Source organism: Xyrauchen texanus, chromosome 8, assembly GCF_025860055.1.
Source record: "Xyrauchen texanus isolate HMW12.3.18 chromosome 8, RBS_HiC_50CHRs, whole genome shotgun sequence".
Taxonomy (NCBI): Eukaryota; Metazoa; Chordata; class Actinopteri; order Cypriniformes; family Catostomidae; genus Xyrauchen; species Xyrauchen texanus.
The window spans coordinates 33,799,690-33,871,778 of NC_068283.1; the positions used below are offsets into that span (position 1 = coordinate 33,799,690).

The 72,089-nt window shown below is 39.8% G+C and overlaps 1 protein-coding gene across 1 annotated transcript; it reads left to right on the forward strand.

Moving 5' to 3' along the window:
• The first annotated feature begins 13,255 nt into the window (after positions 1-13,255).
• LOC127647961 (neurexophilin-1-like) lies at positions 13,256-56,676 on the forward strand. Its single transcript, XM_052132499.1, has 2 exons — positions 13,256-13,309; positions 55,777-56,676. The coding sequence occupies exons 1-2, from the start codon at positions 13,256-13,258 to the stop codon at positions 56,572-56,574; spliced, it is 852 nt and encodes a 283-aa protein (XP_051988459.1). The 3' UTR covers positions 56,575-56,676.
• The last annotated feature ends 15,413 nt before the right edge of the window (positions 56,677-72,089 follow it).

Sequence of the window (72,089 nt, forward strand, 5' to 3'; positions counted from 1 at the left end):
AATCCCCCCTGAGCATGAAGACCCCTAAGGACCCCCTGCCATGGGTTTTAGGTCTCCCACTCAGTGCCTGGAGAAAAAGACCAAAGTGCAAAGCTGGTTTGGTTTTTATTTTTCCACTAACTTTCCTCTTGACGTCTGAATGTGGAAGGTTAACTATTTTGACATTTAGAGCAAAACCAGTCATCGGTCATTTCAGTTTTCATAAAAATTTGATAGATCAGTTGATCAGACAACACTTCAGAAGTTAAGAGAGATCCCTGAAAGGGTCTTTGTCTATGATTTCAGTCTTAACCTCCCAGAGTAATCTTACCTTTCCCATGTCCCTCTAAACTCAAGATCAACCCTGCTCTCTTACAGCATGTGGTGCAGGAGCACACTGAGTTGCTCTAGGTGTGCTTTGGATGTTATGGAAACAATGTGTATCTGCTGGGAGAACATTTGGGGCACCAATAGTGCTGTTAAAACATTGCAAAACATGTCTTGAAAAGGAGTGGTTTGTCCCTTATGTGTGATCCCTGACCTGGGTCACTGAGCGACCTGTTTTTATTTTACAGTAGGTAGAATGTCTGCAGCTTGCTTTTGCATGTATGCTGAGTGTGTTATGCTCATTTGGAATAAATGAAAAGTGCTTTGAATGTTTTCACAGCCTATGTGAGTTATAGTGTCTGTTAATCATAACCACTCAGCAATATACATCTGATACCTCTCGAATAAACATATATATACATTAATATACACATGCACAAACACACAGAGTGTGGAATATTAAATTATACATGATGGATGGATGCAGCCACTTATCAATAAGGAAAAGAAATTACAAAATTTAAATGGATGTGGCGCTCAATGTTCTATACAATTATATGCAATATTTGCATACTTGCAAACAGATTCATTGTGTTCGCGTTGTGAAGGCAACTTTGCAGGTTCAGTAATACAGGTGTCACTGAATTAAAGAAACAAAGACAAAAGTGATTAAATCATTAAGTATTACAAGATACAGTACATTCACCTTGAACCTAAAATTGAGTTCTGTATTATTTTCTTTAGGCAGCATTCACTGTATTACCAAAAAGCAATACAAACACATTCGAAAAGAAAATACATTTGGCAGCATTTTTTGGGAACACAAATTAATTTATTATGCAAATTTAAATGTGAAACCCAGTCAAGTTAATTATTACAATATAATACTGAATAAGTATTACTATTGTTTCAATGATTAGATTTTTTTATACAATAGTAATATCAATAAAATACAATAGTGTATCTGTCATATTTATTTCACCTGGAGCTTTTATTTTGGTGGAACACTGAAAGTGCACTGCAGTGTCAGTTTGTATTTGACAGTTTACAGTGTTTGTAATTAAAAATCTGGTGTAATGCTGTTGTTTCCTTATTTTCTGTAGTACTGTGTAGTGTTTTTAGATTTGTATAGTGATTACAGATGTGTAGAATTGTGAGATTGCATGAACCTGCAGCACTTTGCATTAACAATGCACGTGAACTATTCCGAGACCTCTGAAAACAGCATTCTGTCATGTGAGGTCCTTGGTATCGCTCTGAAGGTTGTACAGAACATATATTCATGTCATAAATTCACATCCTTTTGCATTATTGACATATGACTGCATCATAATTCTGGTGTTAATTTGATTAATTGTGCAGCCCTGAACTATACTGATAATCTGGCATACCGGGCATTTTGTGGGCAGACGCACTTTGGGGCCGATCAGGGGAGGACTGGCCATTGGGAGAACCAAGGGGTCCGGTTGGTCGGCCGCAAAACGGGCCGAATGGGCCGCGATAAGCTAAAATGATCCGCCGCATTATGCAGAACAGACCATAAAACGGCGCAGCAATGTAACTCTTGTCTCAACCCCCCGCCCTGGCCCTGAAGGATAGTGAAACGAGTCTAATGACTCACTCTGTAGAAAATGCAGTGACCAAATAAAAGGCCTATTATTCAATACATCGCCCAGCCCTAATAGATAGGTGCTTTATTGACCCTATGTTGGAATTAAGGTGCATAAGCAGCAATACAAATACATAGTAAAGTACCCACAGAGTTAAAAATATAACAAAAAATACAAAACATTAGACAATAGTACTATATAAGTGACACAAATTAAACAAGGCACGTAATATACATTTCTTTGAAGTCCCTAATTTGTCTTTTTCTATGATGGAAACAGACCAAATTTGCAATGAAAAGTAATTGCTTTGTTTTATTAAGGTTTTTGAGCACACAAGACTCAGCACTGAGTATTTTCCCAGGATACTAGCATACTACTCTTACTATCTCTATTGTACAGATATGACAAAAATTGTGAAAGAAAAGAATGGTAGGATGCCATTCTGATCTCAGACTTTGTTCTAATAAGCAAACTTCATGCATGGAGGCCAATAGGTGTCAGTATAAATTCCAAGGCCTCAGGGATGAAAAAGTGCCAGCAAAACGACAATGGCATTTTTTCTGATCCTCTTTTGTGTGTGTGCGTGTGTGTGTGTGTGTGTGTGTGTGTGTGTGTGTGTGTGTGTGTGTGTGTGTGTGTGTGTGTGTGTGTGTGTGTGTGAAATGGCTTTGCCCTGATCACTCAACCCTTGGTGGCACTCCCTACACTAAAAGCTTTTTTAATTATGAATTCCATTAATCTCTCTGCCTTTCTCCACCCTCTACACCCCAGTGGGAAAGATGCACACATACACCTAAATCCATATGTGTGCATACCAAAATAACCCAATCTGAAGCACACAGATAAATAATAACACAAACAAAAAATACATTCCATGAATTATGCCTTAATAATAATGTGCCCATGTGTCAGTGAAGATGCCCCACTCCAAAGCATCCTTCTTTATGGAAACAAACAAAATGCATCATTAAAGGTAACAACAGCAGAGGCTCTATAGCCCTTAACAGCATGAGTCACATCAGATGGAGATAAGTAGCCAGGGATTATTGATTTTTATATGAAGTGCCTCGTTCGCATTTAACCAAAGTCTCTTAAAACCATTTATCCCCATCCACAGACATTAATCATGCATCACTCTGGTATTAATAAGGACTTCTGTGTCTGGTTTCTCAGAAACAAATATATTATATTCTTATTTAAATTATCTGGCCAAACATTCTAAAAAAAAGTTACTATCTCTATTTACCATACTGTTCCATTGACGAGGAGCTAGACCAGGGGTCGGGAACCTACGGCTCGTGAGCCACAAGTGGCTCTTTGTTAAAAATCAAGTGGCTCACCGGGTGTCTCACCATTCACAAACACATGATCGTTTAAAACTTTCTGGAGAAAATTTTCCTACAGAAAGTGTGGTTGCGATTGCAAAGCTTGAAGTCAATGACACTGTTTTGATTTCCTTTCTCACGAATTTGTCGTAAAGCCTACTCCTGGTGAACAAGGTTTGAAATGAATGCAGAGTATTTTGCTGATGTACCAGCCACTGTGGAAGGTGACCTGTAAGACTTATTGGAGTGATATATGACAAGAAATTAAACACAAAGATTCGCATTTGACGAAACATGATTATATTTTGAAGAGCAGACGAAAGACAAGCTGCCGATGCACGTCTGATTATATGTGTGCACAGTGAGCTCTGCTGTTCACGAGTGCAATGAAAGTGTTTCTCCACGTCATGCACATTCATAGAGTTCTGGGCCTAGTTTTCCATTAACTATTGATCTTAGCTGTTAAGAGTATTTTCAACGAGCGTGTGGCAGGGCGTAGGGCGGGGCCGGGTCGTGATTCTACACATCCGGTCCCTTATCAGTCTCCAAGAGGGAAAAGGCCGACTGCGGAGGATGGTGCGGGAGAGAGAGAGATCATTAACGGACATGTCCGTCGTGTGTGTTGTTGTCTTTTGTTTAAGTTTATAATTAAAATATAATTTATATTGCCAAGCCGGTTCTCGCCTCCTCCTTTCCATTGAACTACGTTACACTGGTGCCGAAATGGAAAGGAGGAGGCGAGAACCGGCTTGGCAATATAAATTATACCATCCTCCGCAGTCAGCCTTTATCCCTCTTGGAGGCTTGATTAGCCTGATAAGGGACCGGGTGTGTAGAATCACGACTGTGAGTTTAGTTTGCTTTATTTCCATGGAGCAGTTCACTCTTACGCATTGTGAAGGCAACTCTGCGGGTTCAGTAATATATACAGGTATCTTTGTATTAAAGAAACAAAGACGAAAGTGATTAAATCATAAATTAATACAAGACACGTACACCTTGAACCTAAAATTGAGTTATTTTTTATTTTCTTTAGGCAGCAGTAACTACATTACCAAAACGCAATACAAACACATTCGATAAAAACACACATTTGGAAGCATTTTTTGGGAACACAAAGGAATTTATTATGCTTATTTATTATGATGATTATTATAAATACCTTTACATTTATCATTGTATTTAGTTCTTAATTTGTAGGCTATTAGTAATTTTTTACTTGGTGTCCTTGACGGATGCTTGCATGATAGCAAGTTGGAAAGGGTAAATGTTTGGATTTGGGAAGGTGGCTATATATAAACATTTTTGATAACTTTGTTATTTTATTGCTTTTGTCATGTAGTTTCAAGTGCAATTCAAATTTAGAGATGTCTTTGGTTTAAGTTTTTGGTGTTTCAATAAATACATTATTTTTTAAAGCAAAATCAAGCAAAATTATTCACTGACCCTTGGCAGGGGGGTTGACAATATAATCGGATATCGCAATATTTTAAAGGCGATTATTGTTAAAATATTTTTTACATATCGCCCAGCCCAAAAGGGATGTTAAATCTTTCATGAACAATTGTAAAATGAAGTAATATTATTGAGACACACACAAACACGTGTATTCAATTCCATATTGCAACATGCTACCTATTAATTTTTGCATATTTATTGGTTTTTGAGTAGTCTATGGGTTTGGCTCTTTCAAAAAAATGCATCAACCAAATATTAAATGGCTGCAAAGTGAAAAAAGGTTCCCGGCACCTAGGCTAGACATTTGGGTGATTTCGAATGTAGGCTATATATGCTCAATATCACAAAAAAAATTAAAAACTAAACATTGTTTCTGCTTGCCACTGCACATGTGAAAACACTATCTCCATTTTCAGCATTTTAGGTTGGGTCTAACCCTTTTTAGAAGGTCATGACTGCTTCCTGTTTCGACCTGATCATCTGAGGCAAAAGGATGATATGGGAGCAATATACACACACACACACACACACACACACACACACACACACACACAGACAGACAGAGCAACCTCTCAAATTACACTTCCCCAGTGGTCCACAGTGTGTGTGTGTGTGTGTGTGTGTGTGTGTGTGTGTGTGTGTGTGTGTGTGTGTGTGTGTGTCAGCACTGTTTCAATAGGCTTCACATTCACCTTTATCAAAGGATTCCCATCCTATTTCTTCAAAGGGACACATATCAAACTGTTACTCTGTGTTGGCCCATGTGTGTCTCTGATAACATAGCAAAACACACCTCTCCCTTATATTAGAGAACCTCTTACTTTTTATATTTAATATGAGTCTGAGTCAAATAAAATGTTAACAGGATCACTACATTCTTTTATACGTTAATTTAAACTTGTGTTAAGCAGATTGGAGTTTTAACTGAGAATCAGCGAGAGGCTTTATCCATCTCTTTCATGTGAAAAGAATGACAGAATGAGAACAGAACAAATTATAAAAGGCCCACTAGCTCTCTCCTCCAACATCAAGAAGTTCATTTGAAAAGGACAGATGACATCTTGTTAAGGAATTCAAATGCTTCTCTGACAAACCCAAAATGAGAGTAAAAGTGAGAAAATGAATATAAACAGACAGATAATGTTGTTAGGCTCCAAATAAGATGGAATAATATTTAATTATCCAACATGAATTATGAGCTACTGTATACTGATTGTGGTGAGCAGGGAGGGACCGAGTGGCATCTGGGCAGAACGAGGCTGGGAAGATAAGTGGTGAATGAGTTCCACCTGTGTGCCACACCGGTCTCGCATTCCAGTGAGGGGCGGCAGGAGTATTTAAGGAGAGGGGACAGCGGCAGACAAGAGAGAGTGAGACACATGGAGCTGTGTGTGTGTGTGTGTGTGTGTGTGTGTGTGTGTGTGTGTGTGTGTGTGTGTGTGTGTGTGTGTGTGTGTGTGTGTGTGTGTGTGTGTGAGCGTGTATTTATCACTTTGTGGGGACCAAATGTCCCCATAAGGATAGTAAAACCCGAAATTTTTGACCTTGTGGGGACATTTTGTCGGTCCCCATGAGGAAAACAGCTTATAAATCATACTAAATTATGTTTTTTGAAAATGTAAAAATGCAGAAAGTTTTCTGTGAGGTTTAGGTTTAGGGGTAGGGTTAGGTTTAGGGATAGAATATAAAGTTTGTACAGTATAAAAACCATTATGTCTATGGAAAGTCCTCATAAAACATGGAAACACAACATGTGTGTGTGTGTGTGTGTGTGTGTGTGTGTGTGTGTGTGTGTGTGTGTGTGTGTGTGTGTGTTCGGCATGTCTGTGGGGAAGCAGCACGTTAATTTGTTTTGTATCATGTTTAAGAAATAAATGTATATGTGTTTGTTAAGCCAGATCCAGCTTCCTCCTTGCCCATGCATTCCTTGAATCATCACAATGTTTAAGACAAATCATGTACTTATGGGCTGTGTAAAAACCAAAACAGCAAGAAGAAACAGACAGGCAGACACAAATTAAATCTCTTTGTGGCTTTATCTCTGTGTTTTATACTGTATGTCATTAGTTGCTTCTATAGGTACATGCAGGCTTATATTTAGCATGCTGAGGCAGTCTGATGAAGTCTGTTTTAGGCACGGATCAATAGAGGCCATGAAGGACAGACCTGCCCCTTCTGTCGCATCTCATCATCCAACCATTGACTGGATTTAGACTCAACTAAAAGACACTCATTGGAATAAATGCTGGAGGCAAATGGCTCATTTTCATATTGATTAAGTTGTTTGGTGCTCTTTAAATGACATTGACCAGGAACAAAAAAAAAAACAGTAAACTCCTTCAGTAAACTCGACCTCTGCAGTCCCTCTTCCCACCTTCTTCCCAGCTCTCCTGTTACTTTAACTGCAGCTCTTTCGTCCTTCATCTTCACATCTCTGTCTTCCATATGGGTATTCTTTGCTGAGGGTTTGAATTTGGTTTCTCTTTGTTTTCTTTTTCTGTTCCCTTTGTCCCATCTTTGATGTTTTCTGTTTTATCCCACATGTCTCTGAAGTCTTAAGTGTAATTATGACATTTAAACAGCACTCAAGCTGAGTAAATGCTGGTATTATGTAAAGTTGGGGGAAGGGGTTTGGATTGTATTTTTTATGGCACAAGTTTTAGCAGCAAATATAAACACCAACCATATGCACTGCTTTTTTCCCCTCTGTGATTAAGTTTACATTTTCAATATACATTTCCACCCTCCTCATCATTACAAACGCTAACATTCATGAGTGTGTATCACTGTAGATTTTGTTATGATGTTGGTTTGATTTAGACTGAGTAGAAATAGGCAGCTTTGATTACTGTATGTTTCTTTCACTGGTGATTGTTCGGCCACCTCGGTTCTACCAGACAGGTTGCCTTTCTCTTTTATATCCTGTTTCTCTGTGCTTTGGTCCCTCATTCTTCTCTCTGTCTCCCCGCACCTGGAAAAAGAAACATAATCATAGGGGTTAAATCAGTGGGAGTGAGATTATGTTATTCATAATTCTCTGGTGAGGGATCATTTGAGCTGAAATAGTGAGTGAGTGTAACTTGCAGATTGATGTCTCCTGACTGAATGCAAACAACCTTTAAAAAGCTCTTGTTGTGTATCTGCTGGGAACGGTATTAAAGTAAACTTTCAATTCAAAGTACACACAGTGATTGAAAATATGGAGAACATGTTTGTTTAATTTCCTTAAAGCAATGGTGCCCTCTTCAGTTGCTAGAGGTAAATCACACCTAATCACATCCAACAAGATTTAATTTTTCTTTGTTAAAGGAATAGTTCACATCTCTCATACTTTTCTCATCTTTATGCCATCCTAAATTAAATTACTTTATTTCTTCTGTGGCACACAAAAAATATAATTTTATGGAAATATGATGTGTTTTTGTTCATACAATGCAATGGAGTTTTAACAATTTAAAGCTCCAAAAAAATATATAAAGGCAGCAAAAAAGAAATCCATAAAACCCAAGTGGTTTAGTCCATGTCTTCTAAAATGATCTAATCGGTTTGGGGTAAGAAATGGACCAAATGTAATTCCTTTTTCACAGTTAATATTGCCATCTGCAATCTCCTAGGAGCAATCTTGATGTAAACTTGCTTACAACTCCTCACGCATAGCTGATTGCAGCAAACTAGAACAAGAGATACATACGTGAAATATATATATCACTTCACTTAAGACTGCCCAGATCATAAAGATGTGACTTCATGGTTCCTTGACCGCCAGTCTAAAATCAGTTTTCTTCAAAGGTGCATTCATATGAACATTTTCTTCAGAATGGCTGTAGTAAGCAAAACCAACACTAGATAGAGCTAAAGATCTTTCTGATGTTCTTAGCTCAGAAGCAGTTTCTCCTCATTGGATTATCCACTGTTTCCTACACAAAACACTCAAATGACATTAACATTGTGAAAAAAGATAATGCCAGTAACACCCTCAGTCTTGATCCCTGCACTAATGCAGGCCCACATACACAAACAGAGATACTATCTCTTTCACATAGACACACAAATACACACTCTACATGGGATGCAATATCTTTAGGCATAATGATACAGCAGAAGAGATTTGGTTACTCACCTCGAACATGTCCAGTTCACAAGGGGAAAAACAACAACAACAAGAAATAAGGTTTTGCATAAAGAAAATAAAGCCTAATTTATAGGACAATGAAGATTATTTTCATGACAGCTAAACACATTTCCCCCTAAAAATTCTCATTCGTATTGTGCTCGAACATTTTTCTTTTGAGTTTTTCAGTAATTTCTATTTATCTCAACAGTGATATTTTACAATGTTACAAATATCGTATTACTTTTTTGGCATTACATTAATGAGAATTGGGAGCGGGACATGATTGCCATGAAAATAATGCAATTTTCTTACAGCAATTATAGTTTATTATTTCTTTATTTACATTTTGGAGTGAAATATGACCTGGGCATGTTCTTGACACATTTTGTGAGATTCGGTATCTCACTTTAATAATAGTGATACGGATACATTCATTTTCATGGAAGAAACAATGTGTGGGTTTTATCCCTCTGCATGTATGTTTGTGGAAAAAGCTGACTTAGGGAAGAATTTACTTTCTAATCACTATTTTACTAGCCTTTAATGTCATCTGAGCATGTCCCATGGAAATTCACCAGTGACCTTTGACCCTGTGAGGTCACTGTAAACCCACTGTCAATTAATAATAGCAACATAGTAGTGTGTGTGTGTGAGTGTGTGTGTGTGTGTGTGAGAGAGAGTCTGATTGGGAGTGGGAGTGTGTTGGCTTGGAGGTGGGGTCAAAAGCTTTGAAACCCTGGAGAGCATGACACAAAATGTAAAAATCAAGGTGCAGAGTAACAGAGAAACACCACAAAGTGAGAAAGAGAGAAGAGAGGGAGCAGTAATGACATATCCACTTTATTTTACAATGTGGAAGTAGGCAAGCGATTGCATTTCTGGCAAGTGTGACAAAGTTCTATTGTAATTAGCGCAATGTAAATAACTAGAAGCAGTGCCAGTCCTCCCTTTAAACAATATATGTAAGTTGCGTAGGGCCCCCGATCTGCCAGGGAAAACAGGAGGGCTGCATCCGAAAATCGGAAAATGCTCACTTCAGAGGCTGTATACGGAGGTAGGATAAAAATAAGGTGCTTTTTTTAACTGTACTGAGACCAGTTTCTTTAAGAGTTCCATTCATTCAAAAACACTGTTGGTTAAGCCATTAACTGATTAGGCAGCAACTAAGTCATCTGTCAACGTTTTCGATTGCAGCTGAGAGCTTCTTGATGCAAACATAACTGTAACAGTAAAAAGAAAGAAAAAGAAAAAAAGATTGTTTCCATTTCGAACATGTGCTAGATAAAATGTGATGTGTAACGTAGTAGATAGGCATGGCTATGGTTATCCTACCTGTGCAATCATGCAAGTTCTGCTGAATAGACTGTCTTGTCAATACTTCAATAAACAAAAAAATTATAACTTTTAGTCAAAAGTGTGCACATTTAGAGAAATGTGCTCAAGCATTATGTTTAATTCAAATTTCATGAGAAAAAATATATTTAATATTTTCTGGTCTATTTTGTGAAAGCATTCAACGGTGACATTTTTCAGAAAGCTAGATGGCGCTGGCTAGCTCGTTAGTTTTGGTAAACATTTAGCTGTCAATTTTTTTTATTTGATTTAGTTTATTTAATTGCAAATTTTTCTTAACTCCCATTTGAGTATTTTTTCAAACTTTAGTCTTTTAAACTTTTACATTTAATCTTGTTTATTGTTTTATTGTTTGCAAAAACGTTGAAATTACTAGTCTGTAAAGTGAGCTGATACTATTACTTTGCACTGTTACTGTGTTTTAAATGAAGTATCAAATAATGATTCGATTTTTATTTTTTATCTGCCTTCAGAACAATTCTCAAGTTCATCAGTAAGACCAGAAGCACCAGCGAGACGCTGGTAAAGCACAACTAGCTAAAGCAGTGCAGACCAGTTATGTACAGCTAGCCGTGCAAGTCAAGTCATTTATCTGTATAGCATTTTCACAACACACATCGTTTCAAAGCAGCTTTACAGAAAATCATGCATTAATAGAAAATTTAACATCTAGAGTTATTGTGTATTTTTATGATTGTGAATTATGTATAAAAATAAATAATTAAATATTTAAATAATAATTGTATTTAGAACCCCTGTGAGCATGCTGAAGGCGACTGTGGCAAGGAACACAAATCTCCATAAGATGGTTAATGGAGAAAAATAACCTTGGGAGGAACCAGACTCACTGTGGGTGCCAGTTCCCCTCTGGCTAAACAGCATGAATATAATGCCAATATTAGTTATTTGTGTGCAGTGCAAGTCATGGTTTAAAATGAGTAAACTAAGCAAGTGTTCAGGGCCGGTGATTAAACAAAGATTTTGTATGATCTGTAAGATTAATGACTAATGTCAGACCCGTAATGTACAGCTAGCTAACGCAGACACAAGTGCAGAACCCAGTAATGTACAGGCAGCAAGTGCGCTACCAACTGACCCTGCAGACTGGCCTTACTTCTTTTACTTTAATTTATTGAAAATTAGCACCTGATATACAGTTAGAATTAACTCACTGTGGGTTGTTTGTTTACTACGAAACTGCTCTTTGAAGCCTTATTTTCAGGAGTGGGGGTATCGTTTTCGGGGATCCAATGCTAGGACTGGCACTGACTAGAGGGATACAAATTCCAGAATTTTGTAATATAAGCTTATTTACTATAACACAACCACAGGATGTACAGCAGAATAATATGCTAATGTAAGATCATTTTCTAATGTCTGCATTAACTGATAAGAGTGAGTAGATACTTCACTTTTTGCTGTGTGTTGTATTAAACAGTCAATAATATAACTGCTTCTTACTTTACAGAGAGTTTGACGATGCAGTGTTTCTTGTCTCCATTTAACCTCCATTCATATGTACCAGTATATGTACTGTATAACCTCCGATGATGCATTTATTTAGTCATTTATTTTATAAGCCATGCAAAATGCGAGAACTACGTGTCTATTAATTACACTGCTAAGAAAGAAAGAATGTTCTTACAAGAAAGGAGAGAACAATGTGTTTATTATTTTGCCAAGATGACACTAGATGCCATCTTTGTGCAGTGAAATTTGACAAAACAATAAAAGTGCAAGCTGAGCTCTCTCCTGGTTGTGTAAAGAAGTTTTTGGTAGATGTGATGACAGAGCTAATGACTGCATTCATTCCCTCTGAACTAATGTGTTTATAAAAATAAAAATCAACAATAATATGATGACATAGGCAGCATAATTTAGTATATTTATATCACTATTGCTTGAAGTGGCTCATACCGGAAGATGTCTACATTCAAGGTAGATAATGATCATGCCCTTGTGATGCTGAAAAATGAAAGAAAATTATTAACTTAAGCTCCAAAAAGACAGACAAGAAAATAAATTATGATAATAGTGTGCAAATGAACCAAGTGTTCTAAATTGGCTTTAAATGAACTGATTTCAAAATAGACTAACATAGCGAAGCAGAGGATGCCAGACGGTTTCAAATCAATAAAGCTAAAGAAATCGCATCTCAAAACACAGTAGGGCTCTCCCAGTGCCAATTAACAGATAGGTGGAGGGGAGAGTACCTCAAATGATGACAGACCCATGTGAATAGCCCCTGTGTTTTATGGTGGAAAAACTCTGTCATCCGGATTAATTAGCATGTGATGCTCTTGCTCTTAGCACATTGTGAATAGGACATGTTCCTGGAATAACATACCTATCAGCCCCTTATCAATCAATCAATCAATCAATCATAGCCCTTCGCTCTATCCATAACATCTAACATACCATTACCAAGTGTTGCATATACATGTTCATGTTTCATGTTTGAAAGACGTAAATTGATCGTTATTGTGTAATCCGGCTCATTTTCAGTAGATTTAAAGAAAAGAAAAGAAGGAGTGGGCAAAGTAAAGGAAGAAAGAAAGGAGAGTGATGGTAAGTAAAAAGTAAGAAGACGACTGAAGGCTCTGACAGGAGAGAGAGCGAGAGAGAGAGAGAGAGAGAGAGAGAGAGAGAGAGAGAGAGAGAGAGAGAGAGAGAGAGAGAGAGAGAGAAGTGTCAGTGCGTGTGAAAGCCCCGCTGCCAGTCTGAATGTACTGATATGTGCGACGCACGAGGAGTTTGCGCTCCGGTCAGGCTCGCGCACTGGGATCCAAACCGTCACCAACACACAAAAGCGCGGATAACGGAGATGATTTCCAAAACAAACTAACACAAACGGAGTAAAGTGTACGCTGTCGTCTCATCTTTCATCGCAGAGATGAAGTGTTATGACAGTTTCCACACAGCTTTGAATGTGACGCTGTCCAAGTAGCGGGAGTTTACCGTGACAGGTGGGATTCCACTGAGAGGAGAGTTGTTGTTGGACATGGGACCGGGTCTCGGCTATTTTGGATAAGGTAACGGAGGAACTGCGTTTTCTTGAACGGAGCTGTCCATAGAAGGAGACCGACGAGATGCGCTCCGACCACGGCATCATCCTGCTGCTCCTCAACGGGACAGCGTGTTTGGTAAGCGGGAAGGGGTGTGATTTAAGGTCTAAGGGGTCTATTAAGTTCAGTATTGTGTTTATTGAACCGAACGTGGTCTCTGTGATCGGCTGAGTGCCGCGCTTCAGGTAGTCATACCTGCCCGTCAAGGGCTGACCGTTAACTGTTTTCCCGCCGTGCGCTCGCGCCTTTAACCGTCCACTTCACACTTGAGGGTGGGAGTTTAAAGGCGAGAGCTCTGGATGGACCCGCACGAGCGCGTATTGACTGTTCCTTGAACGTCACGGTTCGCTTCACGCGCAAGGGGTCCGATGCCTGTTGTGTTGTGTGCGAAATACGGAAAGGGAGGAAACTGAGGGGGCAATTAAAAAAAATACAGTGAGAAAAAGAAGGGTGTTATGCATTTTTATTTATTTTTTAATTTTTTGGAGGTGGCACAAGTGACGGTACTGGCTCACTTGGTGCCCTTGGAAAGTAAAAAAATAAAATAAAATAAAATTACAACACAAAAAAAAACTTTTGGTATTACTATACATAAGTGTACTAGAATATAATGATTTTATATTGTAGTGATATCGTTTTATTTCTGAGTGCAAGGGGACCTGGTTTCAAATACCGACCTGTTACTTTTTCCTTTTCTTTCAATAAACCAAAAAATCGAGCTTGACAGCCAGTTTGTTGTATGGAAAAGAGCAGCTCGGACATTTAGCGAAATAACTCATTTGTCACGGGGGTTAGTAAATGATGAATGTTAGTTTTGGGTTAACAATCTAAAGTGAATGATCTGTGAAAGGTGAGATTCGATTGGACTGATCAAATTTAGGCACGTGAATGGGTGATTATGCGAAATGTTTTTAGACAAATATTTTTTTTTACCTTCAATACAACTTAATTATCAAAAATACAAATAATTATAGTTGCGCTCATGATCCACTTGGCTTAAACATTTTAATAAAGGGATTCCTGTAGGAGTGTGAATTTGCTCAGCTGTTAGACAATGGTCCCCTTAGTTCCCTTGGTGCATCTATGACTGATATCAATGAGTAAGATATGCCAGGGGTATCTACAGTATATAGCTTAACTTTCAATCGAGCAAAGCTTGTGCATGGCTGCCTGTTTTCCATGCACCTTCAGTGAGAGTGTTATATCTTAACACACTCAGTCTAAATTTAATCCCCCCTCTGACAGACTCTGTGTTACAATTATCTGCTGTGTAGCTGGAATAATGAATGACTTCTTCTTTGACACCTTTTAATCCTCTTGTATTTTTATTTAAATTATGCCACATACTGTTCAGTGACTGTTGGTAGGATGTAGCATTAGTGCAAATCCAGCTTCCCCACTGTAAAACCCCACATTTGGCTACTTACATTTGTCCATTTTAAGAGTAATTCAGAAGAGGGTGGACAACCTAGATTAATTACAGAACACCTACATGTAATTAACGGAGAGGGGCTGCCAATGAGAGGCAACTTAATAAGGTCATATTCTCTTATATCTGAAACCCAAGTCTAGATTTGATAGAGGTCAGTCCTATCTTGCAGGCAAATGAGAGACACACAGAACATCTAGCAAGGACATTACCAATACTGGTAATTTAATAAGGACCCCACAATCTCAACTGAAGACATTCATAAGGAAGGCAATCATGTTCTCTTAGTAGTATGAATAAAGTTATATTATTGCAAAGAAGAAAAAAATAACTCACATAGGCTGAAAATGGTAGACTCAAAAAATTACAGATGAGGGCCAGCAAGACATTTAATTAAAAGTATTGTACATGGTTTGCCCCCCTGTCACAGTGCTGTCAGTTCATACCTTTAGATAAATAACCATAATTTACATTAGCAAGACACTAATAATTTAATTATCATATTTACCTCGAGGCTTTAGGTCTTTAATCTGCATGCATTACTTAAAATCTGAGGGAGAGGCGGAAGGCGAGAAAACGGCTTACATGTCTGCATGCCTAAAAAGGGCATCATGGGTAATTCATTTGCCGTGTGACAGTGATATATTATGGAGCAATATGTGAATTATCCCTTATTAAACACTATTATGCAGTTATTATTAATAGACATGTAGAGCACATTAATAATCAGCTTTAATTTTAAGCTGCTTTATTGAAACTAAGGGCCTGCTTTAATAAAGCCTTCAAGGGTTGGTTCAGTTAAACTCTGGAGCTTTCCATAAAAGCTTTCCGTTTTCCCTGTACCATGAGCTGAATTTAGCAGCTGAGAAAATCCTCTGATCAGGAACTGATTCTTATCAATAAGCAGGTTATAAACAATGTAGATCTGGCCATGGACGCACTGCAACATTTCTGGAATGACAACTGCATTTCAGTGCGGATGTGAATCCTCTAAATTGTTATTTGGTGTGTGTACAGAATACAGGAGTCACTGCTGAAGTCACAATGGTTGTCATAATGATAAGACCATAGCTAGATTTTGGCATCCCACAGCTGTTAACAAGAAATGCAAATGCAAAAAGTTTAACCCATTTGATGTTCTCTATTTTTGTCCTAAGTACTATTGATGACCAGAGACATATTATAATAGCACTGATTAGTAACCAGTCGTTGAGACAGGCACTGGGTTTTATGTTCATTCTGCTAATTTTGACTGTATTTGTATGGAATCACACAGACAGCAGAGCTGGTGGGAGTAGCTTATGTGTAGAAAGACAGACTGTTGTAAAAAGTAGCCAATAATTGAAGATACATACCTCTGTTACTGTTATATTCAAGCACCACACCTTAGACGAGCCGCCAGTGTCTAAAAGAGAGTGGCATCTCTGCATTACAGCTAAATGTAGTTGCATTAACGACCAGATGTTCATTTCGGTTCTGTATGCACTATGCAGATTTAATGTAAATGCGGTTGTCAGTACATGGATTTTTCAGGAGTTAGCTTGGTTGTACAATGTGGTTGTCACCTACATAATCAAACTCTGCGTGTACAGAAATAGCACTCCAAAGAAGAGGAGTGACAACTGTATTTAGCAGTGTGTGTACGTGGCCTAAACAGATCTATATACTGAATAGATCTGTACAACTGCAAACATCTTCAGTAAAATAATAAAATGTCTTTTGTCAACAATGTCAAGCAGTTAAGAGCTTATTGCTGGCAATTACAGTACCTCGTTAAACATGCAGTCCACTTTCTACACATTCATTAGGGAAAATCAACTAAACACCAATATTAAAATCAGATAAGCTTCAGTTCATCTGTGTGTGCATGTTGTAAGGGTTGGTTTTGGCTTCCTCAGAAATTGTAAAAGACACCTGTTTCTTAAAGTGTATGAAAATGTTTGTGTGAAATAGGGCTGAAATGTTAGTTGACGTTATTGACGACGGCGAGAATAAAAAATTGTCGACAAAATTTTTTGTGTCGAATAGTCGTTTGATCTCATTTAATTTAACATGAGATCACATTAAACTCTAATAATGAATCAAAAGAGCAGCGCTGCAGCTCGCGCCTGACTGCGGAGAGGAACAATTACACAGCTCACAGTTCAGATGCACTCTAAACATTCACAGCTTCTGGTGATGTAGATCGCAAAGTTAAAATATATAAAAATCCTTAAAAAAAAGATGCAGTCACCCGAGAAGTAATATATGATATTTCGACTTGCTTTTATGGAATAGATCTTGAATAGAAGGATATTTTGTCTTTACTGCACTCGCAGAAGTATAACCAAGTGAAAAATAGATTAAGATTAAGATTCAACTTTACACTTACATACAAAATACACTTATATTTAAGATACATTCTCTAGCCAGTTTAAATATTTTATATATTGCTTCTCAAGTAAATGTATATTGTTTTATGGATTTTTAGATAATTGTAAATGAAAAACAAGACAAAAACAGTTGATAACAATACGATTATTTGCAGTAAATTTCTTTACTGAATTAAACTTACCGTAATAAAAAGTAATTTTGTCCCTTTAATTCAGTGAATGTCATTTAGAAGAATTTTTAAAATATGATTTTGTCCTCTTTATTGTTAGAAGTAAATTTAATACAACCTTTTAAGTCAGGTTAAGGGCTAGCGATTAATCAATACAATAATCGCTGAATTGTCAAATAATCGTTCTAATAATCAATCGATTACCAAAATAATCGTTAGTTGCAGCCCAGGTGCAAAATACAAACACATTCACACCCTCTCTGACAAATACATATGCTATGTTCAATGTATGATCAATGTTTTTTTTTTTTTTTTAGCCCATTCAGTTTGGAGGGACAAATGTGAATGGATTAAATCACTGAAAAAAGCAATTTTACAGAATGGACAGTATAGACTCAGTGATTCAGAAGATTTCAACAGAGTGTGAAGTTGTTGAAAAACAAGCTCTTTAAATTAAGCTCTTTTAAATCACTTTTTGCATGCTGCAATCTGATATGGTGCGACTCACCTGTTCAACAAGTCCTCTCATCCCCTCACGGTCTATTGCCTTGTCTGGCCAGATGCACCGTACAAGTAAATTCTGAGAAATGTCTCTTAGATCGACCTGCAGCTCATCTTGAGACAGCAAGAGGGCATGCTAGTCACTCATAGACAAATAAGACAATCTCACAGATTTTGGAAAGACAGAAGCACAGTACCAAAGGGAGGGATAAAAATAGTAACTCTGAAAGATGTCCACACACTCCTACTGAGGAATTCCAATTCGTTAAACAGTCTGCCTTTGTGGTGTGTGTTAAACACTGTTGATTTTATGTGTAAGCATGGCCCGGCTGACCCCTGGTGCAGCCCATGTAGGTGTCCCACCCACCTCCACTCCAGAGATGGGCATCATTGACATGGCACTCATGAGCAGGATTTCCTCTTTTGAAATTACAATCCAAACTAGAGAAATGCACAAGACAATTTAAATGGCACTGCTTCTGTGAATAGATTATTATGTCAACACTAAAAATGGGTGACAACTATTTGAATTACATCTTTGTTAAATGTCCTTTCATACATATTTATGGTATGCTTAATTGGGACAAACAAAGAGCATTATGTTAGTTTCCAAGCTAACATTATGCCAAGCATAAAAGGCAACAGGTGTATTTTGTAGTGGTCCTTTTTTTGCCAGTCTCTATCATCAGTAGTGATTAAGATCATGACTGTAAGGCCAGAAAAGTACTCAACGCATGTACGCAAATGTGAAAGTTTGGTGAATGCAAAGTCTTCCTTCACTTTTCAGTCTTTAAACTTAATTGCTTAAAGATCACTTGATTCAAAAATGTCTTGAGATGACATTTAGTTTTACCATCAGTCTCGATTTGAATCAATATGAAGAACAGTCAGTTTTCAATTAAAGCGATTGATCTGCTGGAATGATTATGACTTGGAAAGGAAAACAGATTTGTTTGTGTCTGAGGAGATTTTGGACTTCAAACAGTTTGCAGAAACAGGTTTGTAGAAAAGGACAGATGAGTTTCTTCATGGATGCAGAGCCACATCCAGTTTATTTAAAGCATGGACATCTGTCACCATCTGTAAGAGCAGACAGATGGTTATTGTACTATCAGAGCATTGCAATGACCTCATCAGGCTGTGAGGAGGACTGCTGCTGACTAGGGCTGCTACTAATGATTATTTTGATAATCTACTAATCTAACGATTATTTAAATGATTATTTGACCGTTCAGGCGATTATTGCAACAATTAATCATTAGCTCTTAATTGACTATTCAGCTTGTTCCCAGACTTAAAAGGTTGTATTAAACATGCTTGCTAACAATAAAGAGGACAAAATCATCTTTTAAAAATACTGCAAAAAGTCCTATTGTAAGTCCTATTGCAACATATAAGATATTTAGACTTGCTTTAAGTGTATTTTTTCATTTTGTCATACTTATGCGAGTGCAGTAAAGACAAAATATACTTATATACTGTTCTCTAAAAGCAAGTCTAAATATGAATGCATCTTTTTTAAAAGGATTTTTAGATATTTTAAAATATTTGTATTTTTAATAATATATTTAACATTCTCAGATTATTTTTTATTTTTTTGCAGTATAGCTGCTGAAGTAAATGTACATTGTTTTAAATGAGTTTTAGATATTCATATTGGAAAACAAGCCAAAACATAAACAAATAAATAATTTTTTTGTTGCAGTGTATAATGGGGCGAAAACTACTCTCTTACCTTTTTGTTCACTTCAATCCATCTTTAACTCACAAAAAAACAAACTCTCTCTTATTAATAAAGCTGCGTATTGCCAATTGTCTTCATGATAATAAGTATTTTTATACTATATTATAATTCAATAGGCCGCAAGCCATCTTGTTATAATCTAGCTGCAGCAAGCGTGTACTCTCAATGGATGAGCATCCCTGCGACAGAGTGCATCAGCCGGATGCAGTTTCAATCTCTCCCATTTAGATCGGGACACTTCGCGCAACTCATAGAAGAGGTGCTGACCACACAGAGAAATGCCAGTTTCTGAGTTTGTAGTTATTTACATGACCTACTTCCTTATTATTTGAACTTTAGTAAAGCTATAACTCATTAAATATAACTGCATTAAAGATGTTTCCTTTAAAGACACTTGACACGCAAGTTTTGCTTCAGCGTAGCTGCAGCTCCGGCTCTGCTTATTCCACAACGAGAGTGCTTCTGTATTCACTTTTTGGTATATTTATATAATTCACTCATACAGTACTGTGCAAAAGTTTTAGGCACTTCTGAAAAATTTTGCATAGTGAGAATGCCTTCAAAAATAATGACATAATCACTTTCATTTATCACTTAATGTCATACAAAGTCCAGTAAACATAAAAAAACCTAAACCAATATTCGGTGTGACCACCTTTGCCTTTAAAACAGCCCAAATTCTCCTGGACACAGTTTTTCTTGGTTGTTGGTAGATAGGATGTTCCAAGCTTCTTGGAGAATTCACCACAGTTTTTCTATCTATTTAGGCTGTCTCAAATGCTTCTGTCTCTTTATGTAATCTCAGACTGGACGATGTTCAGTGGGGGGCTTTGTTGGGGCTGAAACATCTGTTGCAGGGCTCCCTGTTCTTCTATTCTAATCTTTTCTATTTGAAAAGTAATGTACGGGAGTCTAACATTTATATTTCCAACTGACACACTAAAGCTGAAGATATAAATAACCATCTTAAGACAAATGCTTTTGTGAAACATCTTGTGTGCCTAAGACGTTTGCACAGTACTGTACTTTGCGATCTACATCACCTGAAGCTGTGAAAGTTTAGAGGTCATCTGGACTATGAGCTGTGTTTTCTTCCTCTCCTCAGTCAGCTGCAAGCTGAAGTGCTGCTCCTGTTGGGGGGGCTTTGTAGGGGCCATAACATCTGTTGCAGGGCTCTCTGTTCATCTATTCTAATCTTTTCTATTTGCAAAAGTAATGTTTGGGAGTCTAACATTTATATTTCCAACTGACACACTAAAGCTGAAGTTATAAATAACCATCTTAAGACAAATGCTTTGATCTACATCACCTGAAGCTGTGAAAGTTTAGAGTGCATCTGGACTATGAGCTGTGTTTTCTTCCTCTCCACAGTCAGCTGCAAGCTGCAGTGCTGCTCTCGTGCACCATCATTAGAGTTTCGTATGATCGCATGTTACGTTACATAACATCACACAACTATTCGACAACGGAACTTTTTGTCTACAATTTCATTGTGGACATTTTCGATAACATTGACTAATAGTTTTAGCCCTAACCCATGTTTATTCTGTTGGTTGCTGTTTTTAATTTCTTTTATTTTGAAAATCTAGTTTCCCTTGTCATGTGATTTAATGTTTCCCTCTATGTTCATGTGTCTTGTTTTCATTAATTTATTGTTTAATTATGTTGTTATCAGTTCTAGTTATTTCATTGGTTCCTTTGTTTATTTGTCTTGTCTTGTTATTGGTTCATGTTTAATAGTCTTGTTATCTTGTTTATAGTTCTGTCTGTTCATTGGTTGTCTTGTTACCCATGTTATGTATTTAAGCCCTTATGTTTACCATTGTACTTGTCTAGTATTGATGAATGTTAATGTAACACTGTTGTTTCGTTCCAGTCATAGCCAAGTTAAGTCAAGTCAGGTTTATGTTCATTATGTTCATATTAATGTTATGTTTAGTTCACGTTTTATATTAGGGTTACTTGTTTTCACGTTTGGAAAAATAAACTGCACTTGGGTTCAACACTTCATGTCATCGTCTTTGTCCTTGCCAGTAACGTTACAATAATACAACATATTTTATTTAGCAAATAAAATGTAATGCACACACAATTGCTGAATTATGTATTACACAATATTTACTATAAATGCACTACATATATATTAAAACTGAATATGTGTACCATCCTTCGACAAGTTTACCTGAATTATGTATAACATTAAAATGAATTGATCATGTTCATGAATCTTTTACTTTTAAATGTTATCACTTCAACAGTCCTACAGTATGATAACCGGACATCACTTAATAACTAAAGAATTTATCAAAGATGTCAGATCCGCAGTTTCATTTCTGACCCTTATTTTTCTTTCACCCTTGATTATTTTGCTTTCCTCCATTGTTCCATGAATGATCTTAACAAGTACAAATAGGGTCATGGAGTCATGCAAACAAATGGATTGTGGAACGATATGAGGAACTCTGAAGCTTAGTAATGTGTGTGTGTGTGTGTGTGTGTGTGTGTGTGTGTGTGTGTGTGTGTGTTTGTTAAATCTCTAAACATGGGCAGAGCATACTGTATTTTCTATAAAAAGTTAACTTTCAGCGCTAGTTTTGATGAATAACATGTGAAATTATAAAAATTCAATTGATATAGCTTTTATATAGCTTATATACACTCACCTAAAGGATTAATAGGAACACCTGTTCAATTTCTCATGAATGCAATTATCTAATCAACCAATCACATGGCAGTTGCTTCAATGCATTCAGTGGTCCTGGTCAAGACAATCTCCTGAACTCCAAACTGAATGTCAGAATGGGAAAGAAAGGTGATTTAAGCAATTTTGAGCGTGGCATGGTTGTTGGTGCCAGACGGGCCAGTCTGAGTATTTCACAATCTGCTCAGTTACTGTGATTTTCACGCACAACCATTTCTAGGGTTTACAAAGAATGGTGTGAAAAGGGAAAAACATCCAGTATGCGGCAGTCCTGTGGGCTGAAAATGCCTTGTTGATGCTAGAGGTCAGAGGAGAATGGGCCGACTGATTCAAGCTGATAGAAGAGCAACTTTGCCTGAAATAACCACTTGTTACAACCGAGGTATGCAGCAAAGCATTTGTGAAGCCACAACACGCACAACCTTGAGGCGGATGGGCTACAACAGCAGAAGACCCCACCGGGTACCACTCATCTCCACTACAAATAGGAAAAAGAGGCTACAATTTGCAAGAGCTCACCAAAATTGGACAGTTGAAGACTGGAAAAATGTTGCCTGGTCTGATGAGTCTCGATATCTGTTGAGACATTCAGATGGTAGAGTCAGAATTTGGCGTAAACAGAATGAGAACATGGATCCATCATGCCTTGTTACCACTGTACAGGCTGGTGGTGGTGGTGTAATGGTGTGGGGGATGTTTTCTTGGCACACTTTAGGCCCCTTAGTGCCAATTGGGCATCGTTTAAATGCCACGGCCTACCTGAGCATTGTTTCTGACCATGTCCATCCCTTTATGGCCACCATGTAGCCATCCTCTGATGGCTACTTCCAGCAGGATAATGCACCATGTCACAAAGCTCGAATCATTTCAAATTGGTTTCTTGAACAAGACAATAAGTTCACTGTCCTAAAATGGCCCCCACAGTCACCAAATCTCAACCCAATAGAGCATCTTTGGGATGTGGTGTAACGGGAGCTTCGTGCCCTGGATGTGCATCCCACAAATCTCCATCAACTGCAAGATGCTATCCTATCAATATGGGCCAACATTTCTAAAGAATGCTTTCAGCACCTTGTTGAATCAATGCCACGTAGAATTAAGGCAGTTCTGAAGGCGAAAGGGGGTCAAACACAGTATTAGTATGGTGTTCCTAATAATCATTTTGGTGAGTGTAGTATGTGCATTATACCCTAATGCTGTCAGCATTGGTTGTAATGTAAGCTCTGGGTGAGAGCTTACATTTTCCCCTTTGGCTGATTTGTTGCATGTGAAGCGACTCAGACAGGAAACAACCAGTCATGGTTTGTTTTGGTGTTACATGCCATTGTGTTACTACAATTAATAGATCGGTATGCAACACAGTATCATTTAAATGGTCCGCATATCAGAGACAGATGCGTTTGAGCTCATAATGTTAAAGTGCTCGACTGTTTCATTCTCCCTCCCTCTCCTCAATAGTTCCCTGTACCATTTAACTAATCTTTAGTCTTATCTAATGATAAAAAGGCAAATGTCAATAAAACTGATGTCATATACTGTCTGCAGATATGCACATTTCTCATTTAAACAGATGTAATAAACCTCAAACAACTTCAGCAGATCCAGCATACCGTGGAATGCTCAAAAATCTTCCTCTGAAGCACGCATTCTAACAGTCTCTCCTCAAAAGTTCCTTTGTAACTTTTCTAATGATAAAAGGCAAATATAAATAAAACTTCTATTATATACTCTCTGCAAATATGCAGATATCGTTAACACTTTAGAATAATGGTCCGACATTAATAGGTAACTTCCACTAATATGGAAATATGATTAACAAATCAAAATAATTGCGAACTGATGACTGAGGTAGTTCAATATTATGTAATCACTAATCACTGAATTTGATTTTCCTCATTGAGAACTATCTACTAAATATGGCAAATTTAAAATAACTAATTCTTAATTACTAATAAAAGCATAAACAGAGTCTAAAATGTGAATGATTGTGTTTTTATTGTGAACATGATAAAGGAGGAAACATGTCAAATTAATTTGATAAAAACTGTATGCATTTAGAGTGGGCTGTCTAGGGTGGAATTACAAATGTGGAATCGGCCTCATGCTGCATGCTGGTTTTCTCTCCGTTTTCTGTTGAAGTCTTGTGGTTATCAACACACTTGTCCTTCAGACACATCATTTTTATTATTTTACTTATTTTAAGATATAAGACTTTTAAAACATGTACTAACCATGAGCACCATCAATTCAAAGCATTATCCTGCTAAAGGTTTGTAGTCTATGCAGTTATTTTCAGTTATTTAAATGATTATATGCCAGAATAATATGAAAAATAATAAAATTTATGAACAAACACTTAAGTATTCATTACTAACTGACAAGTAACACCCCAGTTACTATTAAAGGTTTATAATGTGTTTTCACTTTAGAATAATGGTCCAGGTAACCTTTAACTCCCAAGGAAGGAAACAGGAAGATCTCATTAATTAATAATGCGTTACCATGTCCCTCAATTTAGAATAATGGTCCAGATCATTAGTAACCCCCCACCCCCATAATATTGGTCTACTGATATGGGTTTTTTCCATGGTTATTTTTTACATTGTTAAATTTGGTCCCCATCAATCCTGAATATGTGGTTACATCCTTGACTATGATACTCTACCAGACACTGTAGCCTTGATTTATTGACCTGTTACATTCATAAATTAATTCCAACAAAGAACCCATGCATGATCTTGTTCACAATAAAAACATAATCATTTTTATTTTAGACACATGTTAATGTTTTCATTAGTAATTATTCACTAGTTATTTTAAATTAGCCATAGTTAGTTGATAGTTCTCAATGAGGCAGATCAAATTCAGTAATTGATTAACTAACAGTGAACTACCTCAGTCATCTATAAGTCACTCTCAATTACTGATTGGTCAATTATGTTTCCATATTAGTTAATAGTAGTAACTAAAGTGTTAATGTAGTACTACTCATTGATCCTGTATTAATTCCTGCATAATTACCTATTCATGATGGACTGTTATTATAAAGTGTTACCAAGATTTCTCATATAAATATCTCATGTAATTCCAGCATTTTTTTCCCTTCAAGTGCTCATCTAATATCTTCCTCTGAAGTGCATATTCCATCAGCCAGAATCAAAAAGTTCAGGATCAGGATCAAAAGTTCCTCTGATTCACAAATCAAGATGGTCATTCCGTGACAATCCAAGCAGGCGATCCAGGCCATTTAAACTGTTAGGAGATTGCTGCTCGTGCTGGATCCGCACAAGCATGTGTGTGCAACTTCAAAGTAAAAGCATTTCACATGAGCTATGAGTAAATGTTTTATTCACTATTCACTTTATGTACAGTTCGTTTGATATTAACAATTTCTTCATGTGCAAATAAATTACAAAAATGTTATGACTAAACAAAAATCAGAAGAAACTGCTATCTACCATTTAAAATACAAAATATTTTTTTTAGATACTTTTTTTCAAAGGTAAAGTTTTGTAAATATAGTGCTACAAAATAGTTTATAAAAATTGTATTTACTATATTAAATTGTTTGATATATATCGGTATTTTATCGGCACCCTGCTCTCTGGATATCAGTATCGGCCATTAAAAAACCCATATCGCTCACTAATTTCACGACGCCATTGGTGATTGCCCCGTGGATAGTATGAGTGAAGCAAATTTGGTTATCAGCACAGTCTTTGTGGACTGTCTCTGACATTTTACTGTAGCACATACATAACACTGCCTGTAGTAGCATTCCTAATTGTAACCTCTAACCACCATGCCTCAACCCACCTCACCTATCGCAGACCAGATTGTGCTGATCTGCATCCATACGCATGTTCACTGTGTCAATATGGAATAATGCAAAATTTTGATAGCCAATTCAGGCACTGTTCCCACTGTGAATACAGAATTAGCCATGGGTTCAGTGGGCATCACAGAACAGAACCAAATCCAAATCAAATGAGATGGTTACTTAAGCAAGATAAGCCGTGAAAAAAAAGGTAGGATGCATATGGACAAAAGTGTGGTGAATGAAGTGTTTGTTCATCAGCCGGCCCTGAAGTGGCCGGATGTAGGTGGGTAAGGGTCTGCTTATTGGGCACTCATGACCCCTTTGAAGCTAGCCTAAATTATTAAATAAGAGTCAAATGGCTTGTTTCTTGTGAAATTACCTTTCTCTCCCCTTTGTGTTCCCCTCCCTCCCTCACACCTCTTGCCTTGGTGTGGAATAATTAGTTTTAAGTGCAGAGCCGTTTTCAGATTTTAATCATGTAATAGAAGGAGAAATCTTCCAGCATAAGCGGATGAGGTTTGTTGCAGAGAGTGAGAGAAATAAATGTGTTGGCGAACACTCAGGGATCTGGGGCCTGTAATTAAAAATGTATGTCATATTAGAAATGGAGATTTCAATCCAACAGTCTGAGGAAACACAGAAGCACGCAGCTCTTATTGAGAGACAGACAAAGTGAGAGAGGGTAGTATTCATTGTGCCCTGTCTGCTTCCAATCCTCTGCCGCAATTATATGGAGTGATTTAGAAAATGAAAATCTCATCTTAAACATATTGTTTTCAGCATAAAAGTCCAACTTAATTTGACACTCAGGTTAACAACACAGTGCCTTTCCACTGGAATACACTGCAGTGTGAGTGTGTGTGTGTGTGTGTGTAGTACCTTGAAACTGGCTCAGAGGAGTTTACCATCAGAATTATAGCACCAAATTAAAGATGTGTCAGACTTATTGACAGACCTCAAGATGCAGTTGTCAGCTACACTGGTTCATTTTCTACCCTTATATTTTAAGATTTGTTAAGAGCATGTTATTGTCTCATCAATGTATTTCTGTCTCTCTAATAGGTTTCATATAGGCAGGCTATATATACAGTATATTATAAGAAGCTAGTGTTTTTCTTTTGGTTATAGCTAACCCTTAACCTCTAGAAGCCAGCACTGGAAAGGCACTGCGATATGGATCTATATAGGGATAGACATTTACAGTGAAGATATGGGAGGTGTAGTAAGACTAGTATGGGTAGAATGCCATTCCGAACTCAGCCTTGGTTTAGGGTTTTTCCAAAATCTAATCAGACTTAAAGTTTTCCTGCAGGAGACAATAAAACATCCCACCAACTTATTTGTAAATTGATGGAATGTTCAAATGGGCCAAGACTCTTCAGTATCCAACTGTCAAAACAAACATTTACGTGTCAAGCAACACTCTAGCAACTAGCTTGAACACCATAGCAAAGCCTAAAAACAAGCAAATAAATGTGGCTATAGCAAGAAATAAGCCAGCACACCCTATAAATGCCGAGTGACCATGTTGATCACCCTGTCAACACCTAGCAATCAGCCAGAACACACTAGAAACATGCAGCAACCAGCCTAACCCTATAGCAATAGAAACCATAAGACACTAGAAATGACTTAGCAACCACTCAGTTGATCTAAGCAAACACTTAGTAATGCACAGTATTCCTGTCTGCAGGGACTTGCACAGACATTTTGGGGGGCAGGGGATCAAGTGGAAAAAAGGGCACTTCTCATAATTATTTATTTAAAAAAGGTTTTTAAACAAAACGTTGAATATATTAACACAACTCTGACTTCCTTACCAATTTATTTAAATTCCCTCACACAATTGTTTCATACTCTACAGATTTCTACAAAATAATCAGTTCACACAGAGACCATGGTCTACTTTAGTATTCTTAAATACTAAATACTAAATACTTTAGCAACTTAACTGATATTATTATAAAAAAATGTCTTGAACTTTGAAATAATATAGTTATTTTGTTTATCCTATTCACCTGCAGTGCCTTGTCAAATGTATGCAAATTAGCGCATTTTAATTAGTTAATGCCTAATTTGCTTGTCAAAGTGCAATGTGGTGATTGTGATGACATTATTAGACACAAATTTTACTGTATTCACCTGTTGTGTCTCCATTAAGTACAGTTCATTAGCCTGTGTTGCCATTATATATCACCTTAGTTAAACTTTAGCTAACTTATTACATTAGCTAGTAGCTCATGAGTCATGCATGTTAGCAAGACACAAGTTAACTATATTTGTCTTTTGGCTAATTAGCTGTAGAGTCGAGGCACTGGTGGCTTAGTCTTTTGTTCATCACCACTCAGCTCCACACAAGCCAAGAAAAACACAACTGGGATAGGAGCTGCTGCCTGCCTGTCTGTGTGGCTGTGTCTCGTTTGGAAGGATGCATCCTCCGGAGGTCGCATTTTTCGGCCTCATACGTCATCGTGGCTGTCTCGTTTAATTTTTTATTTTATTTTTGGGAATGCAAAAAAGGTTAACAATTGTATAAATGTAAGTGCATATACATTAAAGGCATTGACAATAGATAAAAAATAAGAAGAAAGACAAAAAAATTTTTTTACGAGACAGCGTTGATGACGTATGAGGCCGACAAATGCGACCTCCAGAGGACGCAGCCTTCCAAACGAGACACAGACAATGTCTGATGTGCCGATGAGTGCTGCACTGCTGCTCGGAGACGCGGAGGGAGGGAGGGCATCGGAACTCGACAAAGTCTTATCTTCAGACCTGATATTTTGTTTTTTTATTCAATAAATATTTTTGTTTGGCAGGGAAGCTGTTCGCAAACAGGAATATATATATATAAATATTATATTTTTTTTTCAGTTATTAAAAAAAATTTAATCAGCCCTGAAAAAAGGGCACTTTCTCTCGAGGAAGAAAAAGGGCAGGTGCTTAAGCCCCCTTTGATGACATGCTTGCCTGTCTATATTGCTTGCCTGTCTGTATCTCATTGTCTTTTTGACTTTCTCTCTTACTGTCTGACTTTCTGTCTGTCTGGTTGTAGGGCCTTTATAACCTTCAAACATTAAGAACTATTTAAAACTTTAAGGTAGGACTGTGTCGATACAATCAAATATTGATTTTGCGATCATTTTTCTCATGATATTGTAATGGATCGTGATATTTCAAATTGTAACATGTATATCACAATAAGTATTGTATCATGAGGTGGCTGGCAATACCCACCCCTACATTAAGACAAGGCATTGTCAAGCCAACATCAAAGTTTGTCTTGATAAACTTTACCTACATACATTAGTTGTACCCAGGGTCCGAAATTAACACCCGCCAAGTGCCAAATGTGGGCACATTTTCTGTTTGGCCGGTGAATTTCACAGCATCACAGGCCACTCTGGCAGGTGGTTTTTGCTTTCTATCAGTTTGTCAGCTTGTAAAATACATTCTATTTTTGTCCTCAAGGGGGCTTTGTAGGCCTACAATACAGACAGTAACACAGGTGTTTACATAGAATGGCTCTTATCAGCTGCGTGTTTAGCTTGTAGTCCCGCTGCTCATCAATACGCTCATTCAAACACTGTCCACTGGTGCTTGGTGAGCGAAGGTGGATTCAGACTTAAAATGATGATTGCATGCATTCTTTGTGGCAATTCTGTAGCTGGGTAAGCAAATGTTTAATAAATCAACACTGTTTGTATACTTTGTGAATTTGAAAAGAAGTTGGCATTTTTCCAACTGTAATCATACATATTTAAGATGACATCATTGCTCGTATACTGAAAGTTATTAGTAGAAAATACTCACTGGCTTTGTATATTACAAACTCGGCCTGAAGCGGCAGCTCTCTGGTGGTTAGTGGGTCTGAGCGGATTTCTCCCGCACCAGTTGATATATCGAGTACATCTCGATGCAAGATGAAAGCAATTTACAGTAACATTCATGCCATCGGGATGAAGGGAAGACCACTCTTGGATTTCCAGTGGATGTCCGAGTAAGTTTTAATTACCCACAGCCACACATACAAATTATCTGGTAATGATTGCATTATAATAAAAACTGATTATTTTCATGACGTCCCAAAGAAATTAGTCTTTTGAGCGGGTTCTTTTGAATCTACAGCGCAAGACATAACAAACGGCAGTGTAATCTGATTCAAAAACAAATGACTCTTTTGATCTGGTTCTTTTTAGAGAATCAACAACTGTTCTCCGATTAATAAGTGCATGACTCTGTGAGATGGCTCTTTTTAGTGAATCAAGAAGACTTATGAATCCATTGGAGATGACTGAATGAATTGACGTACTCCAAGTAAGCCAAGAATTGCTACTATGTTGTGAATTTTAGGGTCATGTGAGTTACTTACTGATTATTCATATCACAGCATGCACTTTAATAAACATATTTAGTTTTGTTGTAATAAGTGACTTATCTGAAAAAATATTCTAAATGGACTATCTGGCAGTTCAATATTTCATAAAATATCAAACAAGGCAATTCTTTAAAAATGCTGTTCACTTTTAGACATGCATACATTATTGTTTATTTGTCTCATATGTCTGTAAAATCTACTTGTAAAATGCAATAAAAAAATAAAATGGCCGGTAAGAAATCTCACTGGCTGGTAAATTGTTTCATCTACCAGCCACCTTGGCTGGTGCGCTAAAAAAGTTAATTTCGGATCCTGGTTGTACCTATCTATGTTTTAAACAATTGAAATGTTATCTTTAAGTTTGATAGCAGTTTACTACAAAAGTTGTGAAGCTACTATTTCACGGGACAACTGCACATTTTGCTATATATTTTCAGGAAAATATTTTTAGCTTGTAAACGGTGGCTCTTCCCTTCAGGAGGGTTGACATTAATTACAGTGCCTGTTTCTTTAAACATCTAGGTAAAAGCATGCACCTCTTTCTCCTCCGGTATTAGTCTGAAACTTTCTAATAGTGTATCTGTCTTTTCTTGTACTACCAGGGGAGCTGTGATTCAAAGGACTAGAGCGGGCTACATGCTCTCACACACTCATTATGGAATATTTCAGAACTCTGAGGCCACAAGGTTGTTGTTTTCAAAGGTTACACACAGCAGACAGCAATCCTACAGCTGATAGGAACTTAATTTAAATCTACATTCAAAATTTCACTTCAATAATTGTTGTGGTGTGACCTGTTTTCATTTCTTCAAAATGTTCGCTAATTACTGCACTGTGTGCCTGCTGTGAGCTGATACAGTGACCAGTCCACTGTTCTATTCAGTGTTACATAACCAATTAAACTTCATCTTTACATTCTTAACTTTAATGTAGATTTTAGTTTAGTTTTTAGTTTAGTTAACATTGGCTGCCAATCACTCCCTTTAATGTTGTCACATGACAACAAGAACACTGAGATATTTCTTTGTTTAAGCCTCCTATAGTTACAGATAATGAAACTTCTGGACTTGGTGATGGCGATCATGTGGTGAATGTGGATCCACCAGTGGAAAAGAAGAGATTGGCTGAAAGACTTGCACTGCGTTCACTGTAAAGCCTGTGGGACAGAGGTTGCAGGGAACAATGCGATCGCCACTGAATCCACACACTCTAAGAACAAGAAATGCCGGGACAAGTGTGTGGCAAAGAAATCAGGATCAGGTTTGATTGTTGAAGCTTTTAATCATCAGGATGCTGCTGGACGTTACGCTCAATTAGCAGAGCTGAACATGAAATTTAACACCGCATACACCATCGCCAAAGAAGAGCTAGCCTTCACTAAATTTAAACCCATGTTGCAGCTCATGAAACTAGATGGCGCTGAGATCAACATGACGTACACAAATCACTAGTCATTACCAACATCATCGGTGTGATAGCAGGATGTGTAAAGCTCCAGTGGTGGTTTTGTTTTTATATAAAATAAATCTTAATATATATATATAAATTGTAGTTGTGGTGCTTCTTCAATTTCGGTTGGTTCTCCTAAATTTTTTTAGTGCTCCTAACTTTTTGAAGTTGGGAGCACCAGTGCTACCTAGTAAAAAAGTTAATTTTGAGCCCTGCTGTATAGTGTGTCATAGACAAAACTCAAATGTAAAAATGAATGAAGAGTTGAGAAAATTAGAACAAGTTAAGCTCAATCGACAGCATTTGTGGCATAATGTTGATTACCACAAAAAATGTTTTTGACTTGCTCCTCATTTTCTTTAAAAAAAAAAAAAAGCAAAGATCTGGGTTACAGTGAGCCAATTACAATGTAAGTGAATTTTTAAATGTTAAAATACTAAATAAAGCCAATATGCATGTAAACACCATTTTAGTGTGATAAATTCACTTACTAACCTTTTCTGTGTTAAGTTATAACCAATTGTAACGTAGTTCAGGGGAAAGGAGGAGGCGAAAACCGGCTTGACCATGTAAATAATATTTTAATTAACAACTTAAACAAAAGACAAACACACATATATGATCCGTAAACGATCTCTCTCTCCCGCACGATCCTCTGCAGTCGACCTTTATCCCTCTCGGAGGCTTGATTAGCCTAATACGAGACCGGGTGTGTAGGATCACGACCCGGCCCCGTCCTCCGCCCTGCCACACCAATTGTATAACTTTGTTGCCTTGATGATGTAATGTTAACAAACCCTGAAAATGACTGTAAAAGTAACAATATAAACAACTTTACAGCTCAAATAATACATGAGTTTTAACAGAAGAATTAATGTAAGTCATTTAAATAAAACTATAAACTTTACATTTCTGCCTTTAAACCCTTCATAAATTGTCCACATTCACTTCCATTGTAAGTGTAAATTATTTTTTGTGGTAATCAACATCATGCCACAAATGCTGTCAATTTAGCTTGTTTTCAACCCAGTGTTAACCAGTTTTAAATATTTTGTTTTTTATATTAGATACATCTTTTCTTTATTTGAAGCTGATTGGAGAGAGTATTTTCACATAGACCAGATGAAAAAGCCTATGAAACCTTTATCTGTGACACCATCAATACCATATATTCAATTAAAAACTACAAGATAACCCATTACTCTGTAATTCAATTGTAAAACAATTATTAAAGACATTGTTTAACATTTTTCAGACAAGAGCACATGAAATACAATTTCTCATGGTGCTAAGAACAGTAACAGATTCCCATATGGGTAAATCAGCAGAATCAGTGATATTCCCAGATGCTGTCGCTTAAGCTCTGCTGAGTGAAGTGGTGCTGTCATCTCTTTAATTGGCCTCAGTAGAGCTCTGAAGCCATCCCTTTAAGAGATTCAGGTAGGCCAGTCTTTTTTTAATTGGCTGGGGTGAAACTGTGTTCCTGTCTCTTTAAATGCCTGTTTATTGCCTACGAAGCTGACAAGCCTACACTGGTCATCTCCCTACTCTATACCGCATGTACTGTTCTTTATCTCCCATCTTCCACATTCTCTTTTACACTTGTATGTCCCGTTCTGGTTTTGAATATCTGCCTGCTCTCCAGATGCCTTAGTCATTATCTTAGATGCTGTTCCTCCAGCTCACTCAGCCATTTCTCCACTTATACTCTCTCTCTCTCTCTCTCTCTCTCTCTCTGTTTGGAATGCCATAGTTTCATACTACTGTTTGTACAGTACTATATGTGTACAGTATGCAGAGTTTCTGCATGCATGTGTGGCCAAATGCCATTCTGTGGCCTGATGCCATATCCACTGTGTTTGTCACTTGCTCACCCCACCACACTCGCAGAAAATGACTAGTAAATGAAAGACCAGATTCAAACTTTACCACACTACCAAGCAAATGCAATACCTTTTAAGCCATGCCTCTGACTGAACAACATATTTGTAAAGGGGTTTATGGCAAGGAGGAGGTTGAAAACTGGCTTGACAATATAAATAATAGTTTAATGAAAAACGTAAACAAACGACACAAACACACACATGACGGTCAGCTGACCGTAAATGATCTCTCTCGTCGCACCAACATCCGCAGTTGGCTTTTATCCGATGCCAACGAGGAGCAGTAGTGAGATAGAGAGAGGAGAGAGAGAGATGAAAAAAAAAAACGTACTTGCCTCCGATACGCTATAGCTTGGTCCTCGGCCCCTCCTCCACCCTCTAACGGACGACAGTGCCCCCCCGCCGCGTTCTCGGGGAACAGAAGGGATCTCCCCCGCCCCTGGCAGCGGTTCTCCTGTTTCAGGCAGTCAGCAGTGAGCGCCTCCCCACTCGCAGACGGCAGTCTCAGACCCCGGCACGTTTCAGCGGCTGGTAGGGGACTCCTCTGAACCTGGCAGTGGCCCTAACCGCTCCAGATGGTCGGTTAGGAGCCCCTTCTCCCCTCGTGGGCAGCTGCTCTGTTGGGGTGGATGGTACTGGCGAGAACTCTACTACGGCGTATCCCTCCTCCTTCCCGGGTCTTCAGCACCAGTGTAAAGGGGTTTAGAAGGGCAAGGAGGAGGCGAGAAGTGGCTTGACAATATAAATAATAGTTTAATGAAAAACTTAAACAAACGACACAAACACACACGATGATCAGCTGACCGTAAACAATCTCTTTCTCATCGCACCACCATCCGCAGTCGGCCTTTATCCCTCTCGGAGGCTTTATTAGCCTGATAAGGGACCGGGTGTGTATAATCACAACCCGGCCCCGCCCTCCGCCCCGTCACAATATTTTTTAAAGGGATAGTGTAAAAGTTCCACCAAGAAGGAAGTGGGAACAGGGTTGCAGTCCAAGTAAGTCTATTTTATTTCTCAGGTTTCCAGTCACACTTTTGCTTTTTCAGGACTATTTCAGATTACACTAATCAGCTTCAGTGATAACAGACAACATAAATTCATAAGTATTAAATCAACAGCTTTGCAGTGTTCAGCTTCTCGTAACATTAGGTCTGCATCTCCCCCTGTTCTGTCATATCGCCTGCGTTTTTAAAGCCCCTCTCCACCAACCCTGAAATGAGACACAGGTGTTTAATATCAACAATCACCAGGTGATGGCCCTCACAGCTTCCTCTCTCCCCAGTGACAGACACACAGTTGTCTGACAAGTTGTAATTTTTATTTGTATAGCGCCTTTCACGACACACATTGTTTCAAAGCAGCTAAGAAGATCAGGCATTAACAGAAAATAAAACTGTAATGTCTATAATGTCTATGAGTAATCATTGTGTAATTAGATAAAATACGATTGTGAAATGTGTTTAAAAATAAGTAATTAAATAATAATTGTATTTATAACCCCAGTAAGTAAGCCGAAGGTGACTGTGGCAAGGAACACAAAACTCCATAAGATGTTGGTTAATGGGAGAAAAATAACCTTTGGGAGAAACCAAACTCACTGTGGGGGCCAGTTCCTCTCTGATTAACATCATGAATATAATGCCAATATTCCATATGTATAGTGCAAGTCATGGTTTAAAATGATTAAACTAAGTAAGTGTTAAGGGACAGTGTTTAAACATAGATTTTGAATGAACTGTAAGATTAATGACTAATGTCTTTAAAGTCGGTCCTGTATTAACTGCAGATGTTCACAAAGATGCAATTGTCCTTGATAATTGTAAGATGGAGGCTTTTGTTGGCAATTGATAGTCTATGTAATCCATTTCAAGAGTGTAGTCCATCAATATAGGTGATGCAGGCAGAGATCAGTGAGTTGCATTGCAGTTCAACCTGGCCGGTAATTTCGGTGAGGTTCGGTGTGGTCCATCTAAAGTCCAAGGTTGAGACAATGGCATATAAAGTATCCAATGTCTTATGGTTGGAGTTGGCATCATTTCATCCTCTGAAGTCCATCATAATAGACTGAAGTGATGTTTGGCTGGCACCGGCTGCATTTAGTCATCATCACACAGCGACATGTAGCAGTGGAGTCCAACACAAAGCAGGAATGGAGCTGGATCCAGCCGGTTCTGGTGACCTCAGGATAGGAGTCCTGAGGTTGAGACAGGGAAACAAATAAAATAATATAAGCATAGATGCCATAAAATGTATTGCATTACAGATATTTATTGAGTTATAGATCCTGATATATGTTTCTGGTTCCTAATTTTGTGTTGAAGGATAAATTATGTGTATGCCTGGCTAAATAGATGAGTCTTTAGTCTAGACTTAAACAGGGTTTCCGCAGGGCTTTGAAAAGCATTAAAAGTCATTAAATGGATTTTGCGAAAATTAAGGCCTTAAATGGCATTAAAAAGCATTAAATGTTATTCCTACACGCATTAAAAATATTTTTGATTGGTACTATGCTAAATTAAATTTGATATATCTGCAAATACATTTTTGACATTTTAAGCTGTCTCCTGAGCCATTTCTAATTCAGTTCAGAGTGATACAGTTTATTTAAATTATGTAGATTTGATCAAATATCCAAGATTATCATCATTGCATCATTTTCAATTTGAATGGCTACAATTGGAACATGTTTTTTTTTTAATGTATTGTTTGTGTGTGTATATATATATATATATATATATATATATATATATATATATATATATATATATATATATATATATATATGTGTATATATATATATGTGTATGTATATACAGTATATGTATATGTGTGTGTGTGTGTGTGTGTGTGTGTGTGAGCGTGTATTTATCACTTTATGGGGACCAAATGTCCCCATAAGGATAGTAAAACCCGAAATTTTTGACCTTGTGGGGACATTTTGTCGGTCCCCATGAGGAAAACAGCTTATAAATCATACTAAATTATGTTTTTGAAAATGTAAAAATGCAGAAAGTTTTCTGTGAGGGTTAGGTTTAGGGGTAGGGTTAGGTTTAGGGGATAGAATATAAAGTTTGTACAGTATAAAAACCATTATGTCTATGGAAAGTCCCCATAAAACATGGAAACACAACATGTGTGTGTGTGTGTGTGTGTGTGTGTGTGTGTGTGTGTGTGTGTGTGTGTGTGTGTGTGTGTGTGAATACATGGTTAGTCATGGGTCGTGTATGGCATTAACATTTTTAAAAATGACATTAAAAAAGGCATTAAAAAGCATTAAATTGGATTTGATGATACCTGCAGAAACCCTTTAAACTGAGGGAGTGTGTCTGCATCTCGAACAGTGTTAGGGAGACTATTCCATAGTTTAGGAACCAAATTCGAAAAGGTCTACCTCCTTTTGTGGATTTTGATATTCTAGCATCTATAATTGTGCGATCTTAATGAACGTGATGGAATATAGCGTGGTAGAAGATCACTTAAGTACTGCAGAGTTTGAACATTCAAATATTTGTATGTAGACAGAATTTTTAAATTAATACTAAATTTGACAGGTAGCCAATGTAATGATGATAAAATGGTTCTAATATTATCATATTTCTTGATTCTCGTTAGCAATCTGGCTTCTGCATTTTGAACCTATTGAAGTTTATTTATTGATCTTGCTGGACATCATCCCAGTAATGCATAACAATAATCTAGTCTTGAGGTCATGAACACATGAATTTTTTTTTTGGCATCACCAACAGAGAGCATGTGCCGTAATTTAGCAATATTTCTTAGGTGGAAGAATGCTGTTCTACAATTACTTTGGTAATTTTATTTTCAAAGGACAGATTGGTATCAAATATAACACACAAGTTCTTCGCTGTTGAAGATGATGTAAAAGTACATTCATCAAGAATCAAATTATATTTTAGCGGCTTATTTTTTGAGATTTTGGTCCAATAATTAGTAACTCTGTTTTGTCAGAATTGAGTAGAAGGAAATTTCTGGCCATCCAATAATTTATTTAATTGATATACTCTGCTAATTTGGAGAATTGTGAAATCTCATTAGGTTTTGAAGAAATATAAAGTTGTGTATCGTCGGCATAGCAGTGGAAACTTATTCCACGATTCCTGATAATATCTCCCAGGGGACGCATATACAAGGAGAAAAGCAGAGGCCCTAAAACTGATCCCTGTGGCACTCCATACTTTCTTTTTTGGTTTGACCATTAATCATTTACATAGGCAAAGTGATAGCAGTCTGCTAAATAGGACCTAAACAATGCTAAAACAATGCTCCACAAATCCCAACATAATTCTCTAGCGTTTTCAAGAGAATGTCGTGATCTATCGTGTCAAATGGAGCACTAAGATCTAAAAGCACTAGAAGTGAAATGCAGCCGCGATCAGCTGATAAAAGCAAATTATTTGTAACTCTGATAAGTGCAGTCTCTGTACTGTGATGAAGCCTTGTAAATCCTGATTGAAATTGTTCATATATATATTATTTCTCTGTAGAAATGTAGAAACATATTTGGGAGGATACTACCTTTTCTAGTATTTTCGCTATAAACTGAGATTTGAAATCGCTCTATAATTTGCCAGTTCTCCAGGATCAAGTTGTGGCTTCTTAATAAGCGGTTTGATAACTACCATTTTAAAGTTTCTTGGGACATGCCCTAAGCATAGCGAGGAGTTAATAATATTAAGAAGAGGTTCTGAAATTACAGGAAATACCTCTTTTAAGCGCTTAGTTAGTATTGGATCTAACAAACATGTTGCTTTTGATGTTTCAATAAGTTTTGTTAGCTCTTTATGACCTATGACAGCGAAGGATTAAAGTTGCACATGAGGAAAATGATGAGACACTGTTTTCAAACAGATGATTGCATAATTCCAATTTTATTTCTGATTATTTAAATGTTATCTGTAAAGAAATTCATGAAGTCATTTCTCTTGTGCTGCGACGTAATATCTGGTTCTGTTGAGGCTTTATTCCTAACAAATTTACCACAGTACTGAATAAACACCTAGGAGTGTTGTGGTTATTTTCTATGAGTTTACTAAAATATGCTGACCTGGCAGCTTTTAGTGCCTATCTGTAGCTACAGACAATATCCTTCCATGTACCACGAAATACTTCTAATTTTGTATTCTTCCACATGTGCTCCATTTTCCGAGCTGCTCTCTTGAGAGCATGAGTGTGATCATCGTACCATGGTGCAGGGCTTATTTCTTACATTTTCTTTAATCGAAGGGGGGCAACACTATCAAGAGTGCTAGAGAAGACTGCATTTATATTTTTGTTATTTCATCAAGTTCTTCTGGGCTTTGGGGTTTATTGAGTGTATGAGATAGACATGGAAGGTTATTAGTGAAGCTATCTTTAGTGATCGAAAGAATAGTTCTACATGAACGATAGCGTGGTGTAGATTGAGTAACATTAGCTGATTGCAGCATACAAGAGATAAGGTAATGATCCGAGATATCATCGCTCTCCTGCAGAATTTTGATGTTATCAACATCAATTCCATATGATAAAATTAAATCTAGCGTATGATCATGGCAATGAGTTGGTCCTGTTACATTTTGTCTTGACTGCAAGAGAGTTTAGAATATCGATAAATGCTAATCCCAATGTGTCATTTTCATTATCTATGTGAATGTTGAAGTCACCAACAATTATAGCTCTATCTACAGTAACTACAAGATCTGATAAAAAAACTAAGGAAATCAGAATAAGGCCTGTGTGATCTATACACTGAAGCAATTGTAAAAGACGACACTGTTTTTTTTTATTTATATTTGACGGTGTCACATTTAAGCATTATTATTTCAAAAGACTTACATTTATATCCTGTCCTCTGTGTAACACCAAAAACCTCTCTGTAAATTGTAGCAACACCTCCTCCTCGACCCTTCAGACGAGGCTCATGTTTATAACAATAACATGGGGGAGTAGATTCATTTAAACTAATATATTCGTCCGGTTTAAGCCAGGTTTCAGTCAAACAAAGCGCATCCAATCTATGATCTGTAATAATTTAATTAACAATTAGTGCTTTGGTAGAAAGAGATCTAATGTTTAGTAGCCCTATATTTATTTGATGTTTATTGTATACTCCAAACAAGTGTATGTATTCACAAGATTATATCTTGACGCCACTCATGTCATTTGAGTATAAAAACAGGTATTGCTGCAAACTCCATTCTGTTTCACATGCTGTTAAAAAAACTGTATTCATTTCTATATCTACATTTTTACAAACTGAATTTCATGTGCCAAATTCTACATTTCGTTGCAGGTTTCTGGTGAAGAGGTGCTACAACAACTGTGTGTTTTATCCACTTTCACACAAATCACGAGTACAATGGCTGATTTTGACTTTATAAAGTTTCATATTATTAATATTATTTATAAGTGTTTTTTTGTTTGCAGTATTACACACACAGCCATGTTATTATATTGAAACACTTTTACTATAATGCATCTTTCGAAAAACGATAGATGTACTGTATGCTTTAAATCTGTTGTGCGTTACACATCATGCCCTGCACTGATGTCCTCTGTGTTTGCTATTTCTACAGTTTAGCTTTAGTTTTTACCAATTTTTGGTTTGATTTGGACGTCTTCCTTTCCATTCTGTATAATAAGATACATAGGTTTTACCTGTCCTGCCCTGGGTCTGTGCTTCTTGACATTATAGCACTTCACACAGCCCATGTGAGCTCACCTCCACTGAAGCTCACACAATCTCACACTTTCCCTTCAGTTTCATCCTTTCTCTCTCTCTATCCCTCCTTATGCAACCTTAGCTCTATGACTCACAGCACTTTCATTCATTCTTTTTTCCCTTTTCTGCTCAGCTATTTGCCATCTGCTGCCTAAAGCGGTGCTCTTGTACTCTTTTGTTTTATCACCCTGCTAATCATCATTTAGGTCTCCTTAAACACACTGACTGCCCAGAATTTTACATTGCCAATGCCACTAAAGGGAGGACAACAGACAACTGCTTTGTTCCAAAACCTAGTAAGCTGCCATGCTGTCTATACAGAATGCATAGGCAGCTTCCTAACTGAAACGGAACCTCATAAGTGACTTTGAAAGCTCCACAGATTTAGATAGAATTGAACTTGAACGAAAACAAGGTGGTGAGGATTAGACTTACTGTCTCTTCAAGTCAAGTCAAGTGGTGTTTATTGTCGTTTCAACCATATACAGTTAGTACAGTACACAGCAAAATGAGGCAATGACTTGCACTGTATAAACTGTATAAGGCTCTTTGATTGCATCAATTTTCTACAACTAATTTTATCTGGAGTGTTTTGTCAACTAATCATTTCTCAGATTATTATTTTTTTTTTTCAATGTTTCACCAGCAGAACAATCCAAGAACCCTTTAAATAGGTCTGGGGCGATGTGTCTCAGCATCATCGGAATGAGCTTATTGTCATTGAAGGCAATTTCAATGCAGTGCATTACAGGGACTATATCCTCCTCCCTCATGTGGTACCCTTCCTGTAGGCCCATCCTGACATGACCCTCCAGCATGACAATGCCACCAGCTATACTGCTCCTTCTGTGCATGATTTCCTGCAAGTCAGGAATGTCAGTGTTCTGCCATGGCCAGCGAAGAACCCAGGTCTCAATTCCATTGAGCACATCTCGGACCCGTTGGATCAGAGGGTGAGGGCTAGGGCCATTCCCCCAGAAATGTCTTGCAAGTGCCTTGGTGGAAGAGTTGGGTAGCATCTCAAAGCAAGAACTGGCAAATCTGGTACAGTCCATGAGGAGGAGATGCACTGCAGTACTTCATGCAGCTGGTGGCCACACCAGACACTGACTGTTACTTTTGACCCTCCCCCCACCCCTTGTTCAAGGACATATTATTCCATTCCATTTCATGTTGAAACTTTTTTATGTTCATACAAATATTTACACATGTTAAGTTTGCTGAAATTAAAAGCAGTTGAAAGTGAAAGGACATTTATTTTTTAAATAGCTGAGTTTACATGCATTCTCGTTTTATTTCCTGCATCAGTACTCATTACATTTTAACGTTTATTTTGGTATTTAAACGTTTAGCTATTTTGTCCTACATATAACGACAGAAGTCATTAATGACAACTCAAACCTTACATCTAGCCTTTCCTTCTCTCTCTCAGCCCACCGTAATCCACATGAAGGTTGAGTGTAGGATTATAGAGGCTGGACAGTCTAGACAGCTGTTACACTTCCAATTCTGCACATGAAACCAAACCCTTCAGCTGTGTTCTTTCTCTCCCTTGAGCATTTATTCTGCACAAAAAAAAAACTATTGTGTTATTACACCCGCTGTGTTTATCGTGGCAATGTTGTGCTCTCTTCAAGTGGTCAAAAGGAGGCGAACAAAGTCCACATCAAGTTGGCAGGATGATGAAATGGTTTATTAAGTCACAGGCCTTAGTAATGAAAGGATGAGTAATATCCCTGTTGAGAGGTTTAGAAAATGATAGTGTTATATTAGGCAAATCATGTCCTTAATTTCAGATGGAAGACAAAAAAGTTTTAACTCCAATTGATCTCGTTCAGAGACGCTTTCATCTTGTCACTTGATTCAGAGTGTGGATTATAATATCCTTTCAATCCCTTGATTGGATCCATCCCCTCCTTCTTTTTAGATAGCTATCCTAGAATCATATCTTAATTTAATCTCATCATACTGTCACGAACCCCGCTCCTCTGCCCCATCTCCGCTTCCTCGAGCACGCACACATGCACTCCGCGAGCGTGCTCGCTTCCCGCTCCCTCGCTCCGCCCCCTTGAGTTCGTACGCTCTTTTTCCTCCCTCGGGCTTCCACGCCCGGTTTTGCTATTACGAGCTCTAGCTTGTAAACTATCTCCACCCTCTGACTCAAATGCACGCTTCAGCCAGAACATTATGACCACCTGCACTCACGCGCTTCCAATCCCCACACATTAGTGACACCTGCACTCGTCTCATCACTGATATTCGTTACACCCCCACCGCTCGTTAGTTCCCCTATTTAACTCACTATCCTTTCGTTTGTTTGGGGTTAGTTATTGTATTTAGTTCCCCGTATCTTTGCCCTGCTAGTAGTCTCGTCTAGTTTCCCCCCCCCCCCTCGCTAGTCTCGTCTAGTTTTGACCTCCCTACTATTCTTCCTCTTAGCTTGCCAGCTCCCCTAGTTCCCCTGTCTTTGCTCCCACTTGTTATACATCCTGTTTACCCCGGCTTTGACCCTCGCTCCCCTCGACTACTCTCCCGGATTTGCCCCCTTTACTCTCCTTGATTCCCCGGCTTTCGACTTTTTCGACAGTTTTTCTCCGACATTGTGACTGCCTCATCTTGTGTGTTTGTGTGCGGGTTACAGAATAACCAACCTAACCGAAGGCAGTCACAATGCACCCCACGTATTCGCGCAGCTCACTAGAGCGAATTTTCGTGGCGTGTTCCGAGCGCGGATTTGCGGCTGGGAGAGATTACCACGCACTCACGGCCCAGGGACAGCAGGTAAGCACTTTGTTTGACTTTTGTCACCCTGTTCTGCCTGTGTCTGTCCCTGAGCCCGTTTATACTCCCAGCGCATTTCTGAGCACCGTGAGCCTTCAACCCCCTGAGAGGTTTGACGGCTCTTTTGACGCTAACCTAGGGTTTTTTATGCGAGGCAACGGTTGTGTAACTCATAACCCCGCCCTCGACATCATGGACCCAGCGGCCCAACTCATGGTTTTGCGTCAGGGGAGCCAAACCTTGGAGGCTTATGTTACTGATTTTTGTGCCCTGGCCAACCAGGTGAATTTTGATGAGGTGGTTCTGAAAGACATTTTTCAAGATGGACTGAATGAGCCAGCCTCATCATACATGCCTGGTGGTCGCTGCTCTCTCAACCTGGCTCAGTTTATTGACCTCGCCCTGCTGTGCATTGGTTCCTCGTTTACTGTGGGGGAGGCAGATACTGAACCAGCGCTCTACACCACGGCCCCCGTCTCGAGGCCTACCACGGCCCCCGTCTCGAAGCCTACCACGGCCCCCGTCCCGAAGCCTTACCCGGCCCCCGTCCCGAAGCCTTACCCGGCCCCCGTCCCGAAGCCTTACCCGGCCCCCGTCCCGAAGCCGTACCCGGCCCCAGTCCCGAAGCCGTACCCGGCCCCAGTCCCGAAGCCGTACACGGCCCTAGTCCCGAAGCCGTACACGGCCCCAATCCCGAGGCCTGTCACGGCCCCAGCCTCGAAGCCTGGCACGGCCAGCGAGTCAACGCCCATGCCTGTCACGGCCCCAGCCTCGAAGCCCGCCACGGCCAACGCCCATGCCCGCCACGGCCAACGAGCCAGCGCCCATGCCCGCCACGGCCAACGAGCCAGCGCCCATGCCCGCCACGGTCAGTGAGCCAGCACCAATGTCTGCCACGGTCAGTGAGCCAGCGCCTGTAGCCTCGACTGTCCCCATGGCCACATCCCCTGTTGGCCGAAGACGTAAGAGAAGGAAGAGGGCCCCTTCTCCCCAGTCTCGTCTTGTGCTCAAGACCGCAGAGGTTCCCTCAGAGTCTTCCACGGCTCTGCCGGGTTCTGCTCCGCCCTCAGAGTCTTCCACGGCTCGGTCAGCCTCTGCTCGCCCCTCAGAGCCCTCCCGGGCTCCGCCTCACGAGTCTCTCAGGGCTCCTCCTCTCGAGCCTCCCAGGGCTCCTCCTCTCCCGAGCCTCCAAGGGCTCCTCCTCCAGCCTCCACGAGCCTCCTAGGGCTCCTCCTCTCGAGCCTCCCAGGGCTCCATCCCTCGAGTCTTTCATGGCTCCACCCCTCAAGCCTCTCACGGCTTCGCCTCTTGAGTCTCTCAGGGCTCCATCCCTCGAGTCTTTCGTGGCTCCACCCCTCAAGCCTCTCACTCGGCTCTCAGCCCCTCCCGAGTCTTTCAGGGCTCCATCCCTCGAGTCTTTCATGGCTCCACCCTCTCAAGCCTCTCACGGCTCTCAGCTTCTCCCGAGTCTCTCAGGGCTCCTCCGCCTCTCAGGGCTTCCCCTCTCGAGTCTTTCGTGGCTCCACCCCTCAAGCCTCTCACGGCTTCGCCCCTCGAGTCTCAGGGCTCCATCCCTCAAGTCTTTAATGGCTCCACCCCTCAAGCCTCTCACGGCTCCGCCTCTCGAGTCTTTCAGGGCTCCATCCCTCGAGTCTTTCATGGCTCCACCCCTCAAGCCTCTCACGGCTTCGCCTCTCGAGTCTCTCAGGGCTCCTCCGCCTCTCAGGGCTTCCCCTCTCGAGCCTCCTATGGCTCCCCCTCCAGAGCCTCCTACGGCTCCACCTCCCGAGCCTCTCATGGCTCTGCTCCCAAAGACTCCAGAGCTTCCTAGGGCTCCACCTCTCGAGCCTTCCACGGCTCCACCACCCGAGCCTCCTACGGCTCTGCTCCCTAAGACTCCAGAGCCTTCTAGAGATTCACCTCCCGAGCCTCCTACGGCTCCCCCTCCAGAGCCTCCTATGGCTCCACCTCCCGAGCCTCTCATGGCTCTGCTCCCAAAGACTCCAGAGCTTCCTAGGGCTCCACCTCTCGAGCCTTCCACGGCTCCACCACCCGAGCCTCCTACGGCTCTGCTCCCTAAGACTCCAGAGCCTTCTAGAGATTCGCCTCCCGAGCCTCCTGCGGCTCCGCCTCCCAAGCCTCCTATGGCGCCACCTCCCCCGGCTCTGCCTCCAGAGCCTACCAGGGCTTCACTCCTGGAGCCTTCTACGGCGCCACCTCCCACGGCGTCACCTCCCTCGGCTCTGCCTCCAGAGCCTTCCAGGGCTTCACCTCTGGAGCCTCCTACGGCGCCACCTCCATGGGCTCCACTTCCTGAGCCTTCCAGGCCTTCACCCCTAAAGCCTCCCTTGGCTCCACCTCCAGAGCCTTCCAGGCCTTCACCCCTAAAGCCCCCCTTGGCTCCACCTCCAGAGCCTTCCAGGCCTTCGCCCCTAAAGCCTCCTTTGGCTCCACCTCCAGAGCCTTCCAGGCCTTCGCCCCTAAAGCCTCCTTCGGCTCCACCTCCAGAGCCTTCCAGGCCTTCGCCCCTAAAGCCTCCATCGGCTCCACCTCCAGAGCCTTCCAGGACCCCACTTCCAGAGCCACCTACGGTGCCGCCTCTGACGGCTCCGCCTTTCACGGCTCAGCCCGGACTTCCTGACCCTCTACCTGTCCTGTGGCCTCTTCCCTGGCCTCCGGACCCTATTCCTGTCCGGTGGTCACCTTCCAGACCCCCGGACCCAGTCCCTGTTCTCCAGTCGCCTTCCAGACCCCCTGACCCAGTCTCTGCCCTAAGGCTGCCCCCTAGATCTCCCGACCACCCGCCTGTCCGCTATGTTCCCCTTGACCTTGCCTTGAACTGCCCATTTGACCCCCATGGACTGTTTCATTTCCCTTTGTGCCTTCTGTCCCCCTTGGACTGCCCTCATTTTGTTGGTGTGTTTCTGTTCCCTCAAGCTCACACGCTCGTTCTGCCCCCCGCGAGCTCACACGCTCGTTCTGCCCCCCGCGAGCTCACACGCTCGTTCTGTTCCCTCCAGCTTAGCAGCCGAGCGCGGCCGTCAGGAGCCGTCCCTTATAGAGGGGGGAGTACTGTCACGAACCCCTCTCCTCTGCCCCATCTCCGCTTCCTCGAGCACGCACACATGCACTCCGCGAGCGTGCTCGCTTCCCGCTCCCTCGCTCCGCCCCCTTGAGCTCGTACGCTCTTTTTCCTCCCTCGGGCTTCCACGCCCGGTTTTGCTATTACGAGCTCTCGCTCGTAAACTATCTCCCCCCTCTGACTCACATGCACGCTTCAGCCAGAACATTATGACCACCTGCACTCACGCGCTTCCAATCCCCACACAATAGTGACACCTGCACTCGTCTCATCACTGATATTCGTTACACCCGCACCGCTCGTTAGTTCCCCTATTTAACTCACTATCCTTTCGTTTGTTTGGGGTTGGTTATTGTATTTAGTTCCCTGTATCTTTGCCCCGCTAGTCTCGTCTAGTTTTGCCCCCCCCCTGCTAGTCTTGTCTAGTTTTGACCTCCCTACTATTCTTCCTCTTAGCTTGCCAGCTCCCCTAGTTCCCCTGTCTTTGCTCCCACTTGTTATACATCCTGTTTACCCTGGCTTTGACCCTCGCTCCCCTCGACTACTCTCCCGGATTTGCCCCCTTTACTCTCCTTGATTCCCCGGCTTTCGACTCTACGCTTTCCCTGACCATTCTTCACTGGATTTGCCCTGTTTTTGTACTGTTGCCTGCTCTTATACTAATAAAAGCAGTTTTTCTCCGACATTGTGACTGCCTCATCTTGTGTGTTTGTGTGCGGGTTACACATTCCATAAATTAAAAAAAGGACTTCTTAGTTTCTGGCCCCAGAAGTGTTTCTAATATTTGTCTTAGTGTGCCAGTCTCATTAGGATCATTTTATAGTAATATGGGCATCCCCAAATCTGTAAAAAATAAAGAAAAGTAAATGAGATTGAGGTCTGAATAGATTAAAATCAATATGTCTACCTGCCTTTTAATTTTGTTAATTATTAATCTAGAGCTGAGATGCTGTGTGGCGTTTCTGGATAAATGGATAGGAGAAGTGAAATTAGCACAGAAAAGACAGGGAAGGATGGAATGAGAGATGAAGATATGGAATTTTGAAAAGAGATCAACCTAAAATGTACTTGATTGATTGATTGAATACTAACAAAATAGTGTCTCCAGATTGGAGTATTTACTTGAGGAAGATGAGATGAAGAACAAAGCTTTTAGTTGGTGTAAACAATGTTGCATCATTTGGCACAGAGACACAGCAAAGAGGTTGTGTGTCTGTACCATTTATGAGCAGTTATGTTTGTCATTTGTTTTAACTCACTAAAGAATTTGAAACAAAATTAAATGAAGCAACCAAGTCCTACAACAGAAATAGGATGAAATGTAATATAGACTGATATATATACACTGATCAGCCTCAACATTAAAACCACTGACAGGTCAAGGGAATAACATTTATTATCGCATTACAATGGCACCTGTCAAGGGGTTGGATATATTAGGCAGCAAGTGAACAGTCAGTTCTTGAATTTCATGTGTTGAAGCAGGTAAAATGGTCAAGCGTAAGGATCTGAGTGACTTTGACAAGGGCCAAATTGTGATGGCTAGACAACTGGGTTAGAGCATCTCCAAAACGGCAGGTCTTGTGGGGTGTTCCCGGTAGTGGTTAGTACCTACCACAAGTAGTCCAAGGAAGAACAAGCGGTGAACCGGCGACCGGGTCATGGGCGCCCAAGGCACATTGATGTGTGTGCGGAGCAAAGGCTTGCTCATCTGGTCTGATCCCACAGAACAGCTACTGTAGCACAAATTGCTGAAAAACTTAATGCTGGCCATGATAGGAGCCTGGGTAGCTCAGCAAGTAAAGACGCTGACTACCACACTGAGTCGCAAGTTTGAATCCAGGGTGTGCCGTGTAACTCCAGTCAGGCTTCCTAAGCAACCATTTGGCCCGGTTGCTAGGGTGGGTAGAGTCACATTGGGTTAACCTACTCGTGGTCGCTATAATGTGGTTCTCACTCTCTGTGGAGCAAGTGGTGAGTTGTGCGTGGATGCTGCGGAGAATAGCGTTAGCCTCCACATGTGCTAGGTCTTCGCGGTAACACGCCACGTGATAAAATGCTCAGACTACGCCATCACAAGGACTTAGAGTGCATTGGGAATTGGGCATTCCAAATTAGGGAGAAAAGGGAGAATATCCCCCCCCCCAAAAAAAAACAAAAACAAAAAAAAAAAATGCTGGCCATGATAGAAAGGTATCAGAACACACAGTACATCTCATCTTGCTGCATATGTGTCAGAGTGCCCATGCTGAACGCTGTCCACAGCTGAAAGCGCCTACAGTGGGCATCAGAACTAGACCATGCAGCAATTTAGCAATGGAAGATTGTGGCCTGGTCTGATGAATCACGTTTTCTTTTAGATCATGTGGATAGTCAGGTGTGTGTGCATCATTTACCTGGGGAGGATATGGCAGCAGTATGTACTATGGGAATAAGGCAGGCCAGCGGAGTCAGTGTGATGCGCTGAGCAATATTCTGCTGGGATACCTTGGGTCCTGGCATTCATGGATATTACTTTGACACGAACCACCTACCTAAAGATTGTTGAAGACCACGTACACCCCTTCAAGACAACGGTATTCCCTGATGGCAGTAGCCTCTTTCAGCAGGATAATACGCTCTGCCACACTGCAAAAATTGTTCAGGAATGATTTTAGGAACAAGACAAAGAGTTCAAGATGCTGAATTGGCCTCCAAATTCCCCAAATCTCAATCTGATTAAGCATATATGGGATGTGCTTGGCCAACAAGTCCGATCCATGGAGGCCCCACCTTACTACTTACAGGACTTAAATGATCTTCTGCTAAAGTCTTGGTGCCAGATACCACAGGACACCATCAGAAGACTTGTGGAGTCCATGCCTCATCGGGTCAGAGCTGTTTTGGCGGCACGAGGGGGACCTACACGATATTAGGCAGGTTTTAATGTTGTGGTTGATCGGTGTAAATCACTGCCACACTGCATTCAGTTAGGACTGTTATTCAATTATTCAGCTTATTACATGACTACTAAATAAAAAAAATAAACATTAATTATATTAAAGGAATAGTTCACCCAAAAATGGTATTACATTATTCACTTACCCTGATGCCATCACAGATGTGTAGGACTGTCTTTCTTCACAAATGTAGATTTTTAGGAATATGTTGAAGCTCTGTAGGTCCTTATAATGAAGTAAACGGGTGCCATCATGCTGCTGGCTATTGGATTGTCCAAAAGGCTTATTTAGGCAGCGTAAAAGTAATACACATGACTCAGGTTGATCAATTAATGTCTTCTGAAGTAAATCGATCAGTTGGTGTAAGAAATAAATCGATAATTAAAACTTTATTAACTTTTTAATTTGCTTCCTGCCAGCAGTCGAGGCATCAGTGACGTAAGCACTATGATGTATTCACATGAGAAGTCAGAAGCAAATGTCACGTGAGAATTAGTTAATTTCAAACAGCAATACAGCGCTGGGCGGAAACAATGATTTTAATTATTGATTTGTTTCTAACACCAACCTATCGGTTTTCTTCAGAGGACTAATTGATTGACTGGAGTCGTTTGGATTACTTGTATGCTGCCTAAATATGCCTTTTGGACCATCAAATAGCCAGCAGCCTAATGGCACCACTTTACTTAAATCATTAGGACATACAGATCTTCAGCATTTTTGTTTTTAATCTTAATTTGTGTTTTGCTGCAGAAAGACTGGGACCCCAGACCCATCTGGGATGGCATCAGGCTAAGTAAATAATGAGAGAATTGTCATTTTTGGGTGAACTATTCCTTTAATATAATAATATTGATTTTAGTTTAAATTAAGTTTACATCTTTATTATGTAAATTTTTCAGTCTACAACCATTCTTTTCAGCCACACACTGTTCTTTTCAGCCACACAGCTTTATGTATCTCTCTCTCCCTCTTCCTTAGGCTGCTCCTTTATCTCTCTCATGCTCTCACTGTAAACACAAACAGCTGTTAGAGATCATTTCTCACAGGTGTTAATCCTTACTGTTCTTCCTCTCCTGGCCTCGCTCTCTACAGTCGCTGTTCGGCCCACCCACATCAAAACATATGTTATTATATGAGAAGAAAGAGACCACAGAGTTTCCAGGAATAGTTGCATTCCACCTGTTGGTGCTTATATTTGACTGGTCATTATCATGCTTATTACATGGCTACTTGCCAAATAAATACATAAGTGGACCTAGAAGACCAGAGAAATTTCTTTATCCCTGGATATGGAGTCATTATTCAGAAAAATAAGACTGCTGGGGCCAGTATTGACCAGTAAGAATCAAGTACTCCAGAGAGCTGTATAATATTGTTGGCCAATCCTCAGAAATCTTTTCTAATGTTTAGGTTTAATTTGGCATAAAACTTTTGGCACAAATGAATCCAGGTACAAATCAAACCCAACAGTCATGTAGTGTACAAGGATCATCAAGAAAGGGACTTCTAAACAGAAAAATACAATTTAATATTTTTTGCCTCCTATTAGCTTGTATGACATTGATGCAAGAACCGCTCTGTATAGCTACTGAGCAGATTAGTGGGTCTGAAATGGAGCTAATGTAGAATAATTCAGTCTGCAGCTGCATTACACACTCATCAAGGCAACATATTAATCCATGCATTCTTTTATAGAGACCTCTGAGCCTCGAATAAAGAAAAGCTCAAAGAGAGAGAGAGAGAGAGAGAGCTTAAAAAGAAGCACAAAGTAGTCTGAGCAAAGTGAGCCAAAAGAAAGAACAAAAACAGCTACAGAAGACTGAATTAGCCAGAGCGTGTTGCGCTAATCCGTACTGTATAAAATGGAGTCTTTCTTATCAAGATTGGAGACAGGCACTTAGAGTAAAGTAAAATGAGAATCAGGCATGAGTAAGCCTGATTAAGCTGGAATAAGCCTGCGTAAGACAAGATGAGATGGGCATGAAGCATCAGAGTGGGCTGAAGGATAAGGGTTGAGACAGGGCAGCATGCATTATGGAAGAGAGAATTCCTTAAGCTCAGTGGATAAGGCCTGCCCTTGCAGTGAGAACACACACACACACCAGACACGTATACACTCTCTTAATATACATACATGCTCAAATAGACTGGCAACAGGATCACACTCAGACACACAAAGATGAGAAAAATCCTCAAACAACTATGACTGCATGCATACATTGAGAGGGTGGATTGACATATATTAGGGTTGGAATATATACTCTGTCTAACACATCTTAAAAATATTTGAGCATTGGTTTAAAAAGACATACTTCTAACTGCCCCCTAAAGATCTTTTCATAATGTTTTTCATTTTTACAAACTCTATTCAAAAGCCACAGTCACTCAGTGCTCACCACTTTGTGGTTAGTATTAGTATTCATTATAAAACTTTCAATATCCAATACGTGAGAAAAGCATTTTATTTATTTTTTATTATTGATTCAGTTCAACGGATTGGCAAGACATTGGTAAAACACTCAATTGTGAAAAGACAACATTGTTTGGGAGTGACTTTCTTTCTACACTGTGTGATGTATGACATGCTGGAACCATGAACAAAGCAACACAATCTATATTATAACCTTTTCAGAAATGTAGTGATCAACAAGATGTTCTACAATACCAGGAGAAAGCTATCCATTAGCATCCCCATTCTTCTCTATAGAGCACAACAGTCTGGTTCTGGAAGTAAAAATCCCATTCATTATCTCCATAGGTGAATTAATCTCTGATCCACCAATCAGAGAATCGCAGTAGTTTTTTGATAATTTCACACCCTGGGCTACTATTTAATATATTAGTTGACTTCCCAGCTCCATGGTTTTGTCATTTCCCAATATTGTCAATCATCATTTGTCAATGACTTCAAAATCGACATCAGGATATTTGTCAGATACAGTCAATATCCGAGCATATCGTCCTGTTGCCCAGCGACTGCTTAGCTTTAGCAGCAGGTCTCACATGATTTGTCATTCGTCAATAGAAACAGAAAGGGAAACACATAAGTCCATTTCATGCTTTTAAGAGCCCTCCATCTGTCACTGGTAAAACATCTGCTATGATATAATGTGATGTAAATACTTATGATTCATATTTTGCTTGGAAAAAAATGTCAAAACACAATGCTAGTTTTAAATATTCATCAATACTGAAACATGATTTTTTACACCTTTTGTAAATGGAACCAGTTTGTTCAAATGAATTAGATTTCATAGTGCTACACAAAATCATGTGGCAGCAACTTGCAATGTCACTGCAACCAATAAACCTGGAATTGCTTGCTTTCCGTCAGTCAGAAAGCTTATTTGCAATGTGAGACTACTTCCTAGAAATGAATGTCTATTTTGGGGACTATAGCTTTGAACTTGACCGTGCAAATATAATGCAGCTCAGGCCTGTGGCTCAATGAAATAGACCAAACAGAATTTAGATCCCATCAGATAATAAACAATACATCAAAGCTGCATTGTTCTCTGACACTCAGCATCCCACACAAACCTATGAAAAGTCACAACACACACAAGCTTCCCTATTTAGTGTTTGATCTAAGGCTGGAGAGCTCTTGTTGGGTTATGTGTGTATGAGGTATATCAAATATATCATTATCATCTAATAATTACCAGTTACACCCACTCTGGGGCTCTTCGCCAATCCATGAGCCCACCAAGAGAGGCATCTCATCCTCCTCCACCACTCACTGTGTACAAACACTGAGAAAAACATCTACTCACGTACTGGACCCACCCACACTATTTCATCTAACAACAGCCTCTCCTCTTGCACTAGTTTCCGCCTCAACTCTAGACGTCTCCCTTTCTCTGTTTTTTCTTCTCTTTGTTCTTGCCTAGCAGTTCTTTGCCATTGCCAGTGCAGATTTTTTTGTTGTTGTTGTTGTTGCTGTTAATAAAAAATAATTACCCTTAATTGCATATTTAGCTATTAACCCATTTTTCTTTCTTTCTTTTCACACAGCAAAAGTTCACCCTAAAATTAAAATGTAATTTATTAATTATTTTGTTGTTCCGGCCCTGTCTTATTTTCTCTCTTCTGTGAAACACAAAATGAGATGTTAGGCAGAATGTCCAAGCTCCTCTTTTACCTTAAACAAAAGTGGATGTGGATTTACAGTATACTGCAAGCTCTAAAAAGGACAACAACAAAAAACTATCACAAAATACAGGGTTGGTATGACATGGGGTGAGTATGTGGTGAACTATTCCTTTAAAAACTGAGCAATGCTGTTCAGATTTCTATCTGTCTCTCTCTCTCTCTCTCTCTCTCTCTCTTACTCAGATTAGCTCTGGGAGTCACATAGATCTCCTGTAAAAACAGAAAAGTCATAAAGGGATCAAATCATTCCCATGCAATATCTAAAGCAATATAGTGAGTGCAGAGGACAGGTCAGACTGCAGAGATTAATTCCTGTTGATGGAATTCTAATGTCCTGGACATTTGAGCGAGATGTCAGGATGATTTGCTGAGGGTGAAATGTTGATTATAGTGCTGATGATGTTTTCCTTTCAATTCAGTCTCCCAAATCATGCATTATTACAGCCTTTGCAAGGCAATCTGCATTTAAATTCCTCTTCTTTTTCTTGTCCACAATTTTCTGCAATTAATTCATCTCAAACTGCTCAACATATAGACTGCATTTAAACATTGTTTTTTAGATACTTTGAGCCTTAGGTTTGCTTTTTCTAGGTTTTTATCATTTTTAAACTTTTTAAGAAATTTAAGATTAACAACAGTCTCATAGAATGAACATTTCTATATCTACATTTTTGCAAACTGAATTTCATGTGCCAAATTTTACGTTTCGTTGCAGTTTTCTGGTGAAGAGGTGCTACCATAGCTGTGTGTTTTATCCACTTTCACACAAATCACGAGTACAATGGCTGATTTTGACTTTTTAAAGACTTTTAGTTTTTTGCATTAGTACACACAGGGGCGGACTGGCCATCGGGAGAACCGGAAATTTTCCCGGTGGGCCGGCCACGAAACGGGGCCAAATTGGCCGCAATAAGTTGAAATAGGCGTCTGCGTTATGCAGACAGGCCACAAAATAGCGCTGCGATATGCCGAAGGGGGCAGCAATATGCAAAAAAGGACAGTGACAATCCCACTGACACCACTCAACAACATTGTGACAGCTTCTATGAAAACTTAAAAAACCAGGGCCGATTTCTCATCCCAGTGCACCCCTGATTACACACAGACTGTTACTATATCGAAACACTTTTTCTATAATGCATAATTTGAAAAACGATTAATTTTAATGCTTGTATTAAGGACCCTAACTCAGAAGTATGCAGGTCGAGACCAGTCAAGCACAGATGCACGAAAATTACATGGTCATTTCTCATTTTGTTTTTTTGTCACTATCAGTAAGATTTACGTGTTGCTTAAGGGTAAGGATGTCAGTTTTGTGTCTACATTTGATCACTGTTGTTTATGTTGTTTAGACCACTGTTGGAGTGGTGGTGGCGTAGTGTGCTAAAGCGCTGAGCTGGTAATCAGAAGGTCGCTGGTTCGATTCCCACAGCCACCACCATTGTGTCCTTGAGCAAGGCACTTAACTCCAGGTTGCTCTGGGGGGATTGTCCCTGCAATAAGTGCACTGTAAGTCGCTTTGTATAAAAGCGTCTGCTAAATGCATAAATGTAAATGTTTAGATGAAAGATTTAGGTTAGGGAGGTACGTTTTATTCCTTAAAACTCCATCTAATATTCATGTTAATTCATGTCTAATATTCACAAGTCTGTAAATTGTTTTGCATTGATTGAATGTTTGGCATTTAAAATATTACTGACAAGTGAATTGCAATTAATTTTCTTTCTTGCGTTTATTTGCATACTAAATTATGACTTTAACCATCTAAAGCTGCATTAATACTGCAAAGACAGTGTTGCATTTAGTTTGAATTCTCAGGTATTGCCAACAAGCAAACAAGATGTTTGACAACAGCAAAGTTTAATGCAGCTCTGTTACTGTAATTCATTTAAGTAGAACTAAGGTCACTGTGATTTTGCTAAATAGGACATGTTCCTGTATCAACATCTTTTTGTTGGTCCTGGAATATCATTCCTTCTCAAAGAAACATAATCTTAACCACATCCCTACACCTAACCATAATATACCCCTAAATTTAGAGCAAAATGTTGTGTTTATAAGAAATGTGTACCTAACCCCTAACCCTAGCCCTAACCCCAATATTAACCCAAATCTAACCCTAAAATCTGACTGGCTGAAATGCTGTTCCAGGACCAACAAGGATGTATATCCAGGAACATGTGCTACTTGGCGAAATCACAGATTTCAAAAGAGCTGCATTAAACTTTGCTTCACTTACTCTTTAACCAAAGCCTTAAACCTTAGCTTAACTAACACTTTTGACACTATTCATTTGATGCATTGCAAGAATTGGTATTTCCTTCAGGAGTCATATTCAGATTCATCATCATGAAACCTCCTCTGTCTTTAGTTTTCTCTCACCTGCTTACTCCTGTTCCTGTTTTCCTTTCCTCCAGCTGGCTCTTGGACAGGACGATACCCACTCCTCCTCTTCTTCCTTTCTCTCATCTTCGTCAAAGTCCTCCTCCCCTGCTGACTCCTCTAAAACTCTAGGGGTTCTGAGTGCTCAGGGTTCGGTCTCACCCCTGAGCCGCTGGATGATGCATAGCCGAGGCCGTGCTGCCAATACTTCCATGATGGAGCTACCCTACCGCTCGCCTGTTCCCTTCTCCAAACAGGAATTTTGGGAAATGCTGGGTAGTGACCTACTTAAATCGGACACAGATGCGTTGGGGAACTCCCGTGTCAAGCGCCGTCCCCCGATTGTCAAAACAGGCAAATTTAAGAAGATGTTTGGCTGGGGCGACTTCTACTCCAACATCAAAACGGTGCGCCTCAACCTGCTCATCACGGGTAAGATTGTGGATCATGGGAACGGAACCTTCAGCGTCTACTTCCGTCACAATTCCACTGGCCAGGGGAACATTTCGGTCAGCCTGGTACCTCCAGTGAAAGCAGTTGAGTTTGACTTAGAGCGCCAGAGTGTGGTCTACCCTAAAGACTCCAAGATCTTCAACTGCCGTATAGACTACGAGAAGGTTGACCGCAGCAAACGCACCTCGCTCTGCAACTATGACCCCTCCAAGACCTGCTTCCAGGAGCAGACACAAAGCCATGTGTCCTGGATCTGCTCCAAACCCTTTAAGGTCATATGTATATATATTTCATTCTACAGCACTGACTACAGACTGGTTCAGAAGGTCTGTCCAGATTATAACTACCACAACGAGATGCCCTACCTACCTTCAGGGTAGATCTATGAGGACAACCGATCTAAAGGGGTGAGGAGGACTGGTCTGGGGAAGGGGTTTACATATGAGGGAAATCTGGAGGAGTTCTAACGATAATTTGTGTGGGGGGTATTTTGAAGGATACTGAGGTTCTTCTTGAAAGACTATTCAGAATATTAACATTGAGCACTGGAAATGCCTCCTTATGACCTGAACTGTCTCCTGTATGGCCTGCAGTGTTCACAGATACTTCTCTAAAGGTGAATGTACAGTGTTTGATGTGCTGCAGTTGAAGTCTTAAAGAAGTTCTGAAACAGTCTGGCAAATGTGATGTGCAAAAACACATATATGCAAAACCAAATTGTTAGGCCTAGGTGAACAGTTTTTGCTGCTCAGGGTGGGAGGACCTCTATGTCAGTACAGGTCCCTGATTGGCTGCCCTCATCGGTGCCCAGTGTTACCATCTTCTAATCAAGTACTCTACTTATGTGGCAAAAAAAAAACTAAAACATGCTGGTCATCTCAGACTACTATGCAGAGGTGGAAGAGGTTGTAATTTTGGTGTAGCTTTTTTTTTTTTAGTTTGTTCAAATTAATAGACACTTTAGCAGGAATCAGCTTGCACAACCAACACAATACATTAACAAACACACAATATGCATCATTGACACCTGTCTCCACCTCTGTATATTACAAACTGGAAGGAATGTCAAAGGTTGACTGAAAAGACACCTGAAGCAATGTGCTGTTGAAGCAGAATGCAAAAGTGCAACAGAAAAATTATCAGATTTAACAGTGAGATAAGAGTCTCCCCTCCCTTACGTCAATGAGAAAGAAACAGAGATAGAGAGAACAAAAGCAGGACAGAAAGCACTTTAATTATAATGCTGTGCAGACGAGATTTCGAGTCTGCATTGAGCCAATCTCTTTTTTTCCGACTGTTATGGAAAAAGTGGAAAAGTAATTCTGTTTAGTTAGGATTCCTGACTTTGTGCTGTGATAAATATTCTGCTGAATGCAGGATTGATTTGTCCTTGTCTAAACATATGCTTCCAGTCAGCCAGTTTATCTTTGACAAAGAGAGAAAATATATTATGTTAATTTTGCATAATGTAATCATGTTACTAAATGGGAAAGCTTGCAGTAGATTCATGGATTTACCTGGTCAAGTCTTTGATGTTTCAATGATTACAGTGTTTAATGATAAATATAGTGACGGAAAACAATCATTAATATAACAAAAATCTGAGACCAAATTCAATGGATTTAGATAAAACCAATCTAAGGGAAGACAGGCAGGCACACCAAAGTCAGAAAGATAAAGTACAGGACAAAGATGAAGAGGAAAATGAAAACAGATAAAGTGATAAAGGAAAAGAGTATATGAAAGAGAAAATGGTGACACGAAACATGATAAAAAAAAATGGACCAGCACAAACACATGAAAACGGGACAGAAAGAATGAAAGGGAGGGTAAGGGCAGAGAAACAAGAAAAAAGACACAAAAAAAAAAAAACACTCAGGATGCGAAATAGAGTAACATAAAAGCACACTATGGAACATCAAAGTGTCTCACCAAGAGAGTTGGGGGGAAGCAGCTTTTTATGAGCCCATGAGAAAAAAGAAAAAAGAAAAAAGAAAAACTCTTTGCCTGAAGTTAAATTCAGTACGGTGGATATATCCCTGTGGGGTTCCACGCAATTTAGTGAATTATGAAGACGGAAATATCCTGCTGGAAAGATCAGTTTTTCCATGTTCTTAAAAGGCATACTATTTATCTCCCCTAATCTGAAATTCATTGTTTTACATACAGGCTCATTACACAGTTCCAAGTCTTTTTCATCCTCACTTTATGTCATTGCCTCTGCTTCACACGAGTGCTGTCTAATGTCTTGACAAAGCCTGTGTACTAGAGTCCTACAAAACCAAAACACAGTAACTACCCCAACAGTAAAAACTAAGAAAAATCTTCTTTTTTTTTTTATCTAGGCAAATATGGATAACATTTTCATTCTGTTTTCTCTGAATCTGAGCATAGTTGAGCCAAACCTTTCACAGGACAGATCTTAGTCTAAGGAACCCGATTTCAGTCTCAATTTGACAAAATGTGTAGTTACCAAGTTACTCCTTTGCACAGCAATGCTATCACTGTGTGAAGGGTGTTTGCTCAAATAATAAGAGCTAAATCATGTAGGGGAAGAGTCACCTGTTGTCCTCTAGGGTTTATTCCTAATGATCTGGGCCTTGTTTCCCAATAACAATTGATCTTAGCGGGTAAGAGCTTTTCAACGAGTGATTCTACGAACCTTTGTTATTTTATTTACTTGCATTTCTCAAAACTGCACGAGCGAGGAGGAGATTTATGTGCTACTTAAGAGAGTCACTGTCTGTTTGACAGTTCTAAAATGTGGCCATATAGTGCTGCTTTTCATTGTAACTTTATTATATTTGTGCGTAACTATACAATCATTTTTTATTATTTACATATTGTTTTACAATAATTTTTTGCAGTACAATCTATTTCTTTTACACAATCTGCTTCCATAATCAGGTGTGCAACTGGAATATTTCATTTTCACAAATTTCTCTCGATATGAAAGTTTCTAGGATTAGTGAAGACAGCGGAGGCCCTTTGTATGATCCTGCTAATTACAAGCATTCGTTGAAGATTACGAGGTTCAACGTGTATTCTGCAGCACAAAATAAGGAGATGTTTAGAAGATGCACTTTAGGGACATTCACCAATGAAGCAGAGGTCTGCTCTTTTCTCCCAAAATTGCTTACAGTGACAACAATACTGCATTTGCGGTGCAACAGAACTTGTAGTGCTGGTGAGAGCGTGTTTGGGTGTCAGATAGGAAGCAGAGACAAGATGATGACCAATATATACTGATGATTTTCATGCAGTTATGGACTTTTTTCTTCTCTGATTTTAATTTATACAGTTGCTGCTTCAATCATGCCACCACTTTGCTGTTACCAACTAGTCCACACAAATAACTTTATTTTTTTATCTCTTTTATGCATTTGGTTATTATTATTATTATTATTAGACTTGTCTGTTACAATAAAAATAAATAAAACATAGGTATCCTGATATTAACAGCTTAGCATAAAGTATAGATATAGGTATTTTAATTGAATGATGTGTAATTTTGCGTTTGTCCCGCAGGTGTCTGCATAAGTCTATGAGCTTACGATGCTCTTTGTGCTGTACAAGTACTCCAGAGCACTCGTAAATATACAAGCATTTTCAAGTACTACTTAAGTTACGATGCTTTTGGGAACCAGGCCGCAAAACTAAGTATTGAAATTGTATCATGTGTAATTTTACGTTCGTCCTGCAGTTGTCTGCATAAGTCTATGTGCTTACGATGCTTTTTGCGCTGTACAAGTACTCCAGAGCACTCTCAAGCATTTTTGAGTTCTACTTAGGCTTACGATGCTTTTGGGAAACAAGGCCCAGGCTCAGACAGAATCTATGTAATTTATTTTGTGTGATTTTTGCAGTAAATCTACAGAATTCTGTGGAATTGATTTTTAATATGGTAAAATGTGTTAAACAGAGCTCAGAGAACTATACTCTTATTGGCAGCACATAGCATGATCCAATTATCTGATGTATTTAATAAAGAAACACTAAAGAGGATCGGTGTGTGTAAAACTTCAAGAATGAAGCTGGTTTGTGTGGACCAGCTAATGACTGATGTAAACGGTATGTGTCTAATCTATGTTACTGAATGTTAAATCTAGGCTGTAATGCTTTGATCTGTCTCTGTTGCATCCAAAACCTGCAACATAGAAATGTTTAGCCAGTCAAAGACTAAGAACAGATCCTAACACATGAAAATAAAACACCTCCGTCAGTGCTCCAGGCTTTGCCCAGTGCAGCGTGTCTCGCCTGCCCTGCTGCTGAACTGTGCAGTGGGGCGCACAGCTCTCTGCTCTTTTCTCCCAGAGGCACCAGTCTGGACTGAGCTTCCTAATCTCCTGCAGCTTAACTACACTACCGCCTGTGCAGGAATACACACACGCACACACACACACACACACACACACACTCAGAAGCAGTACATAGTTTGGAAAGACCCACTATGGTGTAATTGCTCATCCTGGTGGATTTCTTTCTTTCATTCGTTCTCTTAAAATGTTTCTATATCATTGTTTGGTCTGTTTCTTTCATTTGTTCTCTATCACTCATTCGTTCTTTTGTTTTTACGTTATTTTGCTTGTTTTTTCTTTCATTTGTTTTTGTTTTTAGCAATTTGTTTTCCTTTTGCTTGTCCTTTCTTTTGTTTGCTTGTTTTTCTGTTCATTATTTCTCATACATTTGCATTAATTTGTACTTTCTATAATTTAATTCCTTGTCTTTCTTTCTTTCTTTTCTTTCTTTCTTTCTTTTCTTTCTTTCTTTCTTTCTATCTCCCATGAAAGCCCCTATGGTTCCCTTCACTCCACTTACAGTTGCAGAATACTTGATGAACCAGCCTCATGCTGCACTCACCCTTGGCTAACATCAAAACATAAATTGTTCCCATGGTGATCTGGTATGCAAGTTTGCTGACTAGTATGTCTATATTAAAATGCTGAAGATGAGCACACCTGGAATGAACAACAACTTAAGTTGCTTTTAATTGCTGTCAAGTAATAGCACATTTCAATTTCATCTTACGCACAAAGCTAGTGGAAAATATGTTAATACCTGTATATAGCACATTTCCTTCAGTAACAGATACATATACGTTCAAGGGAGATATCTCCAAAACAACTCAGAAACCTCCCTCTGACTGCAGAAAAAGGGATAAGGATACTACACTGTCATGCACTGCTGGGTGTTGCCAAGGCAAGGAAAAAAGTTGAAGTGGAGGAACTCTTCAGTTGTCATAGCGACAAGCTCTTTGGCTGGCCTGTTGGGCTTGGACAGAGCATCGGACAACTGGTCGATCCATAGACCCAGTACTGAGCTAGTGTGCTCCATTAGCAGCAAATTGTATGATGAAATGTGGTACTACATGTACTAAACACACATGTACTGCACATAAATATATAAATATATGAATATGTATAAATAAATATGAAGACAGATGTATACAGTACTCCAACTCCCGGGAACTGGATGAAGCTGTATTACATGTCTGGCATACAGTGGACATCTCTCTGGTTCATTTAAGGTTTAACTGTTGAATTCTTTATTTTTACATTGTTTATTTTACATGTGTGTCATATTGATATAGTGTATGGATGACAATGGTGGCATTTATTGTGGTTTTCTGACATCTGAAAAAAAAAAAAAGCAGAATAAATTAGAAGGAAAGCTCCCAAACTCAGAGTGCTAAAAGTGACTGTTGTCTCAGGTCTTATCTTGTTTTGACTGCTGATTGACAGAGAGGATGACATAAGCATGACATGAAAGCCTATAATATCGCTCTATTTACATACTTGTATTCAGTGCCCATGGCAAGATGAGGGAAAAACAGGAGGCAATAGTCCACTGGGACACGAGTGAAAAAAAGATGGAAAAAGCAGTTCATTTACAGCATTGTAGCTAGCAGCAACCTTAGCCCTCCCTCCTGTTGTCTTTTTTATTTGACCAACACTAACCCCCTCCGCTCTCTCCCTTCTCTCTTTCCTCTCATCTCATAATCCAGCCTCTTATGTTACCTGCCTTAGGATAACCTTGGAGAGAGTGATGAAACTACTCTAATTTTGGTTGGGGGACTTGAGAGCAGGCCAAAAAGCATGACAGGGTTAATAAAGTATTGGAAAAAAGACAAAAGGACTGTTAAATATGGTGTGCTGAAAACTAGCACAATTAATAAATAGCACTGCAAGGCATACATTTGTAACACTTGTTTTGTCTATTGTTAAGCCATAGGTCCATGTTTGCCACGTACAGCCACCCGGTCTGGTAATTTGCCCTGTGTATCATTAATTTTGTTTGTGTATTTGTGACAAACAACACAGGTTACTGTGTCAATTACATAAAAGACCATACAAGAAACACAAAAGCAAATTCAAAACACTAATATGGGTGATTCTGAGTTGGTTATTGCCTACTGCGTAAGCCAATATAGGCCCATGTTTGCCCATACAGTCACCCAATCTAATAATCGGCCCTGTTTATCATTAGTTTAATTCTGTATTTTGTTGCTCATATTTTCATTTGGTGGCTTAATGTGAGGAATGATTCTTATGCATTTCACCACATAAACGTCACATAATAATTTTAGCAATTCAATTGAATAAACTTTTCACTGAAGGAGTTTATAGAAGACAGATGTGTTATTTAGTACACACTTTCTTGTATAAATTGTTTTCCTAATAAAAACAGCTCTAAAAAGTTTTAGGCCAACTGATGAGTAACTACATTTAATTTACATGCCAAAGCCAATTTCACTCACATTTGGTTCTTGGTGAGTTTTAATTTTGGACCCTAAATATATATAAAGATTTTCTTATTGCTTGGCTGATTTGAAAGAAAGAATATTGTAGCTGGCTGCATGAAACAACAACTTCAAGACCAAGCAAAAGCCTCTACCAACCGGTTGCATCACAGTGTACTGAAAAATGGCGGTAATTCTACTATGGCTAGCACCTTCATACCAATGTCTGCCTTTCAGCAAATCAGTTCTAATGGGTGAACATCATGTCACATAATTAATATTCATGAGCAAAGCTGATAAGTTTTATATTGTGCACCCCCACCACCACACACACTTTTCAAATGGTTCCTATATGCCTCTGGCAGTCAGTAATATCATTAGTTCTTTTGAATTGTGAATCATTTTTAAAGAAAGATGAGACAATGCTCTAGGTAATATGGCAAGCTGTTATTGCCGTTTTGGCTTTTTTACTTCTCAGATTTTTGAGGTTTGTCTCCAGGCCTCACTCTTCAATCTTTCTCCATCACTGCAGATGTCAGGTGACATACTCAATACATTTTAACACCAATCATTAACGACAGCATCACTTCCACCACTCTAAAGTAACAAAATTAGGCAATGAACAGAAAAATAACTGTCCATGCTGAAAAAGCAGCATCGCTGGTCACAAGCGCATGTTGTGTTGTGAAAGCTGGTGTGTTTCTTAACTACCATAACCAGACTTCCTTGATCAACCAGATTCGCCAAAGAGAACATGCTGGTTAACCTTTTTTTTTTGTGTGTGTGCTGGTAAACAGCGTGAATATGCTCCACCACACAGACCAAACAACATCAAACTAGCATAAACTAGCCTGGACCAGCTTGGATTTTAATTATTTTCAGCAGGGTTCTCATAACAAGCAGAAACAACTTTTTAAGTTGTATTAAGTTTTTCTTCCTTTCTATAGGTAAACATTTGTATAGGCCATTTTAGAGTTGCAATCTTTTAAGGTCACCTCAAAACCTGGTCCATTTATCAAGTAAACAAAACTTATACAATGTTGAGTAAATTTTGTTTTGTTGGTTAGAAATAATTTAGCTTTTAGTATATGCAAAAGAATATGGAAAATATGTGAAGCTATTATAAAATAAGTGTATACGGTATATGTAGGGAATGATACATGAACTCATGCTCTTGCTAGAATACATAACTCTTGCTAGTGTGCATTGTGCATGCAACAGGAAGCAAAATAGTAAGCAGTTTTTTGGAATTTTAATAAATGTACTCTGAGGTATAAAATCAGAAGTAACACTACAGCCTTAGGAGTGCAGGTAAACCAAGAGGAAGCCCACAACAACAGGTACAGGAAAGTATTATTTAGTATACACAGCATGTGTGAGCTGCAGTTTCTGATTAAATTGAAGCAATAGTACAGATTAATATGCACACATTTATGGGATGGGATTATGGGTTGGGACTGAATGGCACACAGAAGAAGGCGCTTGGTAAAATGTTTGGTACATCCGCTTCTTTAAGGAATGTTTCAAGTACAATACAATTTAAGCTCTATTTTCAGCATTTATGGTATAATATTGATATGCACAGAAAATTATTTCAACTTAAAAATCGTCTCGTGTTACTTAACTGTAACCCCTGTTCCCTGATAAAAGCGGAACGAGATGCTGTGCTGATTTAGCGCTTTGGGAACAACTTTAGGTGTGACCAGCTGTGAATATGTGTGCAACACGTCAATGAAATTGACCAGAATTTATAGCCTCTGCTGGTGACATCATTGGATGCACCTGTAGCAGGGCTATAAATAGATGTGTCACAGGTGCATCGTCAGTTATTTTGTCTGAAGAGCAGTACTGGGGCATCCCAGTGTGGCAATGAAGCATAGCATCTCGTTTTTTTGTCAGGGAACAGGGGCTACAGTTAAGTAACCCGAGACATTCCCTGTCAAAAAGCTACACTTTGATGCTGCGCTGATTAAGCACTTTGGGAACAAGAATACCCACGCCGCCGCACTGTGGATGTCAGGACCCCTTACGGTTGTGTAGTTGTGCTCACAAGAGCACGAGAGGTCTCAGACATGAGCTTGTGATGTTGACTCAAGGACATAAGAGCCCAGAGTGGCATGAACATACAAACTATAAAATCTTATGATTGTGTGGAGAGGACCAGCCTGCCGCATCACAAACATGCTGCAGAGGGACACCTCTAGTCAAGGCTTTAGAGGATGCAACACCTCTGGTAGAGTGAGCCCTGATACCAACTGGCTAAGCTTGACTGTGCGCTTGTAGGCCATGGCAATAGCGTCCCTCACTCAATGCGACATAGTCTGCTTGGTGGCGGCCCCCATGGCAAACAAATAGTTGCCCTGATTTATGCCACTGGCTAGTGCAGTGGACATAAGTCTGAAGGACATGGACTGGACAAAGCCTGTGAAGACTTTCCTGCTCTGGCGTTGTAAATGGTGGGGAGCAGAAGGCTTCAAGAGTGACCGGATGTACAGTCAAGTAAGGAACCTTAGGCAGGTAGTCAGGATGAGGGTGCAAAATTGCTTTAGCCATTCCTGGGGCAAAATCTAAGCAGGCTGGCAAGACACACAGAGCCTGTAGATCCACAATTCTTTTTAGAGAAGTAATTGCTATAAGAAAAACCATCTTGAGAGTCAGAACTTTATCAGACGCTGACTCTAGAGGTTCGAAGGGGTCTCAACCAGACCCTCAAGGACTATTGCTAAGTCCCATGAAGGGATCCTGGTCCTAGCAGGAGGTCTCAGTCTCATGGCTCCACGAACGAAGCGAGCGAGCAGAGGATGTCTCCCCAATGGCACCCCATCAATCAAGGTATGGCAAGCCGATAGGTTGGCCACAAAAACCCTGAGAGTGGTGGGGCATGTGCCTGCTGACAGTTTGTCCTGCAGAAAGTCCAGAACTGAAGCAATGTGGCAGTTAACAGGCTGCTTTATGTGTACTGCACCATCTTTCAAAGACACCCCATTTATTGATTAACTTCTTCTAGTAGAGGGAGCCCTAGCTCTTAGAATGGTCTCGATAACTTCAGGTGAAAACCCAGTGTCCCTCAGTTGTTACCCTTCAGGGGCCAATCATGAAGGTTCCACAGCTCGGGCCGGGGATGAAATATTGTCCCCTGCACCTGGGACATAAGGTACCTCCTCTCCGGAATCGCCAAGGTGAAACGTCGAGGAGAGACATTATCTCAGAGAATCATACCCTGTTTGGCCTATGCGGCGCTATCAGTAAGAGGCAAGACCCTTGCTGGCGAACTCTGGCCAAGACTCCCGGCAGCAGAGAAACCGGAGGAAATGCATACAGGTGCATTCTGGGCTATGTATGTCAAGTCAAGTCAATTTTATTTGTATAGCACCTTTCACAACACACATCGTTTCAAAGCAGCTTTATAGAAGATGAGGCATTAATAGACGATAAAACTGTTATGTTTATAATGTCGATGAATCCTCATTGTGTAATTAGATAAAATACGATTGTTAATCATGTTTAAAAATAATAAATTAAATAATAATTGTATTAATAACCCCAGTGAGCAAGCTGAAGGCAACTGTGGCAAGGAACACAAAACTGCATAAAATGTTGATTAATGGAGACAAATAACCTTGGGAGAAACCAGACTCACTGTGGGGGCCAGTTCCCCTCTGGCTAACATCATGAATATAATGTAAATATTACTTATGTATAGTTAAATTCATGGTTTAAATTATTAAACTAAGTAAGTGTTAAGGGTCAGTGTTTAAACATCGATTTTGTTTGAACAGTAAGATTAATGATCAATGTCTTTGAAGTCCATCCTGGATTAACTACAGAAGTTCACATAGATGCAATTGTCCTTGTTAATTAGCTGATGAATGCTTTTGTTGGCAATTGTTAGTCTATGCAATCCATTTGAAGATAGTAGTCCATCAATAGACCGAGGTGATGCAGGCAGAGATCAGGGATGTGAAACGCAGTTCAACCTGGCCAGTAATTTCGGTGAGGTTCGGTGTGGTCCATCCAAAATCCAAGGTTCAGACAATGGCATATGAAGTATCCATGTCTTGTGGTTGGAGTTGGCATCAGTTCATCCTCTGAAGTCCATCATAATAGACTGAAGTGATGTTTGACCTAGAGTGGGACCTAAAGCGAGGAACCGGGGTCTGAACCACATAGAAAGGGTTCAAAGCGCATGTAACCCTTATCTGCCAGGGGACTGGCCCTTGGATGAAATCCCCTAGCTTTGAGCCACAACTGAAACTGTCTCATGTGCAGAAGGCCCAAAGGGATCACCGAGGATGCAGATTTCATGAGACCTTGTATTCGTTGATACTGATGAACAGGGCAACCTTGGCCTAGCCTGACTTTGCTCAGGGTGTTCTGAATGGACACGATTTGAGCGGGAGACAATTGTGCCTGTATCATGATCGAATTCCATACAACGCCCAGATAGGTAATTTCCTGAGAGGGAGAGAGAATGCTCTTTTTGACGTTGAGTCTCAGACCCAGAGAAAACAAGATGAGCTAAGACGATATCCCTGTAATGAACTGCCAGTTCTTGTGACTGTGCTAGTATCAGCCAGTCATCTATATAATTCAGAATGATGATGCCCCGGAGTCGCAAAGGAGCCAGTGCTGCATTTCGTGAATGTGCGGGGGTGATAGGGCTAGGCCAAATGGAAGAACCCGATATTGGAAAGCTTATCCCCTGAAAGCGAACCTCAGGAACTTTCTGTGTAGTGGCAGAATTTCTATATGAAAATATGCGTCCATGAGATTGATCATGACCAACTAATCGTGATGTTGGATTTGAGACATGACCGTCTTGACAGTTAGCATCTTGAACTTGAATGCCCTGATTGAGCGATTCAAGTCTCGAAGGTCTAAAATCGGACACAACCCCCACCCTTCTTGGGAACCAGGAAGTATCTGCTGTAGTAACCTGACTCTTTCTCTGGAAGGGGAACATGTTCCATGGCTCCTTTGACCAAGAGATTTTGCAGTTATTTCCACAGTAGACATGCTTGTTCCAGTTTCATGGTAGTGGAGACCACGCTATTGAAACGTGGAGGACGGCAATCAAATTTAATTTTGTAGCCTTTTTCTACTGTTCTTAGAACCCACATAGAAACACCTGGCAGTAGCTTCCGCGCTGCCAGGTTCTCTGAGATGGGTATCAATTTTGACACTTCCTTTTGAGGGGATGTCAAGTATTTCGTGTCCTGGACTAAGGCAGGAAGCAACAGAAGACCCAACATTTTGCTGGAAACCTCTAACTCCCGAAACACCAGAGGCGTAGGAATGGAGAGGTTTCGTGGGGGTATCGGGAAGGTACAGGTGAATGCTTCACGTGCCCCTACCCAAGGGGGGCTACCCCCACAAGGCTGGGTGCAAGACCGTCAGGGTTTTTTTTTCTTAGAAATGACTGCCCTGAGGTCTTGCTTTGGGGGCTGCTGAGGGCGACGAGCCGGCCCCCAGTCTCTACGAGGGGGATCACGACTCACCACGCTTTGTTTTTGAGCCTCCCATCTAGAAGGACCGGGGCGGGGCTGGGTGGCCGACAGCCCCTCCCCCTGAGTGCGGCGAGGAAGGAATTGCCTGAAGGCTTCCTCGTGAGTCTTTGCCTCCTGGAACCTGGTGATAACTACATTCATAGCATCACCAAATAAGCCAGAAGGTGAAACCGGGCATCAAGAAGGAAAACTTTGTCCTTGTCTCTGATGTTCGACAGGTTGAGCCATAAGTGTATCTCCATGCTGACTAAAGCAGACATAGACCAGCCAATGGCGCGAGCTGTCTGCTTGGTCACGCGGAGAGACAGATCCGTGGCTCGACGAAGCTCAGAGAAAGTCTCTTCGTCGACCATGTTGCCCGCACTCAGGTCCTTCAACAGATCGGCCTGGTATGCCTGTAGCACTGCCATAGTGTGCAGGGCAGCACCAGCCTGACCTGCTGCCTGATAAGCCTTCCCCACAAGTGTGGAAGTGGTCCTGCGCGGCTTTGTGGGGAGAGTGGGTCTCTTTAGTGATGATGCCGAGCCAGGCGAGAGATAACGCGCAAGTGTCTCTTCTACCGGCGGCATCACTGAAAACCCCGGGGCCTCGGCACCCTCGATAGTCAAATATGTCGACGTCGGGGGCATGAAGACATGGGAAGTATAAGGTTTCCTCCATGAATGAGAGAGCTCGTCATGGAGGTCATCAAAGAAAGGAAGGGACTGATATAGCGTTCCCTTCCTTCCTTTTTTTCCTTCCAACAGACAGAAATCTTCTAGTTTGGAGCGTTTGGGGGTCTCTTGTTCATAGTAACCATCTCGAGTAATTCCTCAGCCCCTTTATTATTGTGCGTGGAATGTTCAGAGGTTCAGCGGCCCCCTCGTGAACCGAAGAGGTGCCGAAGCGCACTTCAGGCTTACAAGAAGGATCAGCTGGATCTGGGGAGAGAGCAAGCGATAGGGACGGACCCGTCTCTCACTCTTCAGCCAGATCTATGTGAGAGCCCCACGATGAAAGTGTGGGCGCTGGCTCTTGGAAGTAAGCAAGACAAGTGCGAAGCATTTTGACTGTAAACCGATCTCAATGCTTGCACCTGCCCCGCCCCAATGCAAGAGTAGTATGCTCTTCCCCCAAACACACAAAACAAAACTGGTGTGTATCCGTTTCAGCCATAGAGTGTAAACAAGGGAACACACACCGCTTGCTTTGTTTATCAGTCATTCTTTTTCTTCTTTTTTTTTTAAAGAAAAGAGAAAGGTTTCTGCACACTGCCTAACAATTCTAACTCCTAACAGAGGAAAGTAGAAAGTTCTGACAGTCAAGAAGCACAACACACACAGAAGGATTTGAAGACAAAAGATCTGACGATACACTTGTGACACATCTATATATAGCCCTGCTACAGGTGCATCCAATGATGTCACCAGCAAAGGCTATAAATTCTGGTCAATTTCATTGGCGTGTTGCACACATATTCACAGCTGGTTACACCTAAAGTTGTTCCCAAAGCGCTAAATAAGTGCAGCATCAAAGTGTAGCTTTTTGACAGGGAACACATTTATCGGAATGCCCTTACAATGGACGTTCGCAAGTTTCAGAAATATCCCCACAAGACTTCACGAAACAAATTCACTAAACAGTTGTGCCAATTTTGCATTTGGTATGTCAGTCTTGTTTACTGATTACCCATAATCTAATTTAAGAAGGTGCAATCATGCAACGAAATAGTAGGCTACTGCATCTTCAGTATTTAAAATTGTTCTTTCCTTTCTGTGCAAGCACGCCTTTCCTTTCTATTCATAAAAGTTGGACTATTACCGCCCGAGGAAAGCAGGTGGTAACCTGAATTTTATTTAAAAGAGATCTTTGTGCATGTTCTATTGATCATTGCAGTAATTAATAAAATAATAATCAGATGACGTTAAAGAGTGTAATAACCTGGCATATATCCAGATGTAAGGTAAAGTAAAGTGCACTTTTTTCGGGATGTTAAAGAGAGGATTCAGGTGTCTGGATCACAGTAGTGGAGTGATGATTTAAACAGTCCCGGCAGAGTTTGTTGGAATGCGGTGGTCTACTACATTCCTTATTGTGCTCAGAATCTGCCTGCAAGAATGCAACTGCACCATGCAAATACTAAACTATCACAAACCGAATGTGCAAATAAACTGCACTTTTATCAGGTGGAATTCATTCTTAGGGCTGGATTTTTGGCGCATATGTGAACACTCCAAATTATCTCAGACCCCTTTAAAGCTAACCGAACTGAGACCATCTCGGGAGATTGCCTGAATATGGTTCTCTTGTGGCCTGTTCACTAATAACGTGTATTGTGAACAAAAAGCCCTCCAGCCTCACTTGATTTTCCCATTTGCGGAAAGGCAAACGTGTTTGGCCCTTAAAGGCTCCAGTACAATACCAGCATGGAAGAGATGTCTTATCTAGAAGGTAAATCTCATATCAACATGGATATGACAGAGGGAGAAGCATATTAAAAGTATTGTAAACTGTGTACGAAACAAACTCAAGGTCTTTCTTTAGTGTTCTGTGCTAACAAAAATGTTGAGGGTTTACCAGGATGCCTTGAAAGCCACATGAAATTTAAGAAGTAATGACAGGAGTATTTATTGATTCCTATGAATGGAAGTAACCCGAGGGTGTCAGTAGTTTAAATATAAAATTGTGATTAATCTTATTGTTTGTCATTTATAATACTAATCTACTGTAATTGAATGTTGAATTTTGCCTTTAAATCCAGTATTGTATATATAAAAATTCAATGCATTCAGTTCTGTTAGATTACTTTTCTCTTTTAATGTATAAAACAATATGTAATTAAACAGAATTACATAATATTGATACCAAAGTTCAATTGTAGAAATAGATCTGGCACTACTTTATCCACTCACAAGGTGCATGGATAGAAACAACAGAAATGGAGTAGAGGAATCCATTAGACTTAAAATAACACAACCCAATGCGTTTTGGCACATAGACCTTCATCAGGGTTGATGGTTGAGATAAAAAATACAAGACATACTCATTTAAAATAACTTTGACCAATGAAAGCACATTTAAATTACCAATCATATTGTGTTCTGGAATTGAACCCAGCTGATGCATCCCTACTCATTTTAAAATTAATTAGGGACATGCATTACCTCAATCGTTTAATCTGTGGTTTCATTGGTCAAAGTTGTTTTAAATGTGTAATTGTTTTTAGAAATGTCTTGTATTTTTTTATCTCATCCCTGATGAAGGACTACATTCCAATATGCGTTGGTTTTTGTTATTCATTTTAAAGAAAATAATGTTTATCAATGCAAGTGTTGCTGGATTTCTCTGCTCCACACCAAAGATCAATAAAATAAGTTTTATTGAACATAGACAACTGTTCTTATGCTGCTTATTCGATTTGAGAGCATTAAACATGTTTTAATCATATTACAAGTTAATTTGTAGAGCCATTTGTACTCTTAACATTAAATATACCCTTAATAATTATCACAAATAATATATTTTTTAAAGTGGGCTCTGTCCCACAAATGATCAAGTGTGAATGCAGAAAGGACTGAGACACCATGACTGGTAAAGTGGACAATAAAGAGATCTGAGCCCACTTACAAGGTCTCAGATAGTGTGGACGCAAAGAGAACTAGGTCCTTTT

Bases quoted from the DNA above. Each gene is read 5' to 3' on its own strand.
- LOC127647961 (XM_052132499.1), top strand. From the start codon at position 13,256: ATGCGCTCCGACCACGGCATCATCCTGCTGCTCCTCAACGGGACAGCG. The intron at 13,310-55,776 runs GTAAGCGGGAAG...CCTTTCCTCCAG, and splicing joins TCAACGGGACAGCGTGTTTG to CTGGCTCTTGGACAGGACGA.